We start from the raw sequence: 70,759 nt of genomic DNA, 5'->3' as shown, positions 1-70,759 counted from the left end.
CAGCAGCGTTTGCCTTGCAAGCAGCCGATCTAGGACCAAAGGTGGTTGGTTCGAATCCCGGTGTCCCATATGGTCCCCCGTGCCTGCCAGGAGCTATTTCTGAGCAGACAGCCAGGAGCACTGGCTGGGTGTGACCCAAAAACCAAAAAAACCAAAAAAAAAAAAAAAAAAGATCAGCTTTGCTTTTCTGGTTCCCTGTCCATCTGCTCTTCATCCCCTGTCTGTGTTTTTAAGTTGGCTATACAGCCCCATGTTGGGGTGTCCTTCTCAGGGGCAGCTGGATGCTCCTTTGTCCTGCATGTCCCTACACTTGTCTTTGCATTAGATCAATACTGGAGTTTTCTGAGATTATCCAAGGAGTGTTTTTTGTTTTGTTTTGTTTTTTCTTTCTCTCATTTTGAGGACACTTTGGTGGTTGTGCTCAGGACTCTCTCCTAGCCCTATGTTTCTCAACCAATCCTGGTGCACTCAGAGAACCATATGTAATGTCTATGATCAAACCTGGGTCCACTCCTGTAAAGTAAATACTAATTCTTAAGAATACTAAGAGTTGGGGCTGGGAAGGTGGCGCTAGAGGTAAGGTGTCTGCCTTGCAAGTGCTAGTGTAGGACAGACAGTGGTTCGATCCCCCAGCGTCCCATATGGTCCCCTAAGCCAGGGGCAATTTCTGAGCCCATAGCCAGGAGTAACCCCTGAGCATCAAACAGGTGTGGCCCAAAACCAAAAAAAAAAAAAAAAAAAAAAGAATACTAAGAATTTTTTTGTTTTGGTTTGGTTTTTGGGTCATACCCAGCGGCACTCAGGGGTTACTCCTGGCTCTGTGCTCAGAAATCGCTCCTGGCAGGCACCGGAGACCATATGGGATGCTGGGATTTGAACCAACATCAGTCCTAGGTAGGCTACTTGCAAGGCTAACACCCTACCGCAGCCCAGAATACTAAGATTTTTTTGTTTGTTTGTTTGTTTTGGGAGGAACCCAGTGTTTTTCAGATATTACTCTTTTCTCTATTCTCAGACATTATTCCTGACAGTGTTTTCGGTGAGTATATGGGATGCCAGAAATTGAACTTGGTTCAGCCACTGTCCCAAATCTCTGTCTCAGTAGAAATATATTTTTGTTTTTGTTTTTGGGCCACACCTGTTGACTCTCAGGGGTTACTCCTAGCTATGCACTCAAAACTTGCTCCTGGCTTGGGGGTACCATATGGGACATGGGGGATCAAAACATGGACCATCCTAGGCTAGCACTTGCAAGCCTTACCTCTAGCACCACTGCTCTGGCCCTAGAAATATTTTTTGGCTTGTATGCTTAAACTGCAGAGGATCAGCCCAGCACAACCCTCATGTTTTGTTTTGTTTTTCTTACATTTTAATTTTTTTTTTTTTTTTGGTTTTGGGGCCACACCTGCGGTGCTCAGAGGTTACTCCTGGCTATCTGCTCAGAAATAGCTCCTGGCAGGCATGGGGAACTATATGGGACGCCGGATTTCAAACCAATCACCTTAGTCCTGGGTCAGCTGCTTGCAAGGCAAATGCTGCTGTGCTATCTCTCCGGCCCCAACCCTCATGTTTTTTTTTTTTTTGTTTTTTGTTTTTGTTTGTTTTTTTGGTTTTTGGGTCACACCCGGCAGTGCTCAGGGGTTATTTCTGGCTGTCTGCTCAGAAATAGCTCCTGACAGGCACGGGGGACCATATGGGACACCAGGATTCGAACCAATCACCTTTGGTCCTGGATCGGCTGCTTGCAAGGCAAACACCTCTGTGCTATCTCTCCAGGCCCAACCCTCATGTTTTTAAGTTTCTCATTTTGATCCTCTTAGTCTATCTTCTCTATTTTGGGGGGTGAGTTGGATCACACCCAGCAGCGCTTCAGGGGTTACTCCTGGCTCTGTTCTCAGAAAGTGCTCCTGGCAGGCTTGGGAGACCATATGGGATGCTGGGAATTGAACCATGGTCCATCTGGGGTTGGACACATTCAAGGCAAATACCCCAATCTTCCCTATTCATTAAACTGATTTAATACCTGAAAACAATTTATAGTTACCCTGATGCCTATTCAACCAGGTTTCATTCAACTCATTTTTTTTTTTTTTGGTTTTTGGGCCACACCCTGTGACCCTCAGGGGTTACTCCTGGCTATGCGCTCAGAAGTCGCTCCTGGCTTCTTGGGGGACCATATGGGATGCCGGGGGATCGAACCGAGGTCTGTCCTAGGCTGGTGCAGGCAAGGCAGGCACCTTACCTCCAGCGCCACCGCCCGGCCCCTCAACTCATTTTTTGTGTGGTTTTTGGCTACACTTGGCATCTCGTCGTGGGTGTTACTCCTGGTTCTGTGCTTAGAAATTATTTTGGGCAGGCTACAGGAATCATATAGAATGCTAGGATTCGAAGTCAGCTAAGCTACATGCAAGGAAAATACCTTCCATACTGTCCTTTTTTTTTTTTTTTTTTTTTTTGGTTTTTGGGCCATACCCGGCATTGCTCAGGGGTTACTCCTGGCTGTCTGCTCAGAAATAGCTCCTGGCAGGCACAGGGAACCATATGGGACACCGGGATTTGAACCAACCACCTTTGGTCCTGGATTGGCTGCTTGCAAGGCAAAAACCCTGTGCTATCTCTCCAGGCCTGCTTGTTTTTTTTTTTTTGTTTGTTTGTTTGTTTTTGTTTTTAGGTCACACACAGTGTGGCGCTCAGTGGTTACTCCTTCCTGGCTCTGTGCTCAGAAAATCGCTCCTGGCAGGCACATGGGACCATATGGGATGCCGGGATTTGAACCACATACTGTCCTGGTTTGGCTGCATGCAAGGCAAAACACCCCACCGCTGTGCTATCTCTCTGACCAGTGAAATTATTTTATCTGTATGTTTAAACCATTGATGAGTAAGCCCAAAGTATTGTCATTGTATTTCCTTTTTGACCAGTTTGCATTCTGGTTTATTTTTTATTTTTGGTTTTTGGGTCACACCCGGCAGTGCTCAGGGGTTACTCCTGGCTCTATGCTCAGAAATCACTCCTGGCAGGCACGGGGGACCATATGGGATGCCGGAATTTGAACCACTGTCCTTCTGCATGGAAGGCAAACGCCTTACCTTCATGCTATCTCACCGGTCCCTGCATTCTGGTTTATTTTGTTTTGTTTTTGATTTTGGATCACACCCTGCAGCACACAGGAGTTACTCCTGATTGTACACTCAGAAATAGTTCCTGGCAGGCTTAGGGGACTATATGAGATGCTGGGGATCAGACCCTGGTCTATTCTCTGTCAGCAGCATACATACTGCTATGCTATCACTTTGGTCCTCAGTTAATTTTTTGTTTGGTGTGTGGCCATCCTGGCATTGTTCAGTGTTCACTCGTGGCTCTGTGCTCAGAAATTACATCTTGTAGGACAGGGGGACATAGGAAACATCAGTTATCCAATCTGGGTGAGCTGCATGCAAGGCAAATAACCTCCCCGTTTTGCTATTGTTCTGGCTTTTCCTTACATTGTATATTTGATTTGATTTTAGAATGCAGACCACCAGTTCAGAATCCCACCTTTCAACAACTTACTTTTGGAACCGTATCTCCAAACTGGAGTGAATTGGTAAGATTTACAAATTCCAAATCAACATTTTTATTGTGCTGGCGGGATAGGATAGCTCAGTGCCACAAGCACATAGGACTTGTAAAATGAGGCCCTGGGTTCCAACCTTGTCACCACAATATGTCCTCTGTACTGGGAAGAACCAGAGCCCAGTGTGGGAAAAAGTTGACGGTTAGTCTCATTTGAAAAATCTAAAATCAATTTAATACTTTTTCTAGTCAAAATGAATTAACACTGTTTTTCAGACCTAAGAAAATCTGTGATTTGTGGAAAATGGGTTAGGGAGGGAAGATAGGATTTTGATTTGAGAAAATGTCAGGTCAGGTTTTTTATCTGGCTCATTGTTGACTGGATCCATTTTCCAGTGGGAAGGTCTCTTTCTGTTTTGTGTGGGGATGGAAGCCTGTTTCTCGTTCACAGTGTATGTGGTCCCAGACCCTCACCAAGTATGATTGGGGAGCACACTGCCAGAGTAATCAAGAGCACTACCTGGTAGGACCCCCATAGTATAGAAAAAATTAAAAAATGAAACTGAGCTCATTGAAGTTTGGAAGGTTTATGCCTGTAGTGGAACTTTTGTTCTGTTTTGGAGCAACACTGGCGAAATTCAGGGGTTCCTTTAAGGCTGGGATCCTTTGGGATGTCGGGGATTGAACCGGGCTGGCCAACTACAATATTTGCACCCTTCTTGGTGTCCTATTGCTCTGACCCTACTGAGGTATTTAAAAGGTTGATATGGTCATTTACTTTCTATTGTGGGGCTTCCCACCTAGCCTTAAGTCATACACTCAGAGGCCCCACGCTTAGCTCTAACCAACCCCCAAACAAGGATGTGTACTATGTTTGTTTCAAATTGTTGCTTCAGGTTTATCTCAGGGATAGATTTATAATTCTGTGTTTATTCACCAAATTAATGAAATAGAGACATTTTCACAGCTTCAGCTGTTCTACATCTATAAAATTTGTTCATCCTACAGTAAAAATAAAAATGGGCCATAGCAATAGCACAGCAGGTAGGGATTGTTCCTTGCTCATGGTGAATGAGGTTTCAGTGCTCAATATCCCAAATGTACCCTTCAGCACCACCAGGTATGACCCCTGAGCCTCACATTGTGTGCCCCCCCAAAATAAAAAGAGAAAAAAAGACAGGGTGTGACCCCCCAAAAAAAATTTAAAAAAAAAATTGCTCCTGGCAGGCACAGGGAACCATATGGGATGCCGTGATTTGAACTACCATCAGTCCTGGATTGGCTGCATGCAAGACAAATGCTCTACCACTGTGCTATTTCTCCGGCCCCATGGGTTTTTTGTTTTGTTTTGTTTTGTTTTGTTTTTTTGAGGGGGCCACACCTGGCCATGCTCAGGGGTTACTTCTGGCTCTGCACTCAGAAATTGCTCCTGACAGCTTTAGGGGACCATATGGGTGCCGGGAATTGAACCTTGGTCCATCCCAGGTCGGCCTCGTGCAATGTGCTACTGCTGTGCTATAGCTCTGACCCAGAATAGCTGAGTTTTATCCAAACACTTAAAAAAATAAATAAATAGGGGCCTGGAGAGATAGCACAGTGGCGTTTGCCTTGCAAGCAGCTGATCCAGGACCAAAGGTGGTTGGTTTAAATCCCGGTGTCCCATATGGTCCCCCGTGCCTGCCAGGAGCTATTTCTGAGCAGACAGCCAGGAATAACCCCTGAGCACCGCCGGATGTGGCCCAAAAACCAAAAATAAATAAATAAAAATTGACTTAAAAAATAATTACTTTATGAGTCAGGGGACTCAGGTCATGGACTCAGCTCTGACTGTCCTTAAAGTAAAATAGTTGTTACAGTCAGAAAATATGGTGAAGGAAATGAAAAACAGAATAGATGTCTGCTGATCTGTTGGCTTTGCTTTTTCCTATCAATGAGTCTGTGGAAACTACTACGAAAGTGTCAGAAATAACTTCTGGGTAAGGGGCAGATGTCAGAGTGAGCATAGAACCCTCACCGAGAGGGCCTTCCTTTGGGGAACCAGTAATTGGTCATTTTTTTGACTGGATGTCTTCCTGTCTCCAGAGACATCCACACAATGTGGAGAAAAGAAATTTTTTTTTGGGGTGGTGAGATGTTAAAAAAAAAAAAAGAAGAGGGGCCGGAGAGATAGCATGGAGGTAAGGCGTTTGCCTTTCATGCAGGAGGTCATCGGTTCGAATCCCAGCGTCCCATATGGTCCCCTGTGCCTGCCAGGAGCAATTTCTGAGCCTGGAGCCAGGAATAACCCCTGAGCACTGCCGGGTGTGACCCAAAAACCCAAAAAAAAAAAAAAAAAAAAAAAAAAAAGAAGAAGAAATTGTTTCTCTTTGATGGAAAATGCAGGGTGATTTTGAACATGGAGACTCAGGGAGAGAAGTTATTGGACTAACCCTGTGCTGTTTCATAGGGAAACAGCAAGCCTCGCTGGGTTGTGAGTGATCCTGTGCTGTGGGACAGAGTCTCGAAGGAACCACCCTGCTCGAATCTTGATGGGAGTGAGGACTCAGTGGTCATCTGTTCTCTGGGAACCCAGAGTGAAGAGAGCATCCTCGCTGTGGAGACCCGGTCCATTGGTCACAGCAGTCCTAAGTCTCCTTCGCGCAGTCCCTGGACTCAGACCTCCACAGTGGGGTCACCGTGGGCCAAGCAACCAACAGAATTTGCTCTGAGCCCCTTGGAGGCTCACAAGCACATTCTTCATAGAATGGAGCCCCCTACCTTTAAGCAATATTTGGAGGCCTTCCCATACACTTGGCACCTTTATGCACCCTCAGACACACCGATTACACAGGATTCTTCTGAATGTCAACAAGGTGGACATGCTTTGAGTCAACTGTCACACCCGAGTGATCCTAAGGAAGTCCGGACAGGAAACGCATGTCATATATGCTCAGAGTGTGGCAAGGCCTTTACTTACTCCTCAGCCCTTACTATACACAAAAGAACTCACAAGAAAATTCATACAGGAGGGAAGCCTTATATATGTCAGGAGTGTGGGAAGTCCTTTGCTCATCCTTCACAGCTTATTAGGCACATGAATATTCATACTGGAGAGAAACCTTATTCATGTCAGGAATGTGGGAAAGCCTTTGCTCAATTCTCACATCTTATAAGGCACAAGAATATTCATACAGGAGAAAAGCGTTATTCATGTCAGGAGTGTGGGAAAACCTTCACTCAGTCCTCAAATCTTTCTGGGCACATGAAAATTCATACTGGAGAGAAGCCTTATTCATGTCAGGAGTGTGGGAAAGCCTTCACTCATTACTCACAGCTTACTACGCACATGAATGTTCATACTGGTGTGAAACCCTATACATGTCAGGAATGTGGGAAGGCCTTCGCTCATCCCTCACAACTTTTTAGGCACATGAATATTCATACTGGAGAGAAACCTTATTCATGTTATCAGTGTGGGAAAGCCTTCACTCAATCCTCAACCCTTTCTGGGCACATGAAAATTCATACCGGAGAGAAGCCTTATTCATGTCAGGAGTGTGGGAAGGCCTTTATTAAATCCTCACAACTTACAGTGCACATTAAAATTCATACAGGAGAGAAGCCTTATTCATGCCAGGAGTGTGGTAAGGCCTTCGCTCATTATGCACAGCTTACTACACACATGAATATTCATACTGGCGAGAAGCCCTATACATGTCAGGAGTGTGGGAAGGCCTTTGCTCGATCTTCGACCCTTTATGTGCACAGGAAAGTTCATACAGGAGAGAAGCCTTATTCATGTCAAGAGTGTGGGAAGGCATTCGCTCAATCCTCAAACCTTACTACGCACATGAATGTTCATACAGGAGAACAGCGTTATTCATGTCTGGAGTGTGGGAAGGCTTACACTTTCCAAGCAGGCCTTCATAAACATAAGAGAATTCATTCTGGAGAGAAACAAGCAGTGCATAAGGAATGTGAGAAGGCCTTCACTGCTATTCAAACCTTTTCATAGTTATGAAAAATGATATTTTGAAGGGTCTGAACACTCAGATCAAATGGTTGGCGTTGGCCTTGCAAACCCCATGCCCGGGGTTTGATCCCACACGTAGGATCACAGAAGCCAATAGGTAGGGATTCCTGAATGCAGAATCGGGAGTTACCTTTGAACCCCATGATATGTGGGTCTGCAAATGAAATAAAATAAATTTTAAACTGGACAGAATTCTGAATTGTAGGGAAAGTGGGAAGGCCCTTTTTACTTCTGAATTTTTTTCTGCATAAGAAAACTTAAATTTGGTTGGGCCAGAGAGATAGCACAGCATTAGGGATTTGCCTTGCATGTGGCTGACCCAGGACAGATCTGTGTTCGATTCCCAGCATCCCGTATGGTCCCTTGAAGCTCATATTCATCAATATAGGAAAAACAGTACTTGTAAGAAACCTTATAAAGGTAAGGCTTTTGAGAAAACCTTCACCTTTATATTTAAACTTTTTTTTTTTTTTTTTGGGTTTTTGGTTTTTGGGTCACACCCGGCAGCACTCAAAGATTACTCCTAGGTCTGTTCAGAAATCGCTCCTAGCAGGCTCGGGGGACCATATGGGATTTGAACCACTGTCCTGCATGCAAGGCAAACACCTTACCTCCATGCTATCTCTCCAGCCCCATATTTAAACTTTGGTATATAGGTCAAAATTGTTACTCTGCAGGGCTGCTGCCAGGTGTAATCCAAAAACCAAAAAAAAGAAAAATTACTCTGCAGTAAAACCTAAGTGTATGGAATGTGGGAAGACCTTCACTTTCTTCTCAAACTATTAGACACAATTCTACAGTAGAGAAGCCTTATATATGAAGGTCTTTTTTTTTTCTTTTTTGTTTGGGGGGGGCACACCCAGTGATGCGTAGGGGTTACTCCTAGCTCAGAAATTGCTCCTGGCTTGGAGGATCATATGAGACACCAAGGGATTGGTCTGTCCTATGTCAGCGTGTACAAAACAAGCACCCTACCGCTTGTGCCACCACTCCCACCCCATGTATGAAGGTCTTTTTTTGTTGTTTTGTTTTTGGATCACAGCCTGCAGCACTCAGGAGTTACTACTGGCTGTCTGCTCAGAAATAGCTCCTGGCAGGCACGGGGGACCATATGGGATGCTGGGATTTGAACCAATGACCTTCTGCATGAAAGGCAAATGCCTGGGCCGGGCGGTGGCGCTAGAGGTAAGGTGCCTGCCTTGCCTGCGCTAGCCTAGGACGGACCGTGGTTCGATCCCCCGGTGTCCCATATGGTCCCCCAAGCCAGGAGCGATTTCTGAGCGCATTGCCAGGAGTAACCCCTGAGCGTCACCGGGTGTGGCCCAAAAACCAAAAAAAAAAAGAAAGGCAAATGCCTTACCTCCATGCTATCTCTCAGGCCTCATATATGAAGGTCTTGATCCTCGACTTTTTTTTTTTTTTTTTTGGCCACACCCAGCGGTGCTCAGGGGTTACTCCTGGCTGGCTGTCTGCTCAGAAATAGCTCCTGGCAGGCACGGGGGACCATATGGGACACCGGGATTCGAACCAACCACCTTTGGTCCTGGACCGGCTGCTTGCAAGGCAAACGCCGCTGTGCTATCTCTCCGGGCTCGATCCTCGACTCTAAAGAAAAAGTACTATTTGTCAGACATGAAAGAAAGGTGGGAACAACATAGTTCAATACTCAAGTTTGACTGGACATAACATTCTCAGGGCTAGTCTCCAGTTGGTTAAGCATTTACCTGGAATGTGGCAAAGGGACTTTGTTATGCAGCATCCCATATGGTCCCTCATGCACCACCAGGAGTTATTCCTGAGTGCAGAGATGAGCCAAGTTTTGAGCATTGCCAGGAGTGGACATAAACAAATAAACTGGAGAGAAAACTTTGTCAGCGTGTATGGAATGTGGGAAGGCCTCAGTTCAGTGCTCAGTCCTTAATAGTCATGAGGGAATTCACACTGGTATAAAGCCCCACAAAGTTCCAAATGGAGGAAATCCTTTGACACTTTCTGATAACAGAAGAGTTCCAGGAGTCCTAGAGATTTAATGGACGTGGGAAGCTTTTACTGCATCCTCAAATCTAATTGTGAGTTTCTGTCTCACATGTGATTGCCTGATATCAATGCCATGGTCATAATAGTCTTGTTGAATGAAAATAGTTCATTTTTGCACATGGAGGCAGTAAAAATGCAGCCTCCAAAAGTGCTGGTCTGGCACTTGGAAGGGTTTCCAGTGTCCTTCAGGGCTCTTAAAAAGGGGCCATACCAGGATCGTACCCCTGACCACAGCCGGGCCTATTTCCCAGCTTGTGTACTAATAGAAGGATTCTCTCTGAATAATGAGATAGCAGGATGGGGATTGGAATGATAAGCAAATGTAATCAATGGCATGAGGCTGTCAGATCAAACCACTATGCCAGTGTGAGTATTTGCTCCAATTCTGGTTTCTTGGACACTAGTTACAGGTGTTCTATGTGGTGAACAACATATATGACTTCTTTGTTTTCTGGCCAACCCATGCAGTGTTCAGAGGTTACTCCTGTCTCTAGGAGTGCTCTTAGTACCCTAGGGATTCCCAGAGACCAATTCCTGCAAGGTTAATGCCCTTCCCATTCTCCTATTGCTCTGGCCCCTGCTTCTAATCCTTTGAAATGGGAAAAACTGGGCCCGGAGAGATAGCACAGTGGTATTTGCCTTGTAAGCAGCTGATCCAGGACCTAAGGTGGTTGGTTCAAATCCCGGTGTCCCATATGGTCCCCCGTGCCTGCCAGGAGCTATTTCTGAGCAGACAGCCAGGAGTAACCCTGAGCACTGCCGGGTGTGGCCCAAAAACCAAAAAAAAAAAAAAAAAAGAAAGAAAGAAAGAAATGGGAAAAACTGCAAATTCCCCATTTCTCAGTCTTTGTTTTTCACATGTAAAAGCTCAGTGCAGATGATCTACTAGTGGAAGGCATGTGAGGAAGGTCTTCACAGAATTCTCACATGCAATTTACACAGGGATTTCACACTACAGGAAAAAAAATTATTACTGTGTAATGAGAGATATATTTTTTGTTTTGTTTTGTTTTTAGGCCACACCCGGCGGTGCTCAGGAGTTACTCCTGGCTGTCTGCTCAGAAATATCTCCTGGCAGGAACGGGGGACCATATGGGACACCGGGATTCGAACCAACCATCTTAGGTCCTGGATCGGCTGCTTGCAAGGCAAACACCGCTGTGCTATCTCTCCGAGCCCGAGAGATACATTTTTCACTACTGATGACTTTCTCCTGGCTCTGCTCAATGATATACACTTTCTAGGGTAACCCTGGAACTTAGGGCTAACTGAAAATAGAATGGCTCATCTTTTATACCTCTACTCAAATATTTTTTCACTGGCCAGTATTGAATTTTTTTCACTTTTTTTTTTTTTTTTTGCTTTTGTGCCACATATGACTTTCTCCTGGCTCTGCGCTCAGGGAACACTCCTAGCAGAATCTGCCCAATGTGTATACAAGCAAGTGCCTTCCCTACTCTTCTGTTGCTCCAGCCTCATCCAATATTTTTTTTATTATGGTCACCAGCATAATTCAGGTGGTGTGGTAAAGTGTCCTCAGGAATAATCCTATGACTGGGTTTCTGAATATTCTCTAGGTGAAAGTTATGAATGTATTTGGGAAAGACTTATGTCAGCTTATTAGTAGGATGGAATAAACCTCTAGGATCAAATGTTCTATAAACGGTGGGATGTGGGCCAGCCCCAAGTCCCCTCAAGTTTCTGCAGGCCATCAACCTTATCTGTTTACTCAAGAACACTGAAATTGCTTCATGCTTTTGAGAGTAAACTCCTAGTGTTTACAAGTGGGAAAATTATAAGTATGGGTTACCTAATAATCTGCTCTATCTTTGTCTCTATTGGAGGATTTTGTGCCACATCAGGTGATGCTCAAGGATCACTCCTGCCTCTGTACTTAGGAGCTATGCCTGTCAGTGCTCAGGGATATGGGTTATGGATACTGTGAATTGAACCTGTCTGGCAATTGAACCCGTTCAAGGCAATGCGGTGTAGCTAATAACATTAAGCACACAACCTGCCCTGTTTTTTTATAATTATCTTTATTTAAACACCGTGATTACAAATATGATTATAGTTGTATAATTACAGTCATGTAAAGAACACCCCCCTTCACCAGTGCAACATTCCCACCACCAATTCCCAGATCTCCCTCCTCCCCACCCCCCCACACCTGTACTTGAGACAGGCTTTCTACTTCCCTCATTCATTCACATTGTTATGATAGTTTTCAGTGTAGTCATCTCTCCAACTGCACTCATCAGAGCTTCATGTCATGAGCTGTACCTACCAGCCCTCATCTCTCTTGTCTCTGAGATACTGTTAAAAATGTCTTTCATTTTTCTTAAAACCCATAGATGAGTAAAACCATTCTTTTTTTTTTTTTTTTTTTTGGTTTTTGGGTCACACCCAGCAGTGCTCAGGGGTTACTCCTGGCTGTCTGCTCAGAAATAGCTCCTGGCAGGCACGGGGGATCATATGGGACACCGGGACTTGAAACAACCACCTTTGGTCCTGGATCAGCTGCTTGCAAGGCAAACACCGCTGTGCTATCTCTCCGGGCCCAGATGAGTGAAACCATTCTGTGTCTTTCTCTCTCCCTCTGACTTACTTCACTCAGCATAATCGATTCCATGTATATCCATGTATAGGAAAATTTCATGACTTCATCTCTCCTGACAGCTGCATAGTATTCCATTGTGTATATGTACCACAGTTTCTTTAGCCACTCATTTGTTGAAGGGCATCTTGGTTGTTTCCAAAGTCTGGCTATTGTAAATAGCGCTGCAATGAATATAGGTGTAAGGAAGGGATTTTTGTATTGTATTTTTTTTTTTTTTTTTGTGATTTTTGGGTCACACCCGGCAGTGCTCAGGGGTTATGCCTGGCTCCAGGCTCAGAAATTGCTCCTGGCAAGCACGGGGGACCATATGGGGTGCCAGGATTTGAACCGATGACCTCCTGCATGAAAGGCAAACGCCTTACCTCCATGCTATCTCTCCGGCCCCTTTGTATTGTATTTTTGTGTTTCTTGGGTATATTCCTAGGAGTGGTATAGCTGGTGGATCGTATGGAAGCTCAATTTCCAGTTTGTGAAGGAATCTCCATATCGCTTTCCATAAAGGTTGTACTAGACGGCATTCCCACCAGCAGTGAAAAAGAGTTCCTTTCTCTCCACATCCCCGCCAGCACTGCTTGTTTTCCTTTTTTGTGATGTGTGCCAATCTCAGTGGCGTGAGGTGGTACCTCATAGTAGTTTTGATTTGCATCTCCCTGACAATTAGTGATGTTGAGCATCTTTTCATGTGCCTTTTGGCCATTTGCCTTTCTTCTTTTTCAACGTGTCTGTTCATTTCTTCTCCCCATTTTTTGATGGGGTTAGTTGTTTTTTTCTTGTATAGTTCTGTCAGTACCTTGTAAATTTTGGATATTAGTCCTATATCTGATGAGTATTGGGTGAATAATTTCTCCCACTCAGTGGGTGGCCTTTGTATTCTGGACACTATCTCCTTTGAGATGCAGAAGCTTCTCAGCAGACCTGTCCTGTTTTAACATCCAGAGCACTCGCCCTACTTTCCCTACTCTTCTTACCCTGTCTCCTAAACATAGTAGCACACACCCTGTTTTCATCTCCTCCCACATCCTACCTAATTGGCTGATATAGAGTCCACACCCTCCCTTTCCTAATACAAATAACACTTTTCCACCTATAATTCATACTGATGCCGCATCTAAGGGTAGCTATACAAATATTTTCCAGGAGTTTCCAAACCACACACAGAATTTCTGGGGGGAAACTGACAGATGCTATCCAGAGGCAGAAAGAGAGAGAGAGAGAGAGAGAGAGAGAGAGAGAGAGAGAGAGAGAGAGAGAGAGAGAGAGAGAGAGAGAGAGAGAGGGAGGGAGAGAGAGAGGGAGGGAGAGACAGAGAGAGAAGGAGAGGGAGAGAGAAGGAGAGGGAGAGAGAGGGAGAGGGAGAGAGAGGAGAGAGAAAGAGATATGTTATGGGGCACCTAAAAGCATGTTGAAATGTTGGTTCCATCAAACATCAGGCACACATACATGCTATTGAAGTTCATTCAGCCGAGAGGCAAACTCAGGATAATTGGGTGGGTCAGGCTATTTCCGCAGGAATACAGAGCATCTTTTAATGTTGATCCTTGGAGGACACCACCTGGACCTTGCCTGAGCTGTGGCAAAACCACTAAACTAGAGACTGGTGCTCGACTGGTAATCCTTTCATAAGTAACCAAAAAAGAGGCCAGTCCCAGGTTTTACAGGTTTAGGTTAGACTTTTTAATTTTGGTGAACTAGGGCATCTTTGAAGATCCACTCCACTGCATTCAGTGGAAAGAAATACCAGGATCCTGTGTAGATGCCACAGTGGTCCCTTAACAACACAAATTAAAGGGACATATAGACTTAGTAGAGGAACAACTTCAACTGGGACATATTGAAAACTCATTTTCAGATTGGAACTGCCCTGTTTTGTTAACACAAAAGAAGCAGGGCAAATGGCAGTTGTTAATTAATTTAAGGATTTTTTTTTTTTTTTGGTTTTTGGATCATACCCAGCCACACTCAAGGGTTACTCTTGACTCTACACTCAGAAATTGCTCCTGGTAGGCTAGGGCACCATATGGGATGCTGGGATTCAAACCACCATCCTTCTGCATACAAGGCAAATGCCCTACCTTCATGTCATCTCTCTGGCCCCTAATTTAAGGAATGTTAATTCTACTTTGTTCCTCATGGTCATATCACATTCCAGGGACTCAGTTCCTTCTCTCTCTCCACCCATGCAGAACCATCCTCAGAGTCAGTATCTCAATGGGCACCCCTTGGGGACAAGCACCAAAAATCCCTTTAGATTGACCAATATAGTGCTCGCTTCAGCAGCACATATACTAAAATTGGAACGATACAGAGATGATTAGCATGGCCCGTGCACAAGAATGACGCACAAATTCGTGAAGATTTCCACATTTTTGTCAATAAAGAATTTCAAACCTCCAAAAAAGAAAAAAGAAAAGAAAGATTGACCAATATAACATGCAAACACTGTTCTACAAGGTTCTTGAAAATAGTGGCATAGTATGCACACAAACATACCTGGGTCAATGCCCAGTACCACAAGGTCCATTGACCACTGCCAGGAGTAACTCCAGATGAAAGAGCCAAAAGGAACTAAAAAAGCACTTTAGCTGTTTCCCAAAATGCTAAACACACACCAGCTCAACTTATCCCCTAAGCCCATCTCTGCCCTGGGAAGTAGAGAGAGAAAGAAGGAAAAATCAAGGTACAGTGGTGAGTGAGTCACACCTGTGCTGTGTCAGTCAGCTCTGGGTTTAACCTTCAAACCATGCCCTCCTTGAACAGGTAAAAATGACCTACTATGACTTATCAAAAGATGCTTTACTTGGGGCCAGAGAGATAGCATGGAGGTAGGGCATTTGCCTTGCATGTAGAAGGACAGTGGTTCTAATTCCGGCATCCCATATGGTCCCCGGAGCCTGCCAGGAGCGATTTCTTTTTTTCTTTTTTTTTTGGTTTTTGGTTTTTGGGCCACACCTGGCAGTGCTCAGGGGTTACTCCTGGCTATCTTCTCAGAAATAGCTCCTGGCAAGCACGGGAAATCATATGGGACACCGGGATTCGAACCAACCACCTTAGGTCCTGGATCGGCTGCTTGCAAGGCAAACATCGCTATGCTATCTCTCCAGGCCCCCAGGAGCGATTTCTGAGTGTAGAGCCAGGAGTAACCCCTGAGCGCTGCCGGGTGCGACACACACACACACACACACACACACACACACAAAGATGCTTTACTCAAGGTTCCCTCTTAGAACCGCAAAGCCAAGAGGAGTGCAGACAAACACTCTGAAAATGTAGCTAGTTTGCTGAGGATAAATTGGCTGCAAGGAGGAGGTGAGACTGCTGAGTGAAGGAGGACATAATGTGCTGAATTGCAGGCCCAGAGAGTAGCATGGAGGTAAGGCATTAGCCTTGCATGCAGAAGGTCGGTGGTTCAAATCCCAGCATTCCTTATGGTTCCCTGAGCCTGCCAGGAGCAATTTCTTTTTTCTTTTTTCTTTCTTTCTTTTTTTTGGGGGGTCACACCTGGCAGTGCTCAGGGGTTACTCCTGGCTGTCTGCTCAGAAATAGCTCCTGGCAGGCACGGGGGACCATATGGGACACCAGGATTCAAACCAACCACCTTTGGTCCTGGATTCGCTGCTTGCAAGGCAAACGCCGTTATGCTATCTCTCCGGGCCCCAGGAGCAATTTCTGAGCATAGAGCCAGAAGTAACCCCTGAGTGCTGCCAGGTGTGACCCAAAACCCAAACCCCCCCACAAAAAAAGAGTTGAGTTGAATTGCATGTCCTGGGCAGCCACAACAGTGCCAGGAAGGGCTCAGACAGGGCCAATTTAGGGTCAATCCCAGGCACACACAAGGGTTCCCTGATGTTGCCAGGAGAAAATACTCTGTGCATAGCCAAGATAAGCTGCCACTATGGCAGTAACTAACTAACTAACTAAAACTAAATAAATAAATAAATAAATAAATAAATAAATAAAATAAAACCAGAACAAAACAGTCAGATATATCACAGCACAAAGAAACTAAAACTGAAACCCACAGGGGAGTGTACATCCAGGAAAAGACCCAAGAGCATTCTCTCCAAGAAGGTAGAAAACTCTTCACCCAGAGTTAAGAGTGAGGAACCCTTGAGGGGTTGTTCCCTTGTGGAGGGCATGGAAAGCCCTAAGAGAAGACTAGGAGACAAGCAAATGGGCATCGGCCTGGCATTTAGGAGCATCAGCAAAATACAAATAAACAAATAAACAACTTTTTTTTTTCTTTTTGGGCCACACCCGGCAGTGCTCAGGGGTTCCTCCTGGCTGTCTGCTCAGAAATAGCTCCTGGCAGGCATGGGGAACCATATGGGACACCAGGATTCGAACCAACCACCTTTGGTCCTGGATTGGCTGCTTGCAAGGCAAACGCCACTGTGCTATCTCTCCGGGCCCAAATAAACAACTTTTTGCTGAACCTACACAACAGCCAGGATGGCACTTGTCTTGCAGTTGGCTGCCCTAGATAGAATCCTGAACACCCCATATGGTCCCTGGAGTCCAGCAGGAGAGACACCTGAGTGCAGAGCCAGGAGAATCTCCTTTATCCCCTTTTGGGTATGTTGTCAGGAACTACAAATCAAAGAGTGTTTCCCTGGGGAGGGAAGGAATGATACTTATGAGTACAAAAACTGGGATCAAGGTCTCATTCCACAGCAGTGCCACACAGTCTGTGTTACTAGGAGCTCAATCCTAGATCCCAGCACCCAAAAGGGACTGAGATTTGCCATGGGTGAACCAAGAGCATGGAATCAGAAGAAAAACCTGCGCACCACTGGGAGTGGCCTACAAACCAAACACAACTACCTAGGACAAAAGTGACCTCAAAGAACAGAATCCAGAGCTCCTGCCAGGAAACACACCCTGACCTGGGGCCTGTATACTCCTGTCTAGCATCTTGGCCCTCTCTGAACTGACACCTCTACCTGGGGAAAGGACTTCAGAGGGTGGGTCCTCATGTTCTACTGCCTGGATTATCCCTGAGGAGCAGCAGGCAGACCCTTTGCAGGAAGTCCTGGAAGAAAGTCACAGCTGTAAGCACCAGAGATGAGCAGATCTGACAGGAACTAAGTGCACTGGGGCTGGTGGGGCCTGATGGGTTACACCCCTGGTGCAGATTCACATGGCAAAATGTGGCCAGGAGCTCCTTCCTCTCTGGGGGACCCAGAAATGGATTGAGAACCGGGCTGTGAGAATCAGGAGTGTTGTTGTCCTTGCTCTACGGGGAGGAAACTGCTGCCCTGAAGACCTGAGTTCGATCACCAGCATCCTGTATGGTGCCGTGAGCCTGCCAGGAGTTATTGCTAGGCACAGAGCCATAAGTAACCCGATTGTAATGGGGATTGGTAAAGCGAGGAAAAAAGGATATCTTCTTGGTTTGGAAGCAGGGGGGAAGCAGCAGGGAACGAACCCAGCAAGCAATGAAGTCTAGAGATGCACCCAAACCCAGAGCTGGGCCTCAAGACCTCTGTCCACTGCAGGGTAGAGAAGGCTGGACTCTCCTCACTCCCAGAGACTCCAGTAACGACTGCAACCGCGTCCCTGGCAACCTCCCTAGCAACAGGACTCCAGCCCAAATGGAAAGCGGCATGGGGGTGGGGGGAGCAAATTAAGAGACTTTAGAATTTCGATCTTTCTGTCTTTCCCTCTCTCTCCATTCCTTTCCACCTCTCTCTCTCTCTCTCTCTCTCTCTCTCTCTCTCTCTCTCTCTCTCTCTCTCTCTCTCTCTCTCTCTCTCTCTCTCTGTCATTGTTCAAATCCATATTCTCCCTCCATCACCGGAGTCCCCTTCACACCCTGCCTCTTGCCTATTTCGGGGTGTTGGCACTGAACCCCGCTCACCTGTATACAAACAAGCGCCCAACCCCGAATCTCCCAGGTGCCCCTACCCGCGCCGCTCATCTGGCTGAGACCCAGGAGTCCCGGGGCGCTCACAACAGCCCTCGATGGCCAGACAGAAAAATCGTCCTTCCAAAAGCACAGGCGCCCATGGGGACCCCCAGACCCGCTCTCAGGTTCACTACAAAGGCTGCTGAAAGGACCAAACCAGGAAAAAGACATGCAAAAGAAGCTGAGTTCCGGGACATCACATCTACTTTCTGTTGTTGCCTTAAAAGGACATCCTCAGCTAGGCCAACAAGGATGACAAATGAGTAAAGACCAATGAAAGCATCAACGATCAATGAAAAATGATGGATATATAAAAAAGAGTGACGCTAAGCACCATTATTTTATTGAAGTTTGTTGTGGGTGGGGTTCCCTGGTCCTGATGGGTGGAATGTTTACAAAGAAACCTTGGTGATTTCTCTCCTAGGAGAACTTCTCCAGTCTCAGGCAGTTCACTTTCTTCCTTCTCCATCTCTCTAAGACCTGGTGAAGCATAGCTGTGGGTGCACAAATGTTCTTGTGATTTTGTTTGAGAAGTTTACGAAAAGGAACTCGGATGTTAGATTCATATTACAGTGCTCAGTGTAAGAACTTTTTATTTTCTTTTTTTTTGTTTGTTTGTTTGTTTTTGGGCCACACCCGGCGGTGCTCAGGGGTTACTCCTGGCTGTCTGCTCAGAAATAGCTCCTGGCAGGCACGGGGGACCATATGGGACACCGGGATTCGAACCAACCACCTTTGGTCCTGGATCAGCTGCTTGCAAGGCAAACGCTGCTGTGTTATCTCTTCGGGCCCCAGTGTAAGAACTTTTAAGAATTTTCAAATTAAGTGTATCTGAGGAAAAGTTCTAATGTTTATATTCAGACTAGTCTATGAAAAAATTGTGATATGTACATATAGAAAAAAAATATATATATATATTTTTTTTTGTTTTTGGGTCACACTGGCAGCGCTCCGGGGTTACTCTTGGCTCTACACTCAGAAATCACTCCTGGGGGCTGGAGAGATAACACAGCGGTAAGGCGTTTGCCATAGACGAATGATAGTGGTTCGAATCCCGGCATCCCATATGGTCCCCTGAGCCTGCCAGGAGCGATTTCTAAGCCTAGAGTCAGGAGTAACTCCTGAGTGCTGCTGGGTGTAACCCAAAAACAAAACAAAGGGGCCGGAAAGATAGCATGGAGGTAAGGCATTTGCCTTTCATGCAGGATGTCATCGGTTTGAATCCCAGTGTCCCGGGCTTGCCAGGAGCAATTTCTGAGCATGGAGCCAGGAGTAACCCCTGAGCACAGCCGGTTGAGACCCAAAAACCAAAAAAAAAAAAAAAAAAAAAAAAAAAAATCAAAAAAGAACCCAAAACAAAACAAAACAAAACAAAACAAAAAAAAAATCGGGGCCGGGCGGTGGCGCTAAAGGTAAGGTGCCTGCCTTGCCTGCGCTAACCTTGGACGGACCGCGGTTCGATCCCCCGGTGTCCCATATGGTCCCCCAAGCCAGGAGCAACTTCTGAGCACATAGCCAGGAGTAACCCCTGAGCGTTACTGGGTGTGGCCCAAAAACCAAAAAAAAAAAAAAAAACAAAAAACAAAAAAATCACTCCTGGCAGACTCGGGGGATGTCGGGATTCAAACCACCTTCCTTCTGCATGCAGGGCAAACACCCTATCTCCATGTTATCTCTCTGGCCCCAAAAAGCTGATTGTTTTGAGAATGATGTGTACACCATGTAATCTCTGATGTTTTTATAGCCAAGATATACTCACTAGCAGCTATTGCTAAGAATTAGCTACATCAGGGCCTGGAGAGATAAAACAGCGGTGTTTGCCTTGCAAACAGCCGATCCAGGACCAAAGGTGGTTGGTTCGAATCCCGGTGTCCCATATGGTCCCCTGTGCCTGCCAGGAGCTATTTCTGAGCAGACAGCCAGGAGTAACCCCTGAGCATCGCCGGGTGTGGCCCAAAAACCAAAAAAAAAAAAAAAAAGAATTAGCTACATCAGTCACTGGCTTAAATTTCCTTACCACCTTACTTGATGCTAAACTTTTTTTTTTTTTTAATTTTCCCAGCTTTTACCATGCCTATGCAAAATAACAACCACTTTTTTGGTTTTTGTTTTGTTTTGTTTTGTTTTTTTGGGCCACATCCAGAGGTACTCAGGGGTTATTCCTGGCTGTCTGCTCAGAAATAGCTCCTGACAGGCACGGGGGACCATATGGGACACCGGGATTCGAACCAACCACCTTTGGTCCTGGATCGGCTGCTTGCAAGGCAAACACCGCTGTGCTCTCTCTCTGGGCCCTAACAACCACTTTTTATAAACTCTAGAAAACAATAAGACAGGACTTAAGTACCCCTCTCAATTTGAACATAAAAGGGAAGTTGTTAGATTATACCTTGTTTTGTCCAAAACAGAGATCATTCCTGATGGTTTTTTTTTTTTTTTGGGGGGGGGGGTCACACCTGGCAGCGCTCAGGAGTTACTCCTGGCTCTATGCTTAGAAATTGCCAGGTACAGGGGACTATATGGGATGCCGGGATTCGAACTACCGTCCTTCTGCATGAGAGGCAAACGCCTTACCTCCATGCTATCTCTCCTGCCCAATTTCTGGTTTCTTTGTATTTGTTTCTTTACTATTTGGTTTTACCCCCAAAAAGAGATTGTTTTGGGGCTGGAGAGATAGCATGGAGGTAGGGCATTTGCCTTGCATGCAGAAGGACGATGGTTTGAATCCTTGCATCCCATATGGTCCCCCGAGTCTGCCAGGAGCGATTTCTGAACGTAAAGCCAAGAGGACCCCTGAGCGCTGCCGGATGTGATCCAAAAACCAAAAAACAAACAAACAAAAAACCCCAAGAGATTGTCTTATACATAAACCTGGTGGGAGAGGCTAAGGATAGCCTGAGCTAACTGCCCTTATTTTGTCCTAACTCCCCAACCTGGAGGTGGTCTCTGTATTCAATAAAAATGACAGTTTGGGTAGGCATCTGGCTCTTCATTTGAGGTAGAAGATTGCCAAATTGTATGTGTTTCATACTCAGCCTGGTTTGGATTATTTCATGTGTGACTCTGATTCAGACTCATTCACCTGGGGTTGTATATATGGCGCGTGGGGTAATCTCACAGTGAGGAACAGCTGATCCAGGCCCAGAAGTGTGGGAATACCCTTTTCTGGCCTGGAAATGACACTAACTGCTGTCTGGTTCTTTAGGCCTCTGGCCAGAAATGGAGCGACATCAGGAACTCCAATGTGGTCAATTTCTGAACTTTATGGATTTGAACCTGGTGTCCTCAGGCTCTAGCTCTGCAGAGCCAGAGAGCTAGTGAGGTGGGTCTGTGGATGGTACAAGGAGATCTGAAGCATGATTTCATCTCTGGCCATCCCAGGGCAGCTTTGTCCTAGTGAGGCTTGTGGGATCTTATGGGTAACCTGGGATAGAATCTGGTTCTTCCTGTGCAATTCAACTACCTTACAGGCTGAATTACCACTTGGAACCCCATATGCTAGGCCCATGTAAAATATCTTTACTTTTTCCTTTCAGCTTTTCTAAATTAATTAGCATAAGTACCCTTAATGAAGTCACCCCTGGCCCTCTGGCTAATAAAAGTGGAGAGGGGCAGCAATACAAGGAACCTTCCTTCCTTCCTTCCTTCCTTCCTTCCTTCCTTCCTTCCTTCCTTCCTTCCTTCCTTCCTTCCTTCTTCCTTCCTTCCTTCCTCCCTCCTTTCTTCCTTCCTTCCTCCTTCCTTCCTTCCTTCCTTCCTTCCTTCCTTCCTCCTTCCTCCTTCCTTCCTTCCTCCTTTCTTTCTTCCTTCCTCCTTCCTTTCTTCCTCCTTCCTTCCTTCCTTCCTTCCTTCCTTCCTTCCTTCCTTCCTTCCTTCCTTCCTTCCTTCCTTCCTTCCTTCCTTCCTTCCTTTATTCCTTGCCTCTGCACTTAGAAATTACCTCTGGCAAGTGACTTCACAAAACTAAACAGGGTAGTTATTTAGGAAAGTGACTTTAGGCTCACTTCGGCAAGATGTCATAAATGACATCTTGATGTTAAAATGAATTTTGAGTAGTTTTGAATAGTTGAAATGAATTTTGGACCATTTGCCAGTGTGTTGGAATGAAGAAGAAGCAACTGGGATCAAATGTTTTATAAATGATGGGAACTTGTGCAAGTACCCAAGTCTCCCAACATCTTGGATAGGCATTGCTTTTTATTGTAATTATGAAGGAAATGTTAAATCACTGCATTAAATTTTCTTCATTTAGTTTTGTGATTTACAAAAATTGAGTTTTAGCACATCATATTTCAACACCATTCCTACCCTCATGTCAGCTGCCATCATCAAGTGCTCCCATACTTCCTCATGCTATTCCTGCCTGGCACCTTGACAGGCACATGGCAGAGTTCTGTGGCTGCAGCTTAGATGTTATGTCAGTATTGTTGGATCTGTGCTTTGGATGTAGAGCTATGCAAAATCTCTAACCCCAAGTGAATGAGTCTAAAGCAGGGTCGCGCATAAAATAATCCAGACCAGGTTGAAGATGAAACACATGTATTCTGGCAATCTTTCACCTCATAGTAAGAGACAGTTGTCTGCCAAAGCGATTCTTTTTACTGAGTACAAAGAAATTTCTAAGCATCCCTGGGTGTGGCACAAAACCAAAAATACACAAAACCATTTTTCTCTCTTTTGGGGACCAATCTATATATAGCCTAGTGGGTAGGTTAGATCCCTGGCATTCCGTATGGTTCACTGGGGCTTCAGGAGTTATTTCAGAGTACAGAGCCAAGAGTAACCTCTGAGCCACAAGGTTGTGACCAAAAAAAAAAATTATATAAATAAATGAAAAAGAAAAAATTAAATACCCACTACACATCTGATCTGAGCAGTGCCTATTCTCTTCCTCTGCATGACCTGGAGATCACAGCAAATTGAATCACCCGATCTAAGTCCAGAAGAAGCAGAAATTCTCCTTCAAGACCAAGAAGTGCCTGCTGTGAAGCTGGAGCCTGGCCCTTTAAGAATTTGGAGGGACCTCCCAGTGACGTCACAGACCCACGGCTTTCCTCCCCCCCACTTGCCAGTTCGTCTTGGGGTTCCAACCCACCGGCTAAGCTCCGGACCCGAGAGCGGGTCAGGGGGAGACTGGAGGAGCGACTTTCTATCGGGCCTTCGAGAAGCTGCTCTGAGCTCCCCGGGGCTCCGGGGTCTCGGGCAGGTGAGCGGTTGGGGCGCCAGGGGAGGTTCGGGGGTACGGCGTCCCCCGAGATGGGCCGAACCGAGCCGGGACAGTCGGATCTCGTCGCGTGATTCCCGTGGGTGAACTGGGATCGTTTTTATGGGACGAAAGTTTCTTGGAAAGCCACGAGTCGGGGCTCCCAGGGCCTAGAGGGCCTCGTGGGGGAGCGGGGTTCGGGGCCCAGCACCCCTAATTGAACAAGGCGCGGGTGCAAAGGGGAAGAGGTGGTCGAGGGGGAACACGGGCTTGAACTAGTCGTGCTGGAAGTTTCAGAAGCAACGGAGGAAAGAACAAAGTGATGCTGGTGGGTGGGTCTGGGGGGGCTCAAGTGAAATGGGGCGCAGTGGGGGGCACTCGAGAGGGGAATCTGCCCTTTTAGTCCTCTCCAGCTCTGCCTCCCGGGAAGTGCCTGGGAGATCGGGGACTTGGGCTTTGCAGAATTCAGGCCTGGACGGAGAGGAGGGCGCTGGGGCAACGCAGGTTCAATCCCCTGCAACCCATATTATTACCTAAACTGATTTTTTCGGGGGTGGGGTGGGGGGTTGGCCTACACCTGAGACACTCAGGGACACTCCTGGCTCTGTGCTCGGGGAGTCATTCCTGGCAGGCTCGGGGGACCCGGGTCTGTCTGGTGGCATCCCCAGCCTGAACTCTCCAGCGAAACAGCTGGATGTGGCCAAAAACCAGAAAAAGACGAAGGCCCGTAGCGATTGCTGATCCAGGACGGACAACGGTTCGATCCCCTGCATTCCATATGATCCCCCAAGCCAGGAGCGATTTCTGAGCGCAGAGCCAGGAGTAACTAACCCCTGAGCGTCCCAGGGTGAGGATCAAACAGTAAAGACCAAAACAAAAAAGATAGATGGGGAGTGTGTGGTCTCTACTCTCCAAAACACATTCCAGAGTGAAAGCTTGAAAGTCGCAGGTTCGAGACAAGATGCCGCCACCTTGGCCCCTTTCCTTGGTTCTTTGTTGGCTTTTCTAGGATTTCTCCAACCCCCCCCCACTTTCCCACCCCGCTTTCCACCTGAATGGGAGTGCTGTTGCTAGGGTGGTTGCCAAGGCAGGGTTGGGGGTAGTTGGTAGTTCCTCTCCAGTCCTGCTGGAGCCTGTCTGCCGGGTGGGGTGGTGGGGTGGGAGGTGTTCCTGCCTTCTCTGGGTCTGCATTTCAGTGCCTGCAGTCTTGTCTTTAATCCCTTCTCCTAGTGCTTCTCCAGACTTTATTGCCTGGGGAGCCCTTTCCTGCCTGTCAGCTTCCAAACTTTAAAGTTGTGCTTGTGTTCTTAAGAAGTGGGGAGGCCTTCACTCCTCTTCAATCTATTTCATATGAATTGTGGGGAAGGGACTGCAGTGTCCCCCCTTATGGGAGTCTGGCTCTCAGGAAGTGACTGGGAGATCCAGGGCTTGTGCATTGCTGGAAAGTCAGGCTTGCCAGAGAGTTCTCAGATCAGAGCTCCAGTCAGCCCTGAGCATCTCAGTATGTGTCTGGAAAAAAAGAGATAGAGAGACAGAAGGAAAGTGCCTGTTCTCTACGCTAAAGAGAGATCTGGTTTATCCACGGGTAGAGCTCACCTTAATACATATTCCAGGGTGAAAGTTTAAAAGTGCCCAGGTCTCTTGGCCTCAGGGATAGCACAGCCAACTCATAAGGGACCTGGGTTCAATTCCCTGGATCCCATGTAGTTCCTTGAGCCTGCCAGGGGAGATTTTCTAGGTCTGGGCCAGGAGTAGTAACCTCTGAGTGCAGCTGGGTGTGGCCTAAAAACCTAAAAAAACAAAACAAAACAAATAAAAGTTCCCAGGTCATGGGACCGTAGCGGTGGCGCAGCAGTAGGGCATTTGCCTTGCATACACTAACCTAAGATGGACCAGGGTTTGCTCCCCCAGTGTCCCATATGGTTCCCAAGCCAGGAGTGATTTCTGAGCACATAGCCAGGAGTAACCCCTGAATGTCACGGGAGTGGCCCAAAATAAATTAAAGAAAAAAAAGTGCCCAGGTCAGAGGGAAGATGTTGCCACCATGGCCCCAGGCAACTGGGTCCTTTGTTCCAATTCGGCTTTTCTAGGGTTTCTCCCAAACTGCCCTCCTAGGGCTTTCCACTTGGGTGAGAGACCTCTTGCTAGGGTGGGTGGGTGGGGAAATAGTTGAAGGTCTTTGATATTCCTCTCTCGACTTCTATTCTTGCTGGAGCCTCTCTGGGGGATGGGAGAGGGTCCAGCCTTCTCTGGGCCTGAAGTGGCCCCAGGTCAGTCTCTCCTTTGGTTTTAGTGTATCTTTCTCTTTTTTTTTGTGGGGGGTGTGTGACACCGGGCAGTGCTCAGGGATTACTCCTGGCTCTATGCTCAGAAATTGCCCCTGGCAGGCACAAGGGACCATATGGGATTCCGGGATTCAAACCAATGACCTTCTGCATGAAAGGCAAATGCCTTACCTCCATGCTATCTCTCCGACCCCGGTTTTAGTGTATCTCAAGAAGACATTATTATCCTGGGGTTCCTTCCCTGCCTGTTTGCTTCCAAACCTTGAAACTTAAGGTATTTAAGGGAGGCCTTCCTTTCCTCCTCACTCAGGCCGTTTCATTCCTATGAAAATTTTTTCTGGGTGGGTTGCTCTATAGTACAACTGAGAGAGTTTTCAACTTGCACACTTCTGACCCCGCATTAGTCCTTGTCATTGTATTGCCCCCCCCCACCCTCCAGGAGTGATTATTGCATACTGAGCCACTTTGAGCACCACAGGTGTGTGGCCCCTAAAAAATAAAAACAAAAACAGGGCCCGGAGAGATAGCACAGCGGCGTTTGCCTTGCAAGCAGCCTATCCAGGACCTAAGGTGGTTGGTTCGAATCCCGGTGTCCCATATGGTCCCCCGTGCCTGCCAGGAGCTATTTCTGAGCAGACAGCCAGGAGTAACCCCTGAGCACTGCCGGGTGTGACCCAAAAACCAAAAAAAAAAAAAAAATAAATAAAAACAAAAACAAAAACAAAATTTAAAGTAGAGAGAATTCTTTCATGTGGGTAAAGTGGAAAGGCCTTCACTGGCTATCATTCATTTTATAGGAAAGTTCATATTGAATAAGAATCCTTATATATTGTACTGTTTGTGGGAAGGCCTTAACTCCTGACACCATACTATTTGGGGGGGGGGGTCACACCCAGCAACGCTCACGGGTTCCTCCTGGCTCTACACTCAGAAATCGCTCCTGGCAGGCTCAGGGGACCATATGGGATGCTGGGATTCAAACCACTATCCTTCTGCGTGCCAGGAAAACGGCCGTACCTCCATCCTATCTCTCCGGCACCCACCATACTATTCTTGGAAGAAATCATATTGGAGAGGGGTCTTACTATGTAAGGATTGTGAGAATTAATTTAATAATTAATTAATTAATTTAATTCCTCAAAGCCAGTGCTTAGTTTTACTCTGCACACGGGTCACTCCTAGTAGTGTGTGTTTGGGAAACCATATGGCAGGAGGGCAGCTGGCTTTTCCCCTGAGTCCCTGTGGCAGAGGCACTTCCAGGCTCAGTGCAAAGGGTCACTTGGCTGTCAGCTGTAGGGGCGCCTGTGTGCTGTACTTATGCCCCAAAGTCAGCCACAGTCTGAGCTCCCAAGGGCTCAGGACTAGTTTCCTCCCTGTAGAGCTAGGTCAGCTCTCCTGTCCTATTCACATCCTGGATCCCAATCAACTGAGTCTCCTGTCCCGGTCCGCCCTTGTGGATCTGAGCTGGTGTCCAGAGGTGCTATCCGTCAGGGCGTTTTTCCAGCCCTACTGTTGGTACTTTCCATCACGGCAGAGAATTGTTCTTTTCTCTGGTGCTTATGGCTGTATCTTTCCTCCAGGGCTTCCTGCAAAGGGCCTTTCTAGTGCTATTACTTATTATTTACTATTTATTTATTTATTATTATTTTTGGTGTATTATTATTTGAATAACAATACAGGCTGGAGAAGATAGTATTTCACCAACTGAAGTCCTTTTCTCAGGTAGGGGGAGAATGTGAGCTTAGAAAAGGACCAGAGTGGGAGGACAGGAGTGCGTGGCACCCCAGCAACAGGTGTGTGTGTGTGTGTGTGTGTGTGTGTGTGTGTGTGTGCGCGTGCACGCTTATTCATTTGTGCGTGCATGCCAGAGTCTTATTTGAGGCTACTTTTGTCCTGGTTTGCTGTGTATGGTTCGAGGGTCACACCCAGTGGTGCTCAGGCCTTGCTCCTGACTCAGTGCTCTTGAGTCACACCTGGCAGGTCTCAGACCCAATGAGGTTCAGGGCTCCAGTATTGACTTCCTGGTAATATGGACTGGTAATATGTTGCTAATGAAATCCTTAATCTCAGGTTTTCTGCCCTGCCAACTCTGGTTGCATCCCAAATTCTCCCAAATACAAGTCACTTAATCTTTTTAAGTTTGGGGAAGTTCTTGGCCACCACATTGATCAGAGCTTACGTCAGCCACTGAATTTAGGGACAGCTCCTGGCATTTTTTGGATTTACTTAGGGTGCTAGTGATCAAACCTGGATCTGCTCCTTTGTACTAATATTCCAACTCCCAATGAGTCCAACTTGAATTAAAGCAAGTTTGACTTAAGGTTTGTCCACAAATTGTTTAGGGCCACATGGCATTAGCCCTCCCAATCTTCTTGTGGGGACGTTGTAGTGCTGAAGATCAAACCTGAGACTTCTGGGGCCGGAGAGATAGCACATCAGTATGGCATTTGCCTTGCATGCGGCCAACACAGGACGGACCCCGGTTTGAATCCCAGCATCTCATATGTTTCCCTGAGTCTGCCAGGAGTGACTTCTGAGCACAGAGCCAAGAAACTCCTTAGAGCCACCAAGTGTGACCCAACACCAAACCAAAACAAACCTGAGACTTGCATGCAAGGCTAGTTTCCCAATTGTACTGTATTCTGGGTTGTACTTTGTCTTTTGTTTGTTTCTTTTGGTGTACATCTAGTCAAACTGAGTCTGACTTCTGGCTCTGCACTCTAGTCAATCCTTAGTTGGTGCTGTTGGGAATCAAGCCATAGGTGTCTCTGAGGAAGCTAAATGCCCTTCACACTGTATTATCATTCCAGACCTTCTGTTTGTTTGTTTGTTTGTTTGGGGCCACTCATCATTGTTCTCACAGGTTACTCCTGTTTCTATGTTAAGAAATTACTCTTGGTGGGCCCGGAGAGATAGCACAGCGGCGTTTGCCTTGCAAGCAGCCGATCCAGGACCAAAGGTGGTTGGTTCGAATCCCGGTGTCCCATATGGTCCCCCGTGCCTGCCAGGAGGTATTTCTGAGCAGACAGCCAGGAGTAACCCCTGAGCACCGCTGGGTGTGGCCCAAAAACCAAAAAAAAAAAAAAAAAAAAAAAAAAGAAATTACTCTTGGGCCGGGCGGTGGCGCTAAAGGTAAGGTGCCTGCCTTGCCTGCGCTAGCCTTGGACGGACCGCGGTTCGATCCCCCGGTGTCCCATATGGTCCCCCAAGCCAGGAGCAACTTCTGAGCACATAGCCAGGAGTAACCCCTGAGCGTTACCGGGTGTGGCCCAAAAACAAAACAAAACAAAACAAAAAAAAAAAAAGAAATTACTCTTGGCCTCCCCAGGGAACCATCTGAGACATTAGGGATGGAAACCAGCCTGCCTGCTGCATGCAGTGTAAAGATTCTCCCTGCTGTGCTATTAATATAGCCCAATCCAGCCCTACAGTTTTTTTATCTTGAATTTTGAGGCCACACCTTATGATGGTCAAGGGTTACTCCTGGCTCTCAGTTACTCAGGAATTACTCCTTACATGCATGCTTAAGTACCACATGGATGTCATGGTTCGAACCCTGGTCAGTCTCATTACAAGACAAATGCCATACACACTATATTATTGCTTTAGTACCAGCCCCTCAGTTTTATTTTATTTTTTTATTTTTATTTTTGTTATTTTGGTTTTTTTTTTTTTTTTTTGGTTTTTGGTTTTTGGGTCACACCTGGCAGCGCTCAGGGGCTATGCCTGGCTCTACGCTCAGAAATCACCCCTGACAGGCACAGGGGACCATATAGGGTGCCGGGATTCGAACAACCATCCTTCTGCATGCAAGGCAAATGCTCTACCTTCATGCTATCTCTCCGGCCCCTATGTTTTTATTTTTGAGTCACACACTCAGAAATCACTCCTGGCAGGTTCAGGGGACTTAGGGGATCCCAGGAATTGAACCCGGATCCATCCGGGATTGGCCGTGTGCGAGGCAAACGACCTACTGCTGTGCTATCTTTGGCCTCAGCCCCTCAATTTTAAAACATTTTGGAGACTTGTCATCCTGGCAGTCTTTGCAGTTAACCCTGGTTCTTTACTCAGGGCTCACCTCTGGAGCAGCTCAGGGAACTACAAAGGGTGCCACAATCGATGGCCCTTGTGTGCCCAGGTTGTACTCTTTTTCCCCCCACTATATTGTTTTTGCTTTTGGGCTACCTCGATAACACTCAGGGGTTACTCCTGGTTATGCGCTCAGAAATCTCTCCTGGCTTGGGGGACCATATGGGACCTGAGGGATGGAACTCAGGTCCATCGTGGGTCAGCCAGCTGTGTGCCAGGCAAATGCCCTATAGTTGTGCTATCGCTCCAGTCTCTCCCCCCACTGTATTATCCAACCTCCTCAGTTTGACACTTTCATTGAAAGCTGGTCTCATCTGTGTGATAACCAATATACATATGGAGAGCAGTAATTCTGTTCTTCATCTGTTTTGTGATTCAGCCCACTTTTATTAGGGACCCAGGCTCACACCTGGGGTACTATCTCCTTCCCTGTCTTTAACCCGTGAATCATCCTTCTGTGGCAGGACATTGTGGGATGAAGCCTGCACATTGATCTGGATGGAAGAAGGACCCCTGGGAAAGCTGCAGAGAGGCAAGTTTGCAGGTGAGTGCAGGAGAGCCCCCCCCCCCCCCCCCCCCCGACTCAGCTCCTTGGGTGTGTGTGGAGCATGATGGGCACTTGTGAAATATCAGAACTGAGCAGTGTGTGTGGTCTCTTGAATCAGGGGTGCGAGACTTCTGCTCCAGTTTACTGCCTTTGATGCTGAGGCCCACAATGATCTGGATCTTTGCTGTCTTGGCTTTGTTCTTTCTGGATCACTGTCTTTCGGCATTTAGAACAGATCCTGATGTTCTGCACCTTCTTTCTCCATGTTTGCTCTCAGGCTGGCTATATACTCCATCCATGTTGGAATTTGAATGCCCTTCTTGGGCAGTTGAATACCCCTCTGTCCTGTGTGTCCCCGCACTTGTCTTTGCCAATGGATCATTCCTGGAGTTTTTGAGGATTTTTTTCCTCTCATTTTTGAGGCTGCCTTTGTGGTTGTACTCGAGGTTCACTTCTGGCCCTGTGTTTCTCAACACAGAGAACACTCAAACGCCTTACGTCCATGCTCTCTCTCCCGGGTCAGCCATTTTCAAGGCAAATGCCCTACTGATGTATTATTATTGCTCCTGCCCCTCCTAGTCTTGAGACTTAAGAAATTTTTTGTGGGCCGGGCGGTGGCGCTAAAGGTAAGGTGCCTGCCTTGCCTGCGCTAGCCTTGGACGGACCGCGGTTCGATCCCCCGGTGTCCCATATGGTCCCCCAAGCCAGGAGCAACTTCTGAGCACATAGCCAGGAGTAATCCCTGAGCGTTACCGGGTGTGGCCCAAAAACCAAAAAAAAAAAAAAAAAAGAAATCTTTTGTTTGTTTTTCTTTTGGGAGCAACCCAGTGATTTTCAGGGATTATACTTGCCTCTATACTCAGAAATTAGTCCTTTGGGGAGTATATGGGATGCTGAATGTTGTTTTAATATAAAGAGTCCTAGAGTTGGGGCCGGAGAGATGGCATAGAGGTAGGACAGTGGTTTGAATTCCAGCACCCATATGGTCCCCCGAGCCTGCTAGGAGTGATTTCTGAGCTTAGAGCCAGGAATAACCCCTGAATGCTGCCGAGTGTGATCCAAAAACAAACAAACAAACAAACAAAAAAGACTCCTAGAGTTGGTGTGGGGATGGTGAGGTCTTTCTCAGCTAGGTCTGACTCCCACAGGAGCCAGCCAGCTTTATTTCACAGTCCTAATCTAACATACATGGCTTCTAAGCTAAGCCTTTTCCTAGCAGCTCCTTCTTTGCTCCTTCTCTGGCTCTCTCTGCCTCTATCTCCCTTTCAGCTGCTCTTTAGGCTTTGTTGTTGACTTCCCTTTGCTGCTTCTTTTTGTTGATTTCCTTGTTGATACTCTCTGCTGTTATTCTCTTTTGATACTCTCCTCTCTCTTAACTCTCCTTCATATCCCCTCTCTCCCACCAGTCCGACTCCTCTACCTGCCCATTCCAGGTGTGGGTGGTTCTGATCATTCATTCAGGTGGTATAAACAAGCAGTTGGGAGAAGGAATACCCACAGCAGAGAATTGAACTCTGGTCAGCCACACCAAGGCAAATCTGTTCCCTGCTGTGCCTTCTCGCTGGTCCACTCAATATATTTTTTGGGGGGGCTGGAGTGGTAGCACAGTGGTAGGACATTTGCCTTGCATGCAGCTCACCCAGGACAAACGTGGTTCAATCCCTGGCATCTCAGATGGTCCACCAAGCCAGGAGCAATTTCTGAGTATTGATCCGGGAGTAACCCCTGAGTGCCTACAGGTGTGACCCCCAAAAAACAAAACAAACAAAAAAAAAAAAGAATATATTTTTGTCTGTATGTTTAAGTGGTTGGCAAGTGAGCCCAGCACAAAACTAATGTGGACTTTGCCAATCTCTTCGTTGTGATCCTCCTAACCTCACTTCCTTTTCTTTTTTTTTTTTTTTTTTTTGTTGCTTTTGTTTGTTTGTTTGTTTTTGGGTCACCCCGGCAGTGCTCAGGGGTTACTCCTAGCTCTACACTCAGAAATCACTCCTGGCAGGCTCAGGAGACCATATGATTCGAACCACCGTCCTCCTGCATGCAAGGCAAACACCTTACCTCCATGCTATCTCTCCAGCCCCTGTCTTCCTTTTCTGTAAGCTGATTTAGTTCCTGAAAATAAATATAGTTCCTACATTGTCTATTCAACTAGGTTTCTTTTCTTTTCTTTTTCTTTTTTTTTTTTTTTGGTTTTTGGGTCACACCCGACAGCTCTCAGGGGTTTCTCCTGGCTCTATGCTCAGAAATCGCTCCTGACAGGCTCGGGGGACCATATGGGATGCCAGGATTCAAACCACGGTCCTTCTGCATGCAAGGTAAATGCCCTACCTCCTTGATATCTCTCCGGCCCCGAATGTGGGTCAACTGTAAGCAATGCAAGTGCCTTCTCTGTGGTAGTGCTCTAGCAGATTCTTTTTTTTTTTTTTTTGGGTCACACCCGGCAGTGCTCAGGGGTTATTCCTGGCTCCAGGCTCAGAAATTGCTCCTGGCAGGCACGGGGGACCATATGGGGCGCCGGGATTCGAACCGATGACCTCCTGCATAAAAGGCAAATGCCTTACCTCCATGCTATCTCTCCGGCCCCACTCTAGCAGATTCTTACATTGCATATTTGGTTTGATTTTAGAATGCAGACCACCAGTTGAGAATTTCACCTTTCAGCAATTTGCTTTTGGAACAGGATCTCCAAGTTGGAGTAGAGATGGTAAGATTTTTAAATTTCTTTTCTTTTAAATTTCTTTTTTAAAAAAAAAACTTTATTTACTGATTGATTGGTTTTTGGGCCATACCCAACAGTGCTCAGGGGTCACTCCTGGCTCTACACTCAGAAATCACCCCTGGCCGCCTGGGGGATCATATGAGATGCTGGGAATCGAACCAGGTCCCTCCCAGTCGGCCACAAGCAAGGCAAACGCCCCACCACTGTGCTTTCTCTTCTGCCCCAAGATGTTCAAATTCTAAATCAGTATTTGTAATGTCATGGTGGGATAGCTCAGTGCCACTAACATTTACCATTTGTTTTGGGTTGGCTTTTTTGTTTGTTTTGTTTTGTTTGGGGGCCACAACCAGAGGTGCTCAGGGGTCTTGGCTCTGTGATCAGAAATCTCTCCTGGCAGGCTCGGGGGACCATATAGGATGCTGGGGATTGAACCCGGGTCCATCCCAGGTTGGCCACGTGCAAGGCAAATGCCCTACCGCTGTGCCCCAACATGCCGGGGGATTTGAATCACTGTCCTTCAGCATGCAAGGCAAACGCCCTATCTCCATGCTATCTCTCCAGCTCCAAGATATTAATAATATTTTTCAGACCAAAGAAATTCTGTGATTTGTGGGGAAAGGTCTTTGGGAGGGAAGGAATACTGTGGTTTTGATTTGACAAAATGTTAGGTGCAGTGTTTAATTTTTCAGCTGGATCCATATTCCAGTGGGAAGGTCTTTTCTCATTATCTGTGGGGATGGAAACGTAGGTCTCATCTTCACTACTGTATGCTGGTCCCTGAGCCCCACCAAGTATGGTCAGGGAGCACACAGCAGAGTAAACAGGAACACTGCCTAGTGGGAACCAAAGTTCCATAGTATAAAAAAAGAAAAAAGAAAAAAGAAAGGAAACTGAGCTCCCAAATTAATGTTTGGGAGGAAAATGCCTTTAGTGGGATTTTGGTTTTGGTCTGGGGCCACACCTGGCAATATTCAAGGGTTCCTCTGGACTGGGACCCTTTGGGATGTCAAGGGTTGAATCTGGCCAACTGCAATTCTTGTGCTTTCAGTGCTATCCTAAAGCTCTGGCCCTGCTGAGGTATTTAAAATGCTGATATGGCCATTTTCTTTCTGTTGTAAAGTAGAGCCCATCTGGCCTTAATTCAGAGCTAATAGAGCCTACACTGAGCTCTAGCCAAGCCCCAAAGGAGGATAGTTTTATGTTTGTTTCAGATTGATGCTTCAAGTACTGCTGGGGGATAGAATCCCACTTCCATGCTTATTCACTGAATTAATGAAATAGAGACAGTTTCACAACTTAAGCTGCTCTACTTTCAGGCAATTAGCTCATTTTACTAGTAAAAATAAAAAATGGGCTGTAGCAATAATAGTATAGTGGGTAGAGCATTTTCTCTGTGCACAGCGAACATGGGTTCAATACCCAATATCCGAAATGGTCCCTCCGGCACTACTAGGAATGGTCCCCTGAGCTCAGAGCTAGAAGTAATCCCTGAGCATCATGGGGTGTGGCCAAAAAGGGAGAAAAATGAGAAAGAAGAGAGGGTCATGGAACTAGTACAGCAGAAAGTGCGCTTATCTTGCACTCAGTGGAACTTAGGTTGGATCCCTGGCATCCCATCATTTCCCTGAGCAGCTTCAGGATTGAACCCTGAGTGCAGATCCAGGAAAAGCCCCTGAGAATAGCTGGGTTTGATCTAAACACTTGAAAATTAATCGAAAATAATTGGAAATGTGATATACATGAAAAAAGCCTAGGGCCATGGGGCTCATAGCCTCATGGAGTCAACCATGACTGTCCTTGAAGTACAATATTTATTGTTAGAGTTAAAACATGGTGAAGGAAATGAAAAACAGAACAGATGTCTGCTGATTTGTTGGTTAAGCTTTTTCTTATCAAAGGATCTTTGGAAGCTGCTGCTAGTGTCCTAACTAACTTCTGGGCAAGGGACAGAGTCTGTGAACACAGAATGCCCATTGAGAAGTACTTCCTGTGAGGACCCAGTAATTGATCATTTAAAGGCCCAGGAATCATGGTTTCTGTCCCTCTGCTCAGACTATTACCTACATAAGCTCATTTCTGGCTGGATGTTTACCTGTCTCCAGAGACATCCATTCATATAAAACATTGTTTTCCTGTGATGGATATCACACAGGCAGGGTGACTTTGAAAATGAAGTCTCGGGCCTGGAGAGATAGCACAGTGGCGTTTGCCTTGCAAGCAGCTGATCCAGGATCAAAAGTGGTTGGTTCGAATCCCGGTGTCCCATATGGTCTCCCCCCCCCCCCCCCCCCCCCCCCCCCCCCGTGCCTGCCAGGAGCTATTTCTGAGCAGACAGCCAGGAGTAACTCCTGAGCACCGACGGGTGTGGCCCAAAAACAAAAACAAAAACAAAAAAAAAAAAAGGGGGGGCCGGAGAGATAGCATGGAGGTAAGGCATTTGCCTTTCATGCAGGAGGTCATCGGTTCGAATCCCGGCGCCCCATATGGTCCCCCGTGCCTGCCAGGAGCAATTTCTGAGCCTGGAGCCAGGAAAAACCCCTGAGCGCTGCCGGGTGTGACCCAAAAAATCCAAAAAAAAAAAAAAAAAGAAAAAGAAAATGAAGTCTCAAGGGAGAGAGAAGTTATTGGACTAAACCTGTGCTGTTCCATAGGGAAGCAGAAAGCTGTGGGACACAGTCTCCTGCCCGCATCGTAATGGAAGTCGTCTGGGGGTCATCTGTTCTGTGGTGAGCCAGAGTGAAGACAGTGTCCTCCCTGTGGAGACCCAATCAACTGGGACTGGGAACAGCGATTCTGAGTCCACTCCCACTCCCTGAACTCAGACCACTACCATGGGGTCACCTTGGGCCAAGCAACCAAAAGTATTTGCTCCGAGCTCCTTGTGCCAACAGGCTCACAAGCACATTCTTCGTGGAGTGGAGCCCCCCACGTGTAAGCAGTGTGAGGGGCCCTTCCCATCTGCTCAGCACCATGATGTGCCCTCAAACAACCCTGTGACACAGGATCTCTCTGATGGTCAACGAGGTGGACACACACTGAGTCAGCCGTCACATCTGAGTAATCCTAAGCAAGACCGGACAGAAAACAAACGTTATATATGTCCCAAGTGTGGCAAGTTCTTCACTTACTCTTCATCTCTTACTGTACACAAGAAAATCCATACAGGAGAAAAGCCTTATACATGTGAGGAGTGTGGAAAGGCCTTTGCTCAATCTTCACAGCATACTATGCACATGAATATTCATACTGGTGCAAAGCCCTATACATGTCAGGAGTGTGGGAAGGCCTTCGCTCGATTCTCGACCCTTCATGCGCATAAGAAAATTCATACAGGAGAGAAGCCTTATTCTTGTCAGGTGTGTGGGAAGGCTTTTGCTCAATCCTCAAAGCTTATTAGGCACGTGACTATTCATACTGGAGAGAAACCGTATTCATGTCAGGAGTGTGGGAAGTTCTTCACTCAATTCTCAAACCTTTCTGTGCACATGAAAATTCATACCGGAGAGAAGCCTTATTCATGTCAGGAGTGTGGGAGGGCCTTCTCTCATTCCTCCAACCTTAGTAGGCATATGAATACTCATACTGGCGAGAAGCATTATTCATGTCCCGAATGTGGGAAGGCCTTCATTAAATCTTCACAACTTACTGTGCACATGAAAATTCATTCAGGCGAGAAGCCTTATTCATGTCAGGAGTGTGGGAAAGGCTTTGCTCAATCCTCAAAGCTTATTAGGCACATGAGTATTCATACTGGAGAGAAACCTTATTCATGTCGGGAGTGTGGGAAATTCTTCACTCAATTCTCAAACCTTTCTGTGCATATGAAAATTCACACTGGAGAGAAGCCTTATTCATGTCAGGAATGTGGGAGGGCCTTCTCTCATTCCTCCAACCTTAGTAGACACATGAATATTCATACTGGTGAGAAGCATAATTTATGTTCAATGTGAAGGGCTTCATTAAATTCTCACAACTACTGTGCATATTAAAATTCATACAGGAGGAGCTGGGAAGGTGGCGCTAGAGGTAAGGTGTCTGCCTTGCAAGTGCTAGCGTAGGACGGACCGCGGTTCGATCCCCCGGCATCCTATATGGTCCCCCCAAGCCAGGGGCGATTTCTGAGCGCATAGTCAGGAGCAAACCCTGAGCGTCAAACGGGTGTGGCCCAAAAACAAACAAAAAAAAAAATTCATACAGGAAACAAACCCATGTCAGGAGTGTGGGAAGACCTTCACTTATCCCTCACAGCTTATTATGCACAGGAATATTCATACTGGAGAGAAACCTTATTCATGTCAGGAGTATGGGAAAGCCTTCACTCAATCCTCATCTCTGGGCATATACAGGAGGGAAGTCATTTTTTTTTTTTTTTTTTTTTTTTGGTTTTTGGGCCACACCCGGTGACGCTCAGGGGTTACTCCTGGCTATGCGCTCAGAAGTCGCTCCTGGCTTGGGGGACCATATGGGACACCGGGGGATCGAACCGCGGTCCGTCTCCTAGGCTAGCGCAGGTAAGGCAGGCACCTTACCTCCAGCGCCACCGCCCGGCGGGAAGTCATTTTTATGTAAAGAATGTGGGAAGGTTTTCTTAATTTTCAACCCTTTTTGTGAACAAGAATATCCATCCATCAGGTGAGAAGCTTTATTTGTTTTTTTTTTGGTTTTTTGGGCTGATCCATTTGATGCTCAGGGGTTACTCCTGGCTAAGCACTCAGAAATTGCCCCTGGCTTGGGGGACCATGTGGGATGCCGGGGGATTGAACCCCAATCTTCCTTGGCTAGTGCTTGCAAGGCAGACACCTTACCTCTAGCACCACCTCGCCGGCCCTGAGAGAAGCTTTATTTTTGTCAGGAGTGTGGGAGGGCCTTCACTAAGTCCTTAAACATGAATGTTTCATACAGGAGAGTAGTGATATTCATGTCTGGAACATGGGAAGCCTTATACTTTCCTTAAGGCCTTCAAAAAACAGAGAATTCTTTCTGGAGAGAAACATGAAGTGCATAGGGAATATGGGAAGGCCTTCACTCCTGTTCAAACCTTTTCATAGATATGAAAATGATATCTGGTGGGTCTGAGCACCACTATTCCGGGTTCTATCCCTTGCATTCTGTGTGGTCATGCAAGCAAAAGTAGATATTACTGATAGCACAATCAGCAGTAACCTTGAGCACCATAGGGTGTGACCTGTAAAAGTCAAAATAAAAATAACTTTAAACTGGAGAGAATCCTAACATGTAGGAAATGTGGGAAGGCCTTGTTTATTTCTGAATGTTTTCTCTCTTTTTTTTTTTTAGTTTTTGGGTCACACCCGGCGGTGCTCAGGGGTTACTCCTGGCTGTCTGCTCAGAAATAGCTCCTGGCAGGCACGGGGGACCATATGGGACACTGGGATTCGAACCAACCACCTTTGGTCCTGGATCGGCTGCTTGCAAGGTAAAGGCCGCTGTGCTATCGCTCCAGCCCCTGAATGCTTTCTCTTAATAAAAATTCATAGTTTAGACTAGGTATTTAAGGTATTAAGGTAATTAAGGTATTTGCCTTAGCAGCCAACCTGGGTTTGATCCTCAGCATTCCCTATGTTCTCCTGAGTCTGCCAGAAGTAATTTCTGAGCACAGAGCTTGTTTACTATCAGGTGTGGTTCTATACTGGACAAAGACATGTTTTCTGAAGACCTACACGTTCATAAGTCTTTCAATGTAGGAAAAATCATACTTGTATAAAACTTTATGAATGTCAGGTTTTTGAGAAGACCTTCACTTTGTACTTCAACTTTTGTATATAGATCAAAATTAGCATTCTGCAGTAAAACCTTGTATATGTATGGAATGTGGAAAGGCCTACACTTTCTCCTCAAACTGTATTAACACTACAGCAGAGAAGCCTTAAATATGTAAGAAATAAAGGAAAACCTTCATTCCCTCATGCCCTCCACAACCCTTCCCTGCAGCTACCTTGACAGACTATTGGCAGAGTTCATTGTTTGCAGCATAGATGTCAATGTTCTCAGTATTGTTGGGTCTACTTTGTATGTAGAGCTAGACCTCACTACCCACATCACTATGATAACAGCCACAAACCCAGTTTCCTCATTACTTCTCTTTCTTGAATTCATCCATCTCTCCTAGATTTCTTTCTTTCTTTTTTGGTTTTTGGATCACACTCGGCAGCGCTCAGGGTTACTCCTGGCTCTGTGCTCAGAAATCGCTCCTGGCAGGGTAGCCGGATCATATTGGATGCCAGGTTTCGAACCACTGTCCTCCTACATGCAAGGCAAACACCCTACCTCCATGCTATCTCTCCGGCCCCTCTCCTAGATTTTTGTCCTACTTATGCTTTGGGGTCAAAGGTGATCTAGACATTCCCCCTTGATTACATTAAACATCCTCATCCAATTAAATGGGATCATCCTGTGTTTTTTTTTTTTCCTCCTTTATTGGGGGGTGGGAATTTTTGGGTCACACCTGGCGTGCTCAGGGTTTAGTCCTAGCTCTGTACTCAGAAGTTGTTCCTGGCAGGCACAGGGGACCCATATGGGATGCCAGGATTCGAACCCACCGACCTGTATTGATCAGCTGCATGCAAGGCAAATTCCTTATCTCTGTGTTATCTCTTCAGCCCTGTGTTTTCCTTTAGTTTATTTCACTCAACAAGCAATTTTCCTGTCCCTGTGCTCAGGCATCACTCCTGGTGGTCAGGGGCCATATGGGTTGCTGGGGATAGAACTCTTTTTTTTGGGTTTTTTTTTTTTTTTGGTTTTTGGGTCACACCTGGCAGCGCTCAGGGGTTACTCCTGGCTCTCTATGCTCAGAAATTGCCCCTGGCAGGCACAGGGGACCATATGGGACACCAGGATTCGAACCACCGACCTTCTGCATGAAAGGCAAACACCTTACCTCCATGCTATCTCTCTGGCCCCAAGAACTCTTATGTCAGATGCTTCTAAGGAAATTGCCCCCAGCTTCTGTATTATCACCTTTGTCTACCGATTCATTTTTTTGAAACAAGTAATTTATCTACAACTAAAGTACTAAGCACAACCCTACATGGGTTTTAGGCACTTTCCTTTCTTCTTCTTCTTTTTTTTTTTTTTTTTTTGGTTTTTGGGTCACACCCGGCAGAGCTCAGGGGTTACTCCTGGCTCTACACTCAGAAATCACTCCTGACAGGCACGGGGGACCATATGGGATGCCGGGATTCGAACCATCAACCTTTTGCATGCAAGGCAAGCGCCTTACCTTGATGCTATCTCTCCAGCCCCCCTTTCATGATTCTTAACAGTTATATCATTGTCCCCAACACTGCTCTATCCTCAAGCACTGTGAAAAACAGCCCCTGAGTACAGAGAAATGAGATGGAGGGCACTGATGGGTATGCCCACACATGCTCAAATATTCCTTAGAAGACCCTTCACTGCCAATCCCTGGGCCCCATTCTGAGTCACTCGTCTTTTGTAGGAGTCTCCAGTTCACTCATAATCGGGAGAACGTGAACAGCTGATTCTCCAGCTCCAAATTAATGCAATTTATAGACATGCTGAGCCAGAAACTTAATCCAGGGTCTGGAGCGATAGTACCGCAGGGAATGACTTCATCTCTCATAGCAGATCTGCATTTGATCCTTCCCATATGATTCTCTGATCCAGCTGGAGTAATTCCTGAGCATTGCTGGGTGTGGAACAAAAACAAAAATATTTTTTCGGGCCGGAGAGATAGCATGGAGGTAAGGCATTTGCCTTGCATGCAAAAGGTCGGTGGTTCGAATCCCGGCATCTCATGGTCCCCTGAGCCTGCCAGGAGTGATTTCTGAGCATAGAGCCAGGAGTAACCCCAAAATCCAAAAAAAAATATTTTTTTGTCCCCCAATTCACAATACAGACCAGGCAAAGGACCTGTGTTGAGGTGTATATGGGGTGCATTTACTGTACCTCCTCTTTCTATACAGTCAGTGTAAAGAACACAGCCTGTGGTAAGAATTGGGAGGCCTTTTCTTCTTTTTTGATTTTTTTTTTTTGGTTTTTGGGCCACACCCGGCAGTGCTCAAGGGTTACTCCTGGCTGTCTGCTCAGAAATAGCTCCTGGCAGGCACGGGGGACCATATGGGACACCGGGATTCGAACCAACCACCTTTGGTCCTGGATCGGCTGCTTGTAAGGCAAACGCCGCTGTGCTATCTCTCCGGGCCCTTTTTTTTGATTTTTTAAATATATATATACATCTCATAGGTTCTGCTAAGCATTGCAAGGATTAATTCCTGAGCAGAGCCAGGAGTAGCCTCTGGGTGCTGCTGGTTGTACCCCCCAGTATATATCTATATCTATATCTATATATATACATATATATATATCTCAAATATATAAATGGAAAAATTATCCCACATGTCATCTAACCAGGCCCCCACTCCATTTATATATTCAGGGGTCCTCAAACTTTTTAAACGGGGCCAGTTCATTGTCCTTCAGACTGTTGGAGGGCCAGATTATAGTAAAAACAAAAATTATGAACAAATTTCTTTTTTTTGTTTTTTTGTTTTTGTGGGCCACACCTGGCGGTGCTCAGGGGTTACTCCTGGCTGTCTGCTCAGAAATAGCTCCTGGCAGGCACAGGGGACCATATGGGACACCGGGATTTGAACCAACCACCTTTGGTCCTAGATCAGCTACTTGCAAGGCAAACACCGCTGTGCTATCTCTCCGGGCCCTGAACAAATTTCTATGCACAGTGCATATATCTTATTTAGAAGTGAAGAAACAAAATGGGAATAAATACAATATGTGGCCTGCGGGCCGTAGTTTGAGGACCATTGATATATAATCCTTCACCAGTGCAACATTCCCATGACCAATATTCCCTCTAGACAGGCTTTCTACTTCCCTCATTCAGTCACATTTTGTCATGATAGTTCTCAGTGTAATTATTTCACTGAGAATTTTTTTTTTCTTATTGTGGCCAGAGCTGCAGCACAGCTGGTTGACCATTTGATTTGGACATGCTGCCCTGGCTTTGATCCTGCATTCCTATGGTTCTCTGGGCTTGCCATGATTAATTTCTGAGCACAGAGTCGGGAGTAACCCCTATGAATTGCTAGATGTGGCGCCCAAACTAAAGTGAAACAAAGAAAATTCATGCAGTGTGGGGATTTTACCTTGCAAGTAGCTGAGACAAATCCCAGCCTTAGCACCCTAGCAGGTTTCCTGAGCCCACCTGGGAGTGAGGTAGGATTAAGTCTCAGCAGTTATTTGTGGGCCCGGGAACACAAATGCATGAATTCAAAACATGCACATTGGACCCGGAGAGATAGCACAGCGGCGTTTGTGTTGCAAGCAGCCAATCCAGGACCAAAGGTGGTTGGTTCAAATCCCGGTGTCCCATATGGTCCCCTGTGCCTGCCAGGAGCTATTTCTGAGCAGACAGCCAGGTGTGATCCAAAAACCAAAAAAAAAACAAAAAACAAAAAACCAAAACATGCACATTGGAAAATGATAGTCTAGTGATTTCTGAGCACTTGGTTTTTGTCTTTTGGGTGGTGTTGGGAGTAGTCCAGGTGGTCAGTGGAGTTCGTGGTTCTATATTAGTTGGTTTGTTTTGCCACACTTGGCACGACTCAGGGATCATTCCAGGTTCATGATCACAAGCTAACTTTTCCTTGGCAATGCTCCTGGTCATATGTGATGCTGCATATCAAACCGGGTTGAGCCACATACAAGGCAGATACCCTCCGCATAGTACCATTACTGCTCATGCCCCTGGGCACCCAATCCTTGTTTGTTTTTGAGGCCATACCTGGCGGTCATCAAGTTATTCTTGGTTTCCAACTCAAATATCACTCCTGGAAGGCTCAGGGAACCTATTGGATACTGAGGACCAAACCAGGTTAGCCAGTGCAAGGCAAATGCCCTAACCTCTGTGCTATTGCTCCAGGCCATTGGTGTATGCAGTTTTTATTTGATAACTCTCGTGCCTGGAGTGACAGCACAGCTAAAAGGATGTTTGTTTTGCACATGGCTGACCAGGGTTGAGTCCCCTGCATCCCATAGGTTCTGCTAAGCATTGCCAGAATTAATTTCTGAGCAGAGCCAGGAGTAGCCTCTGGGTGCTGCTGGCTGTGCCCCCCCCATATATTATGTCAAATATGTAAATGGAAAAATCCCACATGTCATCTAACCAGCCCCCCCCCATTAATTGCCCCACTCCATCAATCCACGTCCTGGAGATCTATACAGTTTGAATCAACTGATCTAAATCAGAAAGAAGCGAAAATTTACCTTCCTGGCCAGGAAGGTCCTGGTGTGGAGCTGGACCCTGGTCCTTTAAGACTTCGGCTGGTGGGGGGAGGGGTTGGGGGGTGTAGCGATGCATAGTGGGTAGGGCTGGTTAGGACCTTTACTTTACAAGCAACCCACCAGAGAGCGACCTGGGTTAGATACCTGGCATCCCATATGGTTTCCCAAGCCTTCCAGGAGTAATTTCGGAGTGCAGAGCCTGGAGTAACCCCTGAGCTGTGCTCCTGGCTATGGCTGGAAGTAGCTGTGATGTCACAGAACCTGTGACTTTTCACCCCCACCACACCCCCAGGTTCTTTTCTGGATTTTATCCCAGCAGCCTATTGCTCTTGTGGACCTGAGAGTGGGTGAGGGGGTCCCCACAGACACAGGGTGTCTGGAGGAACAATTTTCTCTCTGGCCATCTGGGGGCTCAGTGTCCCAGAGCTCCAGGGTCTCAGCCAGATGAGCTGAGCAGTGGGGGTGCCCCGGGAAGGTTCAAGGGGTGGAGACCCCCAGAGACAGGATGGACTGAGCTTGGGGACAGTTTGATCTTGTCGCGTTTATTCCTGCGGATGAATCAGGATTGTCTTGATGGACAGAAGAGACTGAGAAATAGGTGAGTTGGGACTGGAAATAGTTCATATCCCTCCCTATGAGAAAATTCCAAAGTCACAACAGTCTCCCAACAAAATTAAGTTTAATTTTGACAATGAGGCTTCTTAAATACATTACCTTCTGTTGTATTTCTATATCATGAACTACAGGTCTGCAGTGATAGCATAACAGGGAGGGCATTTGCCTTGCTTTTGGCCTACCCAGGTTCAATTTCCATCATCCCATATGGTTGGTCCCCTGAGCCTGCTAGATGTGGCCCGAAAACCAAAAATCTGTATCTTGAATTCAGCCTATTGATCTCTCTTTCCAGCCCTGAGTCTTCATTTTAAGAAATGACCTAGAGGCCGAAGCAATAGCGCAGCGATAGGGCATTTGCTTGCAGCGGCTGACCCAGGATGGACCTCAGTTCGATCCTCTCACACACACACACACCCCCCCCCCATCTCACATGGTTCCCCAAGCCAGGAGCGATTTCTGAGTGAATAGCCAGGAGTAACCCCTGAGCGTCACTGGGTGTGCCCCCAAAACAAAGGATATTAGTCTGTAGGGAATCTGTGCTGTTAAATCCTTTGTTGGGTGTTTGTGAATCCACGAATAGTCTTCAGAATGAGAAATTACTTCCCATCCCTTTGTCCCCTTTCGAGGGGAGATCTTGGTAATATTTATCCGCAGCAAATAATAATCCACACAGCAAGAAGGTTAGGGTGTAAAAGATTGGGCAAAGAGAGAGTTCTTTTGCAGCTCTCGCACAAAGACCCCCTTTTCCCTGGCCATCAAGCTATTTATTGCCAACTCCACAGCGCCCCCACCTGGAAGGTCTAGGTGGGGCAATAGTCACAGAACAATCCTAAGGAATTATTTTTATATACAACAATTCCAAGAATAATCTTATGTAAATATTTTCATATACTACAATTAGTCTACCAGAAAGAGACCCAGGAGCCATTTCTCTCATGACTTAGCTCAAACCCCAATTGGAGGCATGGCATTGCACGATCCCCTGAGCACTGCAGGGAGGAGTAGTACACCTACATATATCTCCTCTCTTCCTCCATTTTTTTTCTTTTTTTCTTTTGGTTTTTGGATCACATCCGGCAACGCTCAGGGGTTCCTCCTGGCTCTACACTCAGAAATTGCTCCTGGCAGGCTAGGGGACCATATAGGATGCTGGGATTCAAACCACTGTCCTTCTGCATGCAAGGCAAACGCCCTACCTCCATGTTATCTCTCTGGCCCCCTAGAGTTTTGTTTCTTGTTTTGGTTTTGGGGCCACAACCAATGGTACTCAGAGCTTATTCCTAGCTTTATGTTCACTCCTTGTGATGCTCAGGGTACCTTATGTGACTCCTAGTATTGAACTGGTCAATATTCAGCTGTGTATATGGCAAGTAACTTAACCCCATACTATCTCTGGTCTGGGGTATAAATTCTTCTGAACATACCCATTGAGGTGGGTCTCCTTTTCTATTTCCCTATTGTGCTCTTCAGTGTCCTCCTGTCCTTGATGCTCTCTAAATCTTAGTGCCTTCTTTTTTTGTTTTTGTTTTTGGTTTTGGTTTTTGGGTCACACCCAGCAATGCTCAGGGGTTACTCCTGGCTCTATGCTCAGAAATCACTCCTGGCAGGCTCGGGGGACCATATGGGATGCCGGGATTCGAACCAATGACCTTCTGCATGAAAGGCAAACGCCTTACCTCCATGCTATCTCTCCAGACCCTCCTTCTAGCTTTTAATATACATTTTTCTACTATCTATCTAAGGCCATTCTGCACTTTGTGGTTGACCATCTGTACCTGGTATGTGCTCACAAGGTCAGGTTCCAGAGACTGGCATTTGTTATTTTAGGCCTTGTTCTAGTTCACACTCTGAGCTGGGCTTGTAATATGGCTGCACTTAGGTTTAGCAAAGCTGAATTACTGGAGCATAATTAGAAATTAATTGGCACTTAATTCTAAATCAAACAGTTCTAAACTTAGATTCTAACTTTCCCTTCTAGTTTCTAACACTGGGTGTGGCCCCAAAACAACTAAAACAAAACAACGAAAATAGAAACTTCCCATAGTGTGAAAGACTTGCCCAGCAAGTAGCTGAGCCTAGTTCTATCCTCAGCACCCCAGAGGGTTTCCTGAACCCAGAGCACTGAAGCTGAAGTAAGTCTGAGCACTTCTGCATGTGGTTCCAGAAGTACAAATGCATGAACGCAAATCATCACTTACATGGGAAAATGAGTGAGTGTCCAGTGATTTCTGAGCTCTTGGTTTCTGTTTGGTGGGTGGAGCTGGGGATAAGCCTAGTGGTCTATGGTCTATGGAGTTCTTTTATTTTTTTTTTCCCTGAGTTTGTGATTCTATTTTGGTTTGTTTTGCCATACCAGAGGGTACCAGGATTTACTCTAGGCCCATCACAGAGGAATTGTTGCTGGCAACGTTACTTGACATATGTGATACTGAGGATCAAACCCAAGTGAGTCACTTGCAAGGCAAATGCCCTTCCCACAGTACTATTGGACATAATCCTGACTATGCAATTTTTTGGTTTGGTTTTTGGACCACACCTGGTCATGATCTGGCATTACTCCTGGCTCTGTGTTCAGAAATCACTGCTGGCAGGTTCAGCCTGGTCAACCTCCTGCAAGCAAATGCCTCCCCACTTTGCAGTCACTTTGACACCTGGACTATGCAATTTTTTTTTTTTTTTTTTTTTTGGTTTTTGGGCCACACCCGGTAACGCGCAGGGGTTACTCCTGGCTATGCGCTCAGAAGTCGCTCCTGGCTTGGGGGACCATATGGGACGCCGGGGGATCGAACCGCGGTCCGTCTCCTAGGCTAGCGCAGGTAAGGCAGGCACCTTACCTCCAGCGCCACCTCCCGGCCCCATGGACTATGCAATTTTTATTAAGAAGTTCTCTACTCGGGGCCGGGCGGTGGCCCTGGAGGTAAGGTGCCTGCCTTGCCTGCGCTAGCCTAGGACGGACCGCGGTTCGATCCCCCGGCGTCCCATATGGTCCCCCAAGCCAGGAGCGACTTCTGAGCGCATAGCCAGGAGTAACCCCTGAGCGTCACCGGGTGTGGCCCAAAAACCAAAAAAAAAAAAAAAAAAAAAAAAAGAAGTTCTCTACTCTTGTGGGCAAGGTAATAGCAAAACAGGTAGGACCTATGTCTTGCAAGTGGACAATGGGGTTTGATGCTGGACCATAGCAAAGAGTAATTCCTAAGCACAGTGCCAGGAGTAATGTCTGAGTCCTTGGTTGTGGTCCAAAAACTCAAAATAAACAAATAATTAGATAACAAACAAACAAAAACAAAATCTCTACTGCACATGTGATCCTATTAGCACCCACACTTCTCTCCCTGGCTTCAGTGCTTTGGATCACCTGATTTAAGACAAGAAGAAGCAAAATTCACTTTCCAGACCAAAAAGTGCCTGATGAGGATAAATCATGTAATAATAGGCCTTTTTTTTTTATTATTGTTTTTTTTTTAACCTATGGTTGTGTTTTTACCAATCTTGTAGCTCAGCTGCTGGGTGTGGCCCAAGTGGTGCTGTGTTGATTGGTTGGTTCCTGGAGGGGTGAATTGAGACTATTCTCATCCTAGGGAACCGTGGCTCCAGAGGCCAGAGCAGGGTTAAGGTGCAAAGAAAGACTCTCAAAACATGCGAAACACAGGCTGGAAAGTCATTTGTGTCAAACTTGACATCTGTGCTAGTGAAACTGGGTTTGTTTTTTTGTTTGTTTGTTTTGGAGTTACATCCAGGGGTGGCTGGCGCTCAGGGGTTACTCCTGACTCTGCACTCAGAAATCATTCCTGGCAGGCTCAGGGGACCCTATAGAATGCCTGGAATCAAATCCAGCAAAAGCCCTACCCACTGTACTATCACACTGGTCCAGGGAATCTGGGGTTGACCTCGCAGGAAGCGTGGCTGTCACCCACCAGATGGATCTTTGGATGAGAGATAGCTGTCTCCCCAAAGTACATTTTGCTACTCTAAACCATTTCTGGTTACTGTCACAAGTTACACTTAAGGAAAAGGAAGCTAGGAAAAGCGTGGTTTTGTGGACACAGGAAGAATGTGTGCAAGTTAAGGCAGGTGTGTTTATTTTATTTTTTATTTTTTCCTTGTAAAAGTTCTTTTTTTTTTTAATTAATCTTTAGGCACCATGTTTACAAGCATGTTTGTAGTTGTAGTTTATTTTTTTTAATGTCATGGAATCCTAGTGCCACAATTTCCCTGAGTCTTTTTTTTTTGGGGGGGGGGAAGGGGCACACTAGGCGGCACCTCTGGCAGGCTGGGTGGGGGGACCATGTGGGATGCCAGGGATTACACCCGGGCCCGTCCCGGTGGACAGCGTGCAAGACAAACGCCCGACTGTTGTGCTATCACTCCGGCCCCCTCCCTGGACCTTTTGCAATGAAATGCAAAACTGTAATAAAAGCCTAATGCCAAGCTGAGGGGTCCCTTTAAGACTTCGGCAGGAAGTATCTGTGACGTCATCGCAATCGGGGCATCTTTCTGGGTCCTTTTCCCGGTTCAGTCCCTCCAGCCACGTTGCTGCGAACCCGAGAGCGGGTCTGCGGGTCCCCAAGGGCCTTGGGGGGTCTGGAGCGACGGTTTTCTCTCCGGCCGCAGTGGGTCCGCTCTGAGCGCCCCGGAGCTCCAGGGTCTAGGCCTGGCGATCGGCGAGGACGCCCCGGGGAGCTTCGGGGGTGGCGGGCCCCAGAAACGGGCCGGACCGAGCGAGCGTGGACAGTTGGATCTTGTTGCGTTTGTTGCTGCGGATGATCCAGGAACGTCTCCGGAGACAGAAGAGAGCGAGACAGAGGCGAGTCGGGCCGAGGATCGGGCAGCCCGAGGGCGCCTGTCAAATGCATTTGAGTGAGCGGGGTTCGGTGCCGACACCCCGAAATAAGTAAGAGGCAGGGTGTGAAGTGGAAGCCGGTTATGGAGGGAAAACCCGGGGCTTGAACAATGTCATGGATATAGGAGTGGGGAGAGGAGAGAGAGCGAGAGAGTTTAAAATTGCTTCCAAGTTGGCTTTTCTAATAAGCCCCCCGCCCCCGCCCCCAGGCTTTCCACTTGGGTGAAAGTCCTGTGCCAGGGTTGCCAGGGGCAGGGTTGGAGTAGTTGAAGGTCTTTGATGTTCTTCTCCTGGTGTTTGTACCTGCTAGAACCTTTCTGGAAGGGGTCAGAGTCCAGCCTTCTCTGATCCTGCAGTGGCCCCAGGTCTTCAGTCCCAGCTCTGGGTTTTGTTGCATCTCTAGACTTCATTGCCCTGTGGGGTTTTTCCCTACTGATTTGCTTCCAAACCAAGAAGATACAGTTTTTTTCTTTTTTCTTTTCTTCTTCACTTTTTGCCAGTTCCGGCTTAAATAGGGTTACTTATGGGTCTGTGCTCAGAAATAAAGACTGGCATCCTCTGGGCACCATATGGGATGCTGGTGATCAAACTCTGGTCTTTAGGGCAGCAGTTTCTTTTTTTTGGTGGGGGGAAGGGTCACCCCTGGCAGCGCTCAGGGGTTACTCCTGGCTCTATGCTCAGAAATTGCCCCTGGCAGGCATGGGGGACTATATGGGATGCCGGGATTCAAACCAATGACCTGATGCATGAAAGGAAAACACCTTACCTCCATGCTATCTCTCCGGCCCCAGGGCAGCAGTTTCTTTTTTTTTTTTTTTTTTTTGGTTTTTGGGCCACACCCGGTGACGCTCAGGGGTTACTCCTGGCTATGCGCTCAGAAGTCGCTCCTGGCTTGGGGGACCATATGGGACGCCGGGGGATCGAACCGCGGTCCGTCTCCTAGGCTAGCGCAGGTAAGGCAGGCACCTTACCTCGAGCGCCACCGCCCGGCCCCAGGGCAGCAGTTTCTTACCTGTAGAGTGAGGACAACAACACTCCGGACACTAACTCAGTCCGGTTCTCAACCCACTTCTGGGTCCCTTGGAGAAGAAGGAGCCCCTGGCTTCCTCTCTCCATGTGGGTCTGAGCTAGTGCCCAGGGGTGCAGAGTATCAGGGTTCTCAGGCCACAGTGTAGTTAGCTGCTGTCAGGGCAAGGTGTGCTCATCTCTGGTGCTCACAGTTGTGACTTTCTTCCAGGGCTTCCTGCAAATGGTCTTGCCGCTCCTCAGGGACAATCAGGCAGGAGAACATGGGGACCCACCCTCTGAAGTCTTTTCCCCAGGTAAGAGTGTCCAGAAAGGGACAGGAGTGTGCAGGCCCCAGGTCTGGCTGTGTTTCCTGGCAGGGGCTCTGAATTCTGTTGTTTGAGGTCTTTTTTTTTTTTTTTTTTTTTTTTTTGTGGTTTTTGGGTCACACCCGGCAGCGCTCAGGGGTTACTCTTGGCTCTATGCTCAGAAATCGTTCCTGGCAGGCTTGGGACCATATGGGTTGCTAGGATTTGAACCACCGTCCTTCTGCATGCAAGGCAAATGCTATCTCTCTGGCCCGGAGAGAACACTCTTAGGTCCTTTCCTGCATGTGCACTTCCCTGTAGGTTTTAGTTTAGTTTCTTTGTGCTGTGTTATCTCTGATTTGTTTTGTTCTTTTTTTTTTTTTTTTTTTTTTTTCTGCCACAGTGACAGTGCTCAGGGCTTCCTCTTGGCTATGCATATAGGTTTTTCACCTGGCAACATCAGCGGACCCTTGTGTGTACCTGGGATTGACCCTAGGTTGGCTCTGTATGAACTCTCCCTGGCACTGTTGCTGCCCAGGACATGCAATTAAGCTTTTTTGTCCTTCACTCAGCAGAATCTCACCTCCTTCCTGTAGCCAATCTCTCCTCAGCAAACCAGTCACACTTTCTTTCCTTTTTTTTTTTTTTGGGGGGGGGGCTCACACCGGCAGTGCTCAGGGGTTACTCCTGGCTCTATGCTCAGAAATTGCCCTGGCAGGCTCGGGGGACCATATGGGATGCCAGGATTCGAGCCACCATCCTTCTTCATGAAAGGCAAACACCTTACCTTCATGCTATCTCTCCAGCCTCACCAGTCGCACTTTCAAAGAGCCTTTGTCTGCAGTTCATTTGGCTTTGTGGCTCTAAGAGGGAACCTTGAGCAAAGAAAGCATCTTTTGAGAAGGTATAGTGTGAGAATCAGGTCATTTTTACCTGCTCAAGGAGGGCATAGTTTGGAGGTTATAGGGAGTGTAGGCTGATTCAGACAAGCAGAGGTGTGACTCACTCACTGGACCATGTGTTTTTATTCTTTCTCTCCCAAGTTCCAAGGACAGAGAAGAGCTTTGGGGATAAGTTGAGCTGGTGTGTGTGTTTAGCATTTTGGAAATAACTAGAGTGATTTTTAGTTCCTTCTGGCTCTTTGCTTTGGAGTTACTCCTGGCAGTGCTCAATGGACCTTTTGGTACTGGACTTTGGCCCAGATTTGTTTGTGTACATACCATTATTTCCAAGAACCTTGTATTGCTTTTGTGTGTGTGTGTGTGTGTGTGTGTGTGTGTGTGTGTGTGTGTGTGTGTGTGATTTTTGGGTCACATCCGGCAGTGCTCAGGGGAAACTCCTGGCTCCATGCTCAGAAATTGCTCCTGGCAGGTACAGGGGACCATATGGGAAGCCGGATTTGAACTGATGACCTTCTGCATGAAAGGCAAACACCTTACCTCTATGCTATTTCTCTGGCCCCTCCAAGAACCTTGTAAAGTAATGTTTGCATGTTATGTTGGCTGATCAAAGGGGATTTCTGATGCTTGTCAACAAGCTGTGCCTGTTGAGATATTGACTTTGAGGCTGGTTTCGCCTGGGTGGAGAGAGAAAAGGACCTGAGTCCTTTAGGGCCCTGGGAGGTCCGTTCCTCAACCCCAAGACCCCTGGTGAGCCTGGGACCTATCCTCCTTCTGTGTGTTGACTCAGGATGTAGTGACCTTCCCTGATGTGGCCGTGAGCTTTTCCCCAGAGGAGTGGCCCTGCCTGGATACCTCTCAGAGGAAGCTTTACAGAGATGTGATGCTGGAGACCTTCCAGCACCTGCAGGCCATAGGTGAGAGCTGCTCTGGGGTCCGGGGATACATCTATGGGGTGGACCACATATCAGCCAAGGATCTCCTTTCAAGAGGGGATGTGACTTTGCAGATCTCCGGTTAACCTCTCCACATTGTTCTAACCTCCAGACTGACTTTTTTTTTCTTATATGAGTCCAATTGTTAGTTTTGTTTTTTGTTTTTGTTTTGTTTTTGGGCCAGACCCACTGACGCTCAGAGGTTACTCCTGGGTATGCACTCAGAAACCGCTCCTGGCTTGGGGGACCATATGTGACACTGGGGGATCGAACCATAATTCGTCCTAGCCTAGCTTGGGCAAGTCAGATGCCTTACCACTTGCGCCCCTGCTCCAACCCCTTAAGTTGTTTTTTTTTGTCTGTTTTGGGGGCCTCTCCCGGCAGTGCTCAAAAGCTCAGAAATTATTCACATTCTCTGATAACTATCTGGGACACGGGATGGAACCTGGTCTGCCACATGCAAGGCAAAAACCCTCCCTGCTGTGCCCTTTAATCCAGCTTCATCCAGCCCCCCAATTTTTGGGTGCTGTTGCTGGTCACACCTGGTCGGGCTTGGGTTACTCTTGGTGGCCTAGGGGACCATATTAGATGCTGGGGATTAGCTGTGTGCAAGACAAATGCCCTACCTGCTCTAATTGGCTCCAGGTCCTAAATTTTAAGATATTTTTTTGTTTTTTGTTTTGTTTTGTTTTGTTTTTGGGTCACACCCGGCAGTGCTCAGGGGTTACTCCTGGCTGTCTGCTCAGAAATAGCTCCTGGCAGGCATGGGGGACCATATGGGACACCGGGATTCGAACCAACCACCTTTGGTTCTGGATTGGCTGCTTGCAAGGCAAACGCCGCTGTGCTATCTCTCCGGGCCTATTTTTTTGGTTTTTACATCCTGGGCAGTCTTTGTGTTTACCTCTGGCTCTTCACTCAGTGCTTATCTCTGGAACAGCTCAGGCTACTACAAAGGATGCCAAGATTTCTGCCTGTCAGTCCTGTGCAAACTCAGTGTATACTATTGACCTCTCCACTGTATTATCTGGCCTCCTCAGTTGGACTCTTTGTTTAAACTTGGTCTTATCTGTGTAATAACCAACGTGCATATGAAGAGCAGAAAATCTCTTCTTTATCGCTTCAATGATTCAGCCACTTTCATAGGGATCCAGACTCATGCACAGGGGTACTGTCCTCTTCTGTTTCTAACCCATGAATCTTTTCTCAGGGGCAGGGCATTGTGGGGTGAAGCCTGCGCTGATCTCCTGGTTGGAAGGAGGAGCCCTTGGTAGGCTGCAGAGAGGCGTGTTTGCAGGTGAGTGTAGAAAGAGCCCCCCTAGAGTCAAACCTGGGGTGACTGTGGAGCATCCTGGTCACATGTGAAATGTGGGTGCTGAGTAGTAGGTGTCGGGCTCCTGGATCAAGCGTGCAATGCCTCTTCCCTTTCTATTCATGTCCTTGCTGTTCAATCCCATGAGCTTTGCTGTCCTGGCTTTGCTCTTTCTGCTTCCCCATCTATGGGCCTTTACAATAGATCCTGAGATCCTGAGCCTTTATCCTGTCTGTACTCTCAGGCAGGCTGCACAGCCCTGTGTCACATGCTGTTCTCAGGGGTAGCTGGATACCCCTTTACACTGTCTATTTCCATGCTTGCTTTTTTTGTTTTTGTTTTTGTTTTTGGGCCACACCCGGCAGTGCTCAGGGGCTACTCCTGGCTGTCTGCTCAGAAATAGCTCCTGGCAGGCACGGGGGACCATATGGGACACCGGGATTCGAACCAACCACCTTTGGTCCTGGATTGGCTGCTTGCAAGGCAAACGCCACTGTGCTATCTCTCCGGGCCCCCATGCTTGCTTTTGATCTTGGATTATTACCTGGGACTCTGACATCCCCGAGGAGTTGTTTTTTTTTTTTTTTTTCTTCTTCTCATTTTGATGAAATTGATGGTGCTTGGAGGTCACTTCTGGCCGTGGGACTCTGCAACTAATCCTGTTCTGCTCAGGGGACCATATGTGATAACTGATTGAACCTGGATACACTATAAAGTAGACAGCCCTATTTGTCTTTTGGGAGCAAACCTGTGATTTTCAGGAGTTCTCTTGTCTCTAAACTCAGAATTACTCCTGGCAGTGCTTTGGGGAGTTATATGGGAAACCAGCAATCCAACTCAGGTTAGTCACTTTCAAAGCAAATGCCTTCCCTGCTGTGCTTTTTCTCTGGTCCACTTAGTAATTTCTGAGCTCAGAGCCAGGAGTAATCCCTGAGTGTCCCCAGGTGTGGCCCAAAAATATAAACAAATTAAGAAAGACAGAAATTCCTTCTGGCAAACTAGTTGGATCATATGGGATGCCAGGGATTATACTTGGGTCAGCTACCTGCAAGGCAGTATCCTCCCCATTGTGCTTCAATTCTGGCCTCTCAAAAGACACATTTCATATTTGGTTTGATTTTAGAATGCAGACCACCAGTTCAGAAATCCGTCTTTCAGCCATTTACTTTTGGAACGGGATCTCCAAATAGGAGTGAGCTGGTAAGATTTGAAGTTCCAAATCAATATTTTTTTTTTGTGGGGGCAGGATAGCTCAGTGTCACAAGCACATAAAGTGTGGCCCTGGGTTCTAGTTTTGTCATCGCATCTCTAGTCTCTGCACTGCTGCAAAGATCCAGAGGCCAATGCTTGGAGAAGTCGCCTGTTAGTCTCAGCTGATTACTAAAGTCAGCTCAATAAGTTTTCTTTTCTTTTTTTTAATATATAAAATCTTTATTTAAAGATTAAGTTTAAATCTTAAATTTAAAGATTATTATTTAAAGATTATGTGATTACAAGCATGATTGTAGTTGGTTTTCAGTCATAAACAGAATACCCCCTTCACCAATGCAACATTCAATAAGTTTTCTAACCTAATAGTATGAATAGTATTTTTCAGAGAAAGAAATTCTGCAATTTGTAGGAGAAAGGGTGGTAGGGAAGAAGTACTTTGATTTTGATCAGATAAAATGTTAGTTCAAAAAAAAATGTTAGTTCAAGTTTTATTTTATTTTTTATTTTTTTGTTTTGTTTTCGGGCCATACCCAGCAGTGTTCGGAGGTTATTCCTGGCTGTTCTTAAAAATTGGTCCTGGCAGGCTCCAAGGACCATATGGGATGTTGGAGATTGAACTCAGGTCTGTCCCAGGTCAGCAGAATGCAAAGCAAACGCCCTACCACTGTGCTGTCATTCTGGCCCTAATTCATTTTAAACTTGCTCATTGTCAGCTGGATCCATATTCCAATAGGAAAGTATTCCCATTGTGCCTGGGGATAAAAATCTGGGTTTCATCTTCACCACTGTACATGGGTTCCTGTGTTGTACCCTATGAAGCCTTTTCCCCAGATAAAGTGTTAGCTCAGAGTAGGCCAAGAAAAGAGGTACAGGAATGTGCAGACTCTAGGTCTAGGTGTGTTTCCTGGCGGCAGGGGCTCTGGACTGTGTTGTTTGAGGTCACTTTTGTCCCTTTTTGTAGTGTTTGGTTTGTGGGCCACTCTCAGTAGTGCTCAGACCTTTCTCCTGACTCAATGCTCTTGGGTCACCCCTGGCAGTTCTCAGACCCTGTGGGGATCCTGAATCCACAGGATTGAGCTCCTGGTAGTATGGATTGGTAATATATTCTAATGAATCTGTGATCCCAGGTTTTCTGCCCTGAAGCATCATTTCTGCCTTTGCACTCAGGTGTCCCTCCTACTCTGCATGATGGATCATACAGGCTATTGGGGCAGTCAAGTGCAGGCGAGTGTCCTCACAGCTGTTCTGTAGGTTCAGCACAAAGTTCTTTTTCTGTATTTTGCTCCTGCTCCCAGATGCCTGCGCCCTTGCCTCCTAGCTGTCTTCCTCAGGACTCTCCATAGGGGTCTGGCACACTCCTCAGAGTCTCTTAACTCTCTCTGAACTCTGGGTGAAGAATTTTCTGCCTTACTAGAATCTATGTTGCTGGGTTCTTTCCTGCATGTGCACTTCCCTGTGGGTTACAGTTTTGGTTTCTGTGCTTTCTCAGATTGTATTCTCTATAGAATTTTCCCCCCATGTTGGTAGTACTCAAGGCTTAGTCTTAGCTCTACACTGAAGATTTACTCCTGGCAATATCCGGGGACCCAAGTCTATGCCAGAGATTGACCGTGGGTTGGTTGGCCCTATCTTCGCCCTCCCTGGAACTGTTGCACCAGCCCCTGTTGCTCATTACTAGCAGTTCAGCTCTGCTGTCCTTCACTCTCCAATGTCTGACCTCTTCCATGCAACCACATTTCTTTTCAATAAACAAGTTGCACTTCTAAGCCTATATGTCTGCATTCCCATGCCTTTGTGACTCTAAGAGGGAAACATGAGAATTTTGAGAATGCATCGGGATTGGGAGTGGGCAATTTTTATCCTTTTTTTTTTTTTTTTTTTTAATGAATTTGGGCCACACCCAGCGGCACTCAGGGGTTACTCCTGGCTGTCTGCTCAGAAATAGCTCCTGGCAGGCACGGGGGACCATATGGGATGCCGGGATTCAAACCAACCTCTGTAGGTCCTGGATCAGCTGCTTGCAGGCAAATACCACTGTGCTATCTCTCCGGCCCCAATTTTTATCCTTTTATTTTTTTGGTTTTTGGGTCATACCTTGCTGCGCTCAGGGGTTACTTTTGACTCTGTGCTCAGAAATTGCTCCTGGCAGGCTCAAGGGACTATATGGGATGCCTGAATTCTAACCATCAACCTTCTGCATGCAAGGCAAATGCCCTACCCATGCTATCTCTCCGCCCCAGCAATTTTTATCTTTAAATGTTATTGCTCAAGGAGAGATTTGTTGGTGGAAACATGAATGCTGATTTGGATAAGCACGTTTTTTTGTTTTTGTTTCTTGTTGGTTTTTTTTTTGGGGGGGGCACACCATTTAATGCTCAGGAGTTACTCCTGGCTAAGCGCTCAGAAATTGTCCCTGGCTTGGGGGACCATATGGGACGCCGGGGGATTGAACCGCAGTCCTTCCTTGGCTAGCGCTTGCAAGGCAGACACCTTACCTCTAGCGCCACCTTGCTGGCCCCGATAAGCACAGGTTTGACTCTCACTGGCACTTGAATATTTCTTCTTTCTCTCCCTAGTACAAAGATGGCAGAGATGGGCTTTGGGGGCAGATTTGGGCTGGGTGTGTGTGTAGCCTTCTGGAAAACACCCAGAGTGCTTTTTAGCTCCTTCTGCCTCAGGCACAAGGAACCATATGGGATACCGGATTTCGAAACACCTCTCATCCTGGATTGGCTGCTTGTAAGGCAAACTCCCCACTGCTGTGCTATCTCTCCGGCCCCCTGACTTTAGTTCTTTTTTTTTTTTTTTTTTTTTTTTTTTTTGGTTTTTGGGCCATACCCTGCGGTGCTCAGGGGTTACTCCTGGCTGTCTGCTCAGAAATAGCTCCTGGCAGGCACGGGGGACCATATGGGACACCAGGATTCGAACCAACCACATTTGGTCCTGGGTAGGCTGCTTGCAAGGCAAACGCCACTGTGCTATCTCTCCGGGCCCCTGACTTTAGTTCTTTTTTTGGTTTTTGGGCCACACCCGGCGATGCTCAGGGGTTACTCCTGGCTGTCTGCTCAGAAATAGCTCCTGGCAGGCACGGGGGACCATATGGGACACCGGGATTCGAACCAACCACCTTTGGTCCTGGATCGGCTGCTTGCAAGGGAAACGCCGCTGTGCTATCTCTCCGGGCCCCTGACTTTAGTTCTTAAACAACTTTGTAGTTATAAATGTCATTGCACAGTTCTGAGATACAGAACAGTGTGTCTGGTGTTTGTCTTGGCCTCTGCAAATCAGGTTTGATCCTGGCTCCATATTGATCTTATAAGCCTCCATGTGTCATCCCTTGAGCACAGACCTAGGAGCAGCCCTGACTACTACAGGTACATCTCAAAGTTCTCCCAGATATAACTCATTTAATTTTTCTAAGTTTGGGGAAGCTTTTGACCATACATGGGTGTGCTCAGAGCTTACTATGGCTTACTGAGCTTTGGGACGACTACTGGAATTGTTTGGGGGTCACTTGGGGTTCTATGATCAAACCCTTATCAGCTGCTTTGTACTAATGTCCCAACTCCAAATGAGATCAATTTGAATATGAGCAAGATTCACTTTTTTTTTTGTTTGTTTTTGGGCCACACCCATTTGATGCTCAGGGGTTACTCCTGGCTATGCACTCAGAAATCGCCCCTGGCTTGGGGGGACCATATGGGACGCCATGCCAGGGGATCAAACCGCAGTCTGTCCTATGCTAGCGCTTGCAAGGCAGACACCTTACCTCTAGCGCCACCTTCCCGGCCCCTCACTTATTTTTTTTACATTTCTTTATTAAAGAAAATGCATCACATAGTTGACATACCTGATTATAATACATTTGTTTCAAGATAAGTGAAAGCGAAGTATTGAAAAAGTAGAAAGAAAATAGCAAGGAAAACTAAAAAATAAAATGGAATATTAGAAAAAGAAGACAGTTTAGTAGCAAGTATATTTGTGAAAATTATTGCATCTCCAATAAATTCATTAATACAGTAGCAGAAGGTTTAGTAAGCTCTTTTTTCTTAAAGATAGGAGATTAAAAAATACAATAAGCGGCTGTACTTTTAAACTGACTATATAGCCCCATATTGGGGTGCCCATCTTAGGGGCAGCTGGAGTGTGTCCCCATAATTGTCTTTGCATTGAATCAATACTGGCGTTTTTTTTTTGTTTGTTTGTTTGTTTTTTAATTATTCAAGGAGTATTTTTTCACTCTCATTTTGAGGCAACCTTGGTGGTTGTGCTTGGGGGTCACTCCTGGCCCTGTGCTTCTCAACTATTCCTGGTGCACTCAGAGAACTGTATGTATGGCTGTGATAGAACCTGGCCCACTGATGCAAAGTAAACAGCCATTCTTCAGACTACTAAGAAATTTTTTGTTTTTCTTTTGGGAGAAACCCCTTGATTTTCAAGGATTACTCTTAGTTTTACTCAGAAATTGCTCCTGGCAATGTTTTGGGGAGTATATGGAATGCCAGAAATTTTTTTTTTTTTTTTTTGGTTTTTGGGCCACACCCAGCGTTGCTCAGGGGTTACTCCTGGCTGTCTGCTCAGAAATAGCTCCTGGCAGGCATGGGGACCATATGGGACACCGGGATTCGAACCAACCACTTTTGGTCCTGGATCAGCTGCTTGCGAGGCAAACACCGCCTTGCTATCTCTCCGGGCCCAATGCCAGAAATTGAACTTGGTTTAATACTTGCAAAGTAAATCCTTTCCAGGCTTTTTTCTTCCCCTTTGTCCCACTAGAAATATATTTTTGTTTTGTATGTTTGAATCACAGAGGAGTGAGCCAGCACAACCCTAATTTAGAAGTCTTTAAATTCCTCATTTTGATCCTCCTAATCTAGCTTCCCTTATCTGTAAACTGATTTAGTGCCTGAAAACAATATATCAGGGGTCTCAAACTCGCAGCACTCCATACAACATTTTGTGGCCCGCGACCAGCCTTCAAATATCGCAGTATTTGCGATTATTTGCTTACTGAATAATTGCAATAAAAATCACATTAGTAAGAAAAAAATCGCATTAAATATTCGCATACCCCGAGCAGTTCCGTTCGGGGTATGCAAGTGTTTAATGCGATTTTTTGCGATTTTTTTCTTACTAATGCGATTTTTTATTGTGAATATTCGGTAAGCGAATAATTGCAAATACTTTGCGCCTAGCGCAGACGTCATTTCCGCTGCTCCTGCCCACTGTCCCTTGCATTATCGGAGGCCTAAGGGAGGGCCCAAGTTTATTACAGAATTAGATTCTGTCATACCTTCATCATGACTTCATCAAAGCCTGCAGTGAAGAGAAAGATTGATGACAAGCACAGACAATTTCAGGAGAAGTGGGAGACGCAGTATTTCTTTGTTGAGCACGGGGCATCCCCACATGTCTTATTTGCTTAGAGAAAGTTGCAGTGCACAAGGAATACAACTTGAAACGCCACTATTCAACTAAACATGCTGAGGAATGTGCAAAATATCAAGGAAATGAGAGAGCCAAGCGAGTTGCCAGTCTTAAAGCATGTCTAATGAGGCAACAAGATTTCTTCAAGAAAGCAACCAAAGGCAGTGGTCCTCAAACTATGGCCCGCGGGCCACATATTGTATTTGTATCTGTTTTGTTTCTTCATTGCAAAATAAGATATATGCAGTGTGCATAAGAATTTGTTCATAAGTTTTGTTTTTGCTATAGTCAGACCCTCCAATGGTCTGAGGGACAGTGAACTGGCCCCCTGTTTAAAAAGTTTGAGGACCCCTGAATCAGTCAAAGCTAGTTACATGGTTAGTGAGATGATTGCTAAGGCAGGGTAAACATTCACAGAAGGAGAGTTTGTTAAAAAATGCATGTTACAGGCTGCAAGTATTATCTGTCCGGAAAAGAAAAGTCAGTTTAGCAAAACCAGCCTTTTTGCCAACACTGTGGCAGAGCGCATTTCTGACATGTCAAGTGATATTTATCATCAACTGTGTGAGAAAGCCAAATGTTTTGATGCATACTCAGTTGCTCTTGACGAGGGCACAGATATAACAGACACTGCTCAGCTCACAATTTATGTCTGTGGTGTTGATTGCAATTTTGAATTGACAGAGGAGCTGCTCACAATAATTCCAATGCATGGCCAGACCACCGCTAATGAGATATTTTGGCATCTGTGTGATGCCATTGAGAATGCAGGTTTGCCATTGAAGAGGTTTGTTGGAATAATAACCAATAGAGCGCCATTGATGACAGGGAGGAAAAATAGACTGGTGGCACTTGTTCAATAAAACTTGAAGAGGAGGGTGTAGAGAAGGCCATTGCTCTTCACTGCATTATCCATCAGCAGGCCCTTTGCAGTAAAAGCCTGCCTTGTGACAATGTGATGTTTGTTGTTGTGAAATGCATCAATCAAATCAGATTCAGGGGCTTAAAGTACAGGAGGTTCCATGTTTTTTAGAGGAAATGGAGTCAGAATATGGAGATGTGCTCTATATCACTGAGGTACATTGGCTCAGCAGGGGAAATGTCCTGAAAAGATTTTTTGAGTTGAGAGAAGAAGTGAAAGCCTTCATGGAGAAGGATGGGAATGCAGTTTCTGAGTTGAGTGATCACAAATGGCTCATGGACTTAGCTTTTCTTGTTGACATCACACATAAGCTGAATGTACTAAACAAGATGTTACAAGGCCCGGGGCAGCTTATCAGTGCTGCCTATGACAACGTGAGAGCATTCTCCACAAAACTTGTGTTATGGAAATCCCAGCTCTCTCAGACAAACCTTTGCCATTTCCCAACATGCAAGGAACTTGTGGATGCAGGCATACCATTCAATGGTGAGAAATATGTTGATGCTATTTTTAAGCTAGAGAAGGAATTTGATCACAGATTTGCAGATTTCAAAAAGCACAGAGCCACTTTCCAAATTTTTGTGGACCCCTTTTCCTTTGGTGTGCAAGATGCCCCTCTGTGCTTCAAATGGAGCTCATTGACCTGCAATGCAACTCTGATCTCAAAGCCAAGTTCAGGGAGATTAGTGGAAAAGCAGACATGCATGGGCAGTTTTTGAGAGAATTGCCCCCCCAGCTTCCCTGAGCTTTCCCGAATGTTCAAGCGCACCATGTGCCTTTTTGGGAGCACATATTTGTGTGAAAAGTTATTCTCCATATTGAACTTCAATAAGTCAAAGTACAGGTCTAGACTTAATGATGATCATCTTCAAGCCATACTGAGGGTCTCAACTGCTTCCACTCTAAAGCCAAATGTGGTTCAGAGTTGTGAGAAGAAGCGCTGTCAAGTCTCTGGCAGCGGGTCCGGAGAGATAGCACAGCGGTGTTTGCCTTGCAAGCAGCCGATCCCAGGACCAAAGGTGGTTGGTTCGAATCCCGGTGTCCCATATGGTCCCCTGTGCCTGCCAGGAGCTATTTCTGAGCAGACAGCCAGGAAGTAACCCCTGAGCACCGCCAGGTGTGGCCCAAAAAACAAAACAAAACAAAACAAAACAAAACAAAAAAAAGTCTCTGGCAGCAAGGAATAGGCAAAAGATGCCGTGTTCAGAAGAACTGTTCATGATCTTCACTCAATGTTCTATTCATGTTCAGAAGAAATAAGTAAAACTGTTAATAATGACGTTTGAGAACTTTTTTGTGTGTGTGTGAAATCCCTTATGCGGCCCTGCCTCACCCCGACTTTGCCTCCTGAGGTCCCCAGGTAAATTGAGTTTGAGACCCCTGCAATATATACTCAGTTTGTTGCCTATTCAACCTAGTTCCTTACTACTCATTTTTGTGTGTGTGTGGTTTCTGGTGACATATGACGGCACTTAACTCCTGGTTAACTCCAGTTTCTGTGCCCAGAAATTATTCTTGGCAGACTATGGGAACCATATAGAATGCCTGGATTCGAAGTCAGGTCAGCCACATGCAAAGAAAATACCTTTTGTACTGTGCTTTCTCTTTGGCCCACTCAGAAATATTTTATCTGTACATTTAAACTGTTGATGTGTGATCCCAAAATATTGTCATAGTATCACCTCTTCATCAAGATTGCATTCAGTTAAATTTGTGGGTGGTTTTGGGTCACTCCTGGCAGCACACAGGAGTTACTCCTGGCTCTGTGATTAGAAATTACTCCTGCAGATGAGGGGGACATTAGGAATGTCAGTGATCCAACCAGGGTCAGTTGTATGCCAGGCAAATGATCTCCCTGTTTTGTTGTTGTTCTGGCAATTCAACTGATTCTTACATTGCATATTTGGTTTGATTTTAGAATGCAGACCACCAGTTCAGAATTCCACCTTTCAACAATTTACTTTTGATACAGGATCTCCAAAGAGGAATGAGATGGTAAGATTTTCAAATTCCAATTCAATATTTTTATTGTGGTGGTGGTGGTGTAGCTCTGTGTTGCAAGCACATATAACTTTTAAAGTAGGGCCCTGAATTCCAGTTCTCTTTAACCACATCTAGAGCCCACTGCAAGGAGAAGTAACCTGTTAGTGGCACCTGAGAGTCAGTTCAATAATGTGTCTACTCAAAAGGTATTAATATTATTTTTTTTTTTTTTTTTTTTTTTTTTTTTTTTTTTTTTTTTGGTTTTTGGGCCACACCCGGTGACGCTCAGGGGTTACTCCTGGCTATGCGCTCAGAAGTCGCTCCTGGCTTGGGGGACCATATGGGACACCGGGGGATCGAACCGCGGTCCGTCCAAGGCTAGCGCAGGCAAGGCAGGCACCTTACCTTTAGCGCCACCGCCCGGCCCCGGTATTAATATTATTTTTCACAGCAAAAGAATTCTGTGATTAGTGTGGAAAATGGGTTAGGGAGGGGAGAGATACTGCGATTTTGATTTGATCAAATGTTAGATCAAGTGTTTAAACTGACTCATTGTTGACTGGATTGATATTTCAGTGGGTAGCTCTCTTCACACTGTCCCTGGGATGGAAATCTTGGTCTACTTCTCTCCATTGTAAGTGAGTCCCTTGATCCACACCAAGTATGATCAGGGAACACACAGCCAGAGTAAACAAGGGTATTGCCTGCTGGGACCCCTATAGTATAGAAAATATTAAAAAAAGCAATGTGAGCTTACTGATATTTGGGAGACATCTGCCTATAATGGAACTTTTCTTCAGTTTTAGAACTATACCTGGGGATATTCAGGGGTTCCTATGGGGCTGAGACCCTTTGGGATATTGGGGATTGTATCTGGGTTGGCCAACTGCAATACTTACACCCTCCTTGCTGCCTTACTGCTCTGGCCCTACTGAGGTTTTCAAAGGCTGATATGGCCATTTCCTTTCTGTTGTTCAGGGGTTCCCACCTGGCCTTAAGTCATACACTCAGAGGCCCCACATTGAGCTTTAACCAAGTCCCAAACGAGGCTGTGCTTTATGTTTGTTTCAAATTGTTGCTTCAGGTTTTTCTGAGGAACAGATTTACACTTCCCATGCTTGTTCCCTGAATCAATGAAATAGAGACATTTTCACAACTTCAGCCATTTCCCGTCCATAAAATTTGCTCATCCTGGGGCCAGAGATAGCACAGCGGTATTTGCCTTGCAAGCAGCTGATCCAGGACCTAAGGTGGTTGGTTCGAATCTTGGCGTCCCATATGGTCCTCCATGCCTGCCAGGAACTTTTTCTGAGCAGATAGCCAGGAGTAACCCCTGAGCACCGCCGGGTGTGGTCCAAAAAACAAAACAACAACAACAACAACAACAACAACAATTTTGTTCATCCTACTAGTAAAAATAAAAAATGGGTCATAGCAATAGCATGCGGGTAGGATTTTTTCCTTGCAAATGACGAGCGTGGGTTCAATACCTGATATCCCAAATGGTCCCTTCAGTGTCGCCAGGTATGACCCCTGAGCTCAGAACTAGAAGAAACCTCTGAGCATCACAGTGTGTGGCCCCAAATTAAAAAAAAAAGAAAAAAAGAAAAGAAAAAGAGGAAGAAAACAGGGTCATGGAGCTAGAACAGCAGGATGTGCCTTGCACTTAGCTGACCTAGAGTGGATCTCTGGCATTGCACGATTCCCTGAGCAGCATCAGAACTGATCCTGAGTGAAGACCCAGGAGTAGCCCCTGAGAATAGCTGGGTTTGATACAAACACTTAAAAAATAATTGAAAATGTGGCATACATAAGAGTAAAAAGCCGTTGGTCAGGGGATTAATAGCCTCATGAATTCAGCCCTAACTCCTTTAAGTACAGTATTTATTGTTAAAGCCAGTACACATAGTGAAGAAAATAAAAAACAGAACAGATGTCTGCTGATTTGTTGGATTCACTATTTCCTATCAACAGTCTGTAGTGGGAAAAAAGTCTGTAGAAGCTACTTCAAAAGTATCAGAAATGGGGCCGGAGAGATAGCACAGCGGCGTTTGCCTTGCAAGCAGCCGATCCAGGACCAAAGGTGGTTGGTTCGAATTCCGGTGTCCCAGATGACCCCATGCCTGCCAGGAGCTATTTCTGAGCAGACAGCCAGGAGTAACCCCTGAGCACCGCAGGGTGTGGCCCAAAAACCAAAAAAAAAAAAAAAAAAAAAAGTCAGAAATGGGGCCGGAGAGATAGCATGGAGGTAGTGCATTTGCCTTGCATGCAGAACTATAGTGGTTTGAATCCCGGCATCCCACATGGTCCCCCAAGCCTGCCAGGAGCGATTTCTGAACTTAGAGCCAGGAGGAACCCCTGAATGCTGACGGGTGTGACACAAAAACCAAAAAAAAAAAAAAAAAAAGTGTTAGAAATAATTTCTGGGCATGGGGCAAATGTCAGAAGAGCATAGAACCCCACTGAAAGGGCCTTTGGGGTCTGATAATTGACCATTTAGGATCCAAAAGTCATGATTTCTACCCCTTTGCTCAGACTATTTGTTAGCCACTTAATCACATTTCTTCAAGCAACCAGAGATATCCACACATGCAGAGAGTTGTTTTTCTGTGATGAAAATCATACATGTGGGCCCGGAGAGATAGCGCAGTGGTGTTTGGCTTGCAAGCAGCCGATCCAGGACCTAGGGTGGTTGGTTCGAATCCCAGTGTCCCATATGGTCCCCCGTGCCTGCCAGGCGCTATTTCTGACCAGACAGCCAGTAGTAACTACTGAGCACTGCCGGGTGTGGCCCTAAAACCAATAATAATAATAATAATAATAATAATAATAATAATAATAATAATAATAATTCATGTAGGATGGCTTTGAATACGGAGACTCAGGGAGAGAAGTTATTGTTCTAACCCTGTGCTGTTTCATAGGGAAGCAGAAAGCCTCGCTGGGTCAGAAGTGATACTGTGCTGTGGGACAGAGTCTCTAGGGAACTACCCTGCTCGAATCTTGATGGGAGTGAGGACTCAGTGATCATCTGTTCTGTGGGAACCCAGAGTGAAGAGAGCATCCTCGCTGTGGAGACCCGGTCCATTGATCACAGCACTGCTGAGTCTCCTTCGCCCAGTCCCTGGACTCAGACCTCCACAGTGGGGTCACCGTGGGCCAAGCAACCAAAAGTGTTTGATCTGAGCTCCTCATGTCAAAAGCCTCTCAAACATATTCTTTATAGAGTGGAGCCCCCCAGGTGTAAGCCATGTTTGGGGGCCTTCCCATGTGCTAAGCACCATGATGTGCCCTCAGACACCCCTGTGACACAGGATCCCTCTGATTGTCAGCAAAGTGGACACACTCTGAGTCAACCATTACACCCGAGTGATCCTAAGGAAGTCCAGACAGGAAACAAACATCATATATGTCCCAAGTGTGGCAAGGCTTTCATTCACTCTTCAGCCCTTACCGTACACAAGAAAATTCATAAAGGAGAGAAGCCTTATACATGTCAGGAATGTGAGAAGTCCTTCGCTCATCCTTCACACCTTATTAGACACATGAATATTCATACTGGAAAGAAACCTTATTCATGTCAGGATTGTGGGAAAGCCTTCACTCAATCATCAACCCTTTCTGGACACATGAAAATTCATACTGGAGAGAAGCCTTATTCATGTCAGGAGTGTGGGAAGGCCTTTTCTCATACCTCCAACCTTACTAGGCACATGAATACTCATACTGATGAGAAACGTTATTCATGTCCAGACTGTGGGAAAGCCTTTATTAAATCCTCACAACTTACTATGCACATTAAAATTCATACAGGAGATAAGCCTTATTCATGTGAAGAGTGTGGGAAGGCCTTCTCTCGTCCCTCACAGCTTATTAGGCATATGACTATCCATACTGGAGAGAAAGCTTATTCATGCCAGGAGTGTGGGAAAGCCTTCACTCAATCCTCAACTCTTTCAGGGCACATGAAAATTCATAGTGGTGAGAAGCCTTACTCATGTCAGGAATGTGGGAAGTCCTTCAATAGATCCTCACATCTTACTGTGCACATTAAAATTCATAAAGGAGAGAAGCCTTATTCATGTCAGGAGTGTGGGAAGGCATTTGTTCATTCCTCGACGCTGACTACGCACATGAATATTCATACGGGGGACAAGCCCTATACATGTAAGGACTGTGGCAAGACCTTCTCTCGATTCTCAACCCTTTATGTACACAAGAAAATTCATACAGGAGAGAAGCCTTATTCATGTCAGGAGTGTGGGAAGGCTTTTGCTCAGTCATCAAACCTTACTACACACATGAATGTTCATGCTGGAGAGAAGCGTTATTCGTGTCTGGAATGTGGAAAGGTTTACACTTTCTACTCAAGCCTTCAAAAACATAAGCGAATTCATTCTGGAGAGAAACATGCAAAGCATAAGGAGTGTGGGAAGGCCCTCACTGCTGTTCAAACCTTTTCATAGAAAAGAAAATATCTATGGGGCCGGGCGGTGGCGCTGGAGGTAAGGTGCCTGCCTTACCTGCGCTAGCCTTGGACAGACTGCGGTTCGATCCCCCGGCGTCCCATATGGTCCCCCAAGCCAGGAGCGACTTCTGAGCGCATAGCCAGGAGTAACCTCTGAGCGTCACCGGGTGTGGCCCAAAAACCAAAAAAAAAAAAGAAAATATCTAGAGAGCTTATAGAAAAGGGTTGGAGTTGTCCTTGCAAACCACTGGCCTGGGTTTGATCCTGCACATTCTGTAGGGTTGCACAAGCCCAAAGGTAGGGGTTCCTGATAACAGAATCAGGAGTTACCTTTGTACACCATTGGTGAGGCCCCGCAAAAAGAAATAAAATACATTTTAAACTAGAGAGGATCCTGACTTGCAGGAATGTGGGAATGCCCTGTATACTTCTGAATGCTTTCTCTGCATAAGAAAGTTCATATTTGGGATTTGATTGTAGCCAGTGGATAAGGTATTTGCTTTGATAGCTAACCTGTGTTTGGCCTCACATGTCTGCTAGGAGTATTTTCTGTGTTCAGAGTCAGGAGTATCACATGTGCAACTATTGGGTGTGGCTCACCCCAAAAATGCATACTAGGGAGAAATATATAAAAGAGGATAGGGAGGCCTTTATTGAATTCAAATTATACATATGCGATTTCATATTGGACAGATAGTTTTCTGATGGCCTTCGTGTTCATTACTATCGATATAGGAGAACTTATACTTGTAAGAAGTATACTTGGGGTGGCCTTTATTTTATCCTTAAGCTTTCGTATATATGTCAAAATTGTCATTCTTCAGTAAAACCTAAGTGTATGGAATGTGGAAAGGCCTTCACTTCTCAAACTGTATTAGACAGCACAATTCTATAGCAGAGAAACCTTATATATGTAAAGACTGAATGAAGGCCTTCAATTGATCCTCAGCACATATATAAAGGAAAATTAATATTTAACAAAAGAAAGTAAGGAATGTAGGTACAACAGGGCAATATTCAAGTTTGACTTGACATGAGAACAATCTTTTGGGGTCAGTAGTAGTCTCTAATTGGTTGAGTGTTTGCCTTGTCTTTTTGAAGGGACTTAGATGCACAGCATCCCATATGGCCACTCATGTACAATCAAAAGTGACTCCTGAGTGTGGAGAGAAGAACTTTCTGAACATTTCCTGGTGTGGACAAACAAAATTATACTGGAGAGAAAATTTAGCATGAAAGGAATATGGGGAAACCTATGCTTTCTGCCAGGTTAGTGTCCTCACTGTCCTTTTGATCTGGACCCTGCATCTAATACTTTGAAATAGGAAAAACTGCAAAGTCCCCATTACTGATTCTTTTTCACATGAGACAGCTCAGTGCAGAGAAGGCCCTGGTCTGGAAGGCATGGGGGGAAGACATTCACAGAATACTTACACCCAACTTTACACAGGGATTTCACACTACTGAAAAAAACTTTATTGTCTACTGAGCGGTTTGTGTTCACACCTGACTTTTTCCTGACTTTGCTCAATTGTATATACTTCTTGGAGACCACTGTAACTTAGTGGTTCTGAGGATAGAGTGGCTCATATTTCATGCTGTATACTATCAGCTACATTTTCTCCCTGGCCCCACTATTGAATTTTTTTTTTTGTATGCCTCATGTGGCTTTCTCTTTCTGCGTTCAGTGATCACTTCTAGCAGTGTACAAGCTCAGCTGCATACAAGCAAATCCTTCTTCTAAGTACTATTGCTCCAGCCCCATCCATTATGAATTTTTTTATTACATCAACATAAGCTATGTGTTTAAGCAAAGTGTTCTCTAAGAGGAATATCCCTGTGACAAGGTTTCTCTATGTTTCTATGTGGAAGAGTATGAATGGATTTGGGAAAATGTATATCAGCTTATTGGAAGGATGGAAGAAACCTCTGGGATCAAATATTCTATAAATGGTTGGAATGTGGGCCATCCACAAATCCCCTCATGTTTCTGCAGGTCATCAAACTTACCTGTTTAATCAAGAAAATTGAAATACCTTAATGCTTTTAACAGTAAATCCCCAGTGTTTTCAGTTGGGAAAATGTCTGTAGGGGTTACCTAATAATCTACTTTATCTTTGTAGCTATTGGGGGAGTTCGTGCAACATCAGTTGATGCTCAGGGTTTACTCCTAACTCTCTGCTCAGGAGATCTGCCTGGCAGTGCTCAGGGATATAGGATATGGATGCTGTGAATTGAACCTGGGCCAGCATGGTACAAGGCAATGTATAGCTAATAACCTTAAGTACCCTTGTACCCTATTTGGTATCAGTAGGTGCTCTGGTGATTAAATGGAGAGTTTGGGCACATGCCCTACTGGGTTACGTCTTCCATAACATTGTCTTGCCTATTCCAAAAAACGAAATTGAATCCATTCTGCCTCTTAGTGAGGCCCTTCAAAGAGCCTTAGCTGATTTCTCAGGAGAAATTTCCTTCAACTCCTTATGGAAGAGTCAGGGATTTTCTCAGAAACATGCCTTTTTATTATTATTAAAATATTATTTTATTTATCCCATACCTGATGTTCTCCTATATTATATAGATGACTCTTTATCACAGAAAAGTGGTATTACTCATCTTCACAGACCATGACACTGTGTACAACTTATAAGTTTGCCTAACTGGGCCGGAGAGATAGCATGGAGGTAAGGTGTTTGCCTTTCATGCCTAAGGTCATTGGTTCGAATCCCAGCGTCCCATATGGTCCCCCGTGCCTGCCAGGAGCAATTTCTGAGCATGAAGCCAGGAGGAACCCCTGAGCACTGCTGGGTGTGACCCAAAAACCAAAAACCAAAAAAAAAAAAAAAAAAAAAAAAAAAAAAAGTTTGACTAACAAGTGGAATTTGCCACATTGATTTACTTACTTTCTCATGTGTCAGGTTCAAAAAACGTGATGACTCAGCACACGTGGTCAGCCTTTTTTTTGGGGGGGCCACACCCAGTGATGCCCAGGGGTTACTCCTGGCTATACTCTCAGAAATCACTCCTGGCTTGGGGGACCATATGGGACGCCAGGAGATCGAACCACAGTCCGTCCTAGGCTAGCACTAGCCTTACTGCTCCGTGTCACCGCTCTGGCCTCATGCCTTTTCCCTGAGGTTGTCACAGCTTCCTTAAATACTCATAACCACGTGGATCAGGAATTATTTCAGTAACTCCAGACCCTTTTGAGACAGTGTTCTGAACCCATATTAATCAGCCACGTAGATCTCATTCTGGCCTCCCTGGGCTGATAGCTCAAAGAAACAAAATTGCTGATTACCTGGGAGCACCTGTTTGAACATCACTTGTAAAAGAGCATCAAGCCCTAAACACCTTCATACCACCTTCATGTACATTATCACAATCCACAGAAGCAAGCCAAATAGTAGGGAATGTAATATTTGTGCCCTTTGAACTGTACCCCACATATAGCTGCAGCCAACCCCCGAGGTCTGCGTATGAATGATCTATGCAGATGAATGTTATGCTTGTAAACCTTTCCCCAAACATGCCATATCTTTTTATAGTTGTTGACACTTATTCTTGTTATATGTGGAAT

General features: G+C 46.0%; 3 protein-coding genes and 2 non-coding genes across 5 annotated transcripts in view; 4 read left to right on the top strand and 1 right to left on the bottom strand.

The window, feature by feature from the left end:
- The window catches only part of LOC126000448 (gastrula zinc finger protein XlCGF57.1-like), a 13,013-nt gene extending 5,464 nt beyond the window's left edge, over positions 1-7,549 (top strand). The window contains exons 3-4 of the mRNA XM_049767735.1: positions 3,510-3,586; positions 6,002-7,549. Of these exons, the coding sequence (XP_049623692.1) occupies positions 3,510-3,586; positions 6,002-7,549 (1,625 nt within the window). The remainder of the gene's footprint in view (positions 1-3,509; positions 3,587-6,001) is intronic.
- Positions 7,550-14,485: 6,936 nt separating this feature from the next.
- On the top strand, positions 14,486-14,592 carry LOC126000460 (U6 spliceosomal RNA). Its single transcript, XR_007492754.1, has one exon. It is a non-coding gene; the product is annotated as a U6 spliceosomal RNA (small nuclear RNA).
- Positions 14,593-35,640: 21,048 nt separating this feature from the next.
- Positions 35,641-36,941, top strand: LOC126000440 (zinc finger protein OZF-like). Its single transcript, XM_049767730.1, has one exon. The coding sequence runs from the start codon at positions 35,804-35,806 to the stop codon at positions 36,920-36,922; it is 1,119 nt and encodes a 372-aa protein (XP_049623687.1). The 5' UTR covers positions 35,641-35,803; the 3' UTR covers positions 36,923-36,941.
- A 3,882-nt stretch (positions 36,942-40,823) lies between these two features.
- On the bottom strand, positions 40,824-40,956 carry LOC126000456 (small nucleolar RNA SNORA51). The gene has a single exon (XR_007492752.1). It is a non-coding gene; the product is annotated as a small nucleolar RNA SNORA51 (small nucleolar RNA).
- A 9,034-nt stretch (positions 40,957-49,990) lies between these two features.
- On the top strand, positions 49,991-67,181 carry LOC126000435 (gastrula zinc finger protein XlCGF57.1-like). Its single transcript, XM_049767724.1, has 5 exons — positions 49,991-50,030; positions 51,711-51,837; positions 53,066-53,152; positions 62,647-62,723; positions 65,636-67,181. Exons 1-5 carry the CDS (start codon positions 49,998-50,000, stop codon positions 67,175-67,177), a joined length of 1,866 nt encoding a protein of 621 aa, XP_049623681.1. The 5' UTR covers positions 49,991-49,997; the 3' UTR covers positions 67,178-67,181.
- Positions 67,182-70,759: the final 3,578 nt, after the last annotated feature.

Source organism: Suncus etruscus, assembly GCF_024139225.1.
Source record: "Suncus etruscus isolate mSunEtr1 chromosome 15 unlocalized genomic scaffold, mSunEtr1.pri.cur SUPER_15_unloc_1, whole genome shotgun sequence".
Classification (NCBI taxonomy): Eukaryota; Metazoa; Chordata; class Mammalia; order Eulipotyphla; family Soricidae; genus Suncus; species Suncus etruscus.
The sequence above is the reverse complement of the archived record's forward strand: the minus strand, read 5'-3'. Positions and strand labels throughout refer to the sequence as shown.

What these genes read in the sequence shown, in the direction of transcription:
- LOC126000435 (XM_049767724.1), top strand. Translation starts at nt 49,998, where the DNA reads ATGGGGACCCACCCTCTGAAGTCTTTTCCCCAG. An exon ending in GCAGAGAGGCGTGTTTGCAG is followed by an intron (nt 53,153 to 62,646) that starts GTGAGTGTAGAA and finishes GTTTGATTTTAG; the next exon opens with AATGCAGACCACCAGTTCAG. An exon ending in CTCCAAAGAGGAATGAGATG is followed by an intron (nt 62,724 to 65,635) that starts GTAAGATTTTCA and finishes GCTGTTTCATAG; the next exon opens with GGAAGCAGAAAGCCTCGCTG.
- LOC126000440 (XM_049767730.1), top strand. Translation starts at nt 35,804, where the DNA reads ATGGGGTCACCTTGGGCCAAGCAACCAAAAGTATTTGCTCCGAGCTCC.